At 48.3% G+C, this 60948-nt stretch overlaps 1 long non-coding RNA gene across 3 annotated transcripts; it reads left to right on the top strand.

Moving 5' to 3' along the window:
• The first annotated feature begins 1118 nt into the window (after window positions 1–1118).
• On the top strand, window positions 1119–28063 carry LOC140626301 (uncharacterized). Of its 3 annotated transcripts, none has more exons than XR_012025503.1 (4): window positions 1119–1272; window positions 22432–22523; window positions 23200–23304; window positions 27617–28063. It is a non-coding gene; the product is annotated as an uncharacterized lncRNA (long non-coding RNA). The 3 variants fall into 3 exon arrangements; XR_012025494.1 differs by lacking the exon at window positions 1119–1272 and adding an exon at window positions 22113–22250; XR_012025493.1 differs by lacking the exon at window positions 1119–1272 and adding an exon at window positions 22113–22357.
• Window positions 28064–60948: the final 32885 nt, after the last annotated feature.

Here is a 60948-nt window from a genome sequence, read left to right as displayed (position 1 = left end):
TTGTCTTCCTCTCTAATTTTTCCCCAGTTTCCCCCTTCCCTCAGGGGCCCTTTCACCATTTCTTACATTCCACATATGAGTGAAGCCACACGATGATTGTCTTTCTCCGACTGGGTGTCCCTGTTTCTTGCCCTCAGGACTTGAGGCAGGAAGGCACTTGAGGCAGGAAGGCGTTCACTTGGCTCCTTGAGCTTAAATTCCTTCCTTCCACAGCTACCGGTTGCAGGCAAAGGCTGAACTCCTGGAAAGGACAGGCCGGGCCTAGGTAGGAGAGGCCGGTTAGGCAGGATGTCTGTTCCGGAGCTCGAAATGAGGCTGCGAATGGGTTCTGGTATTGCCAACCGCTCCGAGGAGCAGTCTGCTTTCCTCATTCCCAGGGAGGAGGGAGAGGCTAGTGGAGTTTAGGGGACTCATCCCTGGTCACCCAGCTATGAAGCCCATTCGCAGGACCCAGATTCCACCCAGCAACCTCCTCTCTCCCTGCTCTGCCGCCGCGCTCGCCAGTTTGCTTTCCACAGTATCGGTGTATTTACGTGAAGGGATTTTTTTAGAGCAGGACACATAGGTGTCCACACTACCCCAGGGCACACACGAGAGACAGAGACAGAGAGAGAGAGGCTCAAGCTGGGCGATAACCATGCACTCTGGTTGCTTGGTGGCCTCTGGGGTCTCCAGATCCTTAGGGAGAAGCACCCAGAAACCGTGATCAGAGACCCTAGCAGTGCCCATATGCTTTACTGAGGATGAGCCCAGGAGTAAGGTGTTCGGAGCTGCCGCTCCCCTAGGATGCTCCCTGAACCAGCAGCAGCTGGGGCCTGTTAGAAATGCAGATTCTCATGCCTACCCAGACCTACTGAATAAAAAACTCGGAGCCCGGGGCCCAGCGATCTATATTTTAACAAGCCCTCGAGGTGGTTCCCGCTAAACAGCTCTCCTCCTGGAGTTTGGGCTCCGTCATTCTCAGCAAGCCCTTTGCCAGTGTAGCCCAGACTGAGCCGCACCAGCACCTGCGGGTGCCCTGGCGTAGGAGGGGCGGTGGGGGGAGCCTGCCTGACTGCTGGGGGGCTGGGAGCGCCCGCAATCCCGGGAGGGGAGCCACACTTGTGCCCCCAGCTGCTCTGCATTCCAAGGGGCGAGTCCAGAGGTCTTGGCTCCTGGCTCCTCCCTGTGGCTCCTCCCCCTCCAGGAAGCCTTCGGATTTGGGAAAACCAGTCCAGACTCGGAGGCGTGTGATTCGGATCATTAGCACCTTGTAGTTGGGATCCTTGCCTTGTAAGTCTCTTTGTTCTCTGGAAGTTCCGGGGAAGGGAGGGGCGGGCAGCCCGGAGGAGTCTCCTTTCAGCCTCTGCCTCTGCTCCAAGCAGAACAAAGCCGCGCGGGGAAGGCGCTTTGATCCCAGACAATGAGAGCCGCTGGATTAAGTGCTGGAGAGACCAGACAGCTCCGGCACAAAACAGATCAGTTACTTTTCTTTTTTTTTTTTTTTTCCCGTTTTTCTCTTCTAATTTTTTTAAGACCTAATTCATGTACTGGAAACAAAAAAAAAAGTAAAATGTTTTGAAGGATGGTATTTCCGTAGCAATACGAGTCCCAGGCATAACCTGCAACATGTGTGTCTGGGGTGCCCAGCACAGGCTTGGCCGCTCTGGCCCCGGGCCGGCTGCACCCCTGATGAGGTGGGGGTCACGGGGTCTTCCCGGGGCTGTGCTCGGCCCTAAAGCTGGTAAGTGGTAGCCCCACCTGGAGGAACTTTGGAAAATTTGCTCATGTGTTCAGCACAGTTGCTAGATGCAGGGAACGCCGAGTTGAAAAATAAACGCAATAAAATCACCTCGTCTGTGCCAAGCCCCAGGGAGGCTACACGTTCCAACTCCCCAAACCTGCTCCACCCCGATCTCTAGGGCCTCGGTTTCCTTCTGAGAACCTGGGCGATTTTATTTTATTTATTTATTTATTTATTTATTATTTTTTTAAACCTGGGCGATTTTAGTAAGACCTGTGAGCCGGGTGTTCTGGTCCCCCACACCCCAGATGCACACGGAGGCACACGGAGGCTGGCCACCCCCGAGTCTGCGCAGCGGGACAGGTGGCAGGACAGAGGTGCAAGCCCAGGCCGGCTCCAGGGCTGTGGTGGCCCCCAGCGCCTCCTGGCCCACACGACCCTCGTGACTCACACCGGCAGCCTGAGCCCGGTGGGGCCAGGGCAGGTGCAGGGGCGCCGGGAGCCCCGAGAGGCAGCGGCGGAGCTGGGCGTGTAGAGCAGCCCCAGGTAGAGGAGGGAGAAAGGCCGTGAGACAAGGGGCGCGAGGCTCGCAATTAGACTCGAAGAATTTGAGAGATCGAAGGATGCTTCTGCTTGCTAGCCTCTCCGTACCTCCCCCCCCCCCCCCCCCCCCGCCTTAGCGAAACCCCAAGGTTTCCACTGTTTCCGGAATGGTGTTAGAAATGATCAGCGCCAGGGCACCCGGGGGGCTCAGAGGTTGAGCATCTGCCTTCGGGGTCCTGGGATCGAGTCCCACGTCGGGCTCCCTGCATGGAGCCTGCTTCTCCCTCTGCCTGTGTCTCTGCCTCTCTCTCTCTCTGTGTCTCTCATGAATAAATAAATAAAATCTTAAAAAAAAAAAAAAGAGAGAGAGAGAGAAATGATCAGTGCTGGGAGGGGCCTCCTCATATGCTGGTTAATGAGCAAACTTACAGCCAGATAGCAGAGGCCCATTACCGGGCTGGGACCACTTTGCCAGCCATGACTCCACGCACCTTTAACTCAGGGCAGCCTGAACTTGTAAGTATGTCCCTTGTCCAGCCAGAGCCCCCGTCATGCATCCTCTTAACTTCTGCTAAGACTCTCCCATCTCCGAGGCCCAGGTGTCCCCTATACTCAAGGCCTGACTTTGCTGTCACTTCCTCCAGGAAGCATTCCATAGGCCACCTAGCTCCAGCCGTGAAGAATTCCTTCCTCCTTTCGATTTCCTTGTGGCAGGGATGGTTTCCTAATCTCCCTGATTGCGTGGCAAGCCTTTGCAGCTGAGATCCCTGTTGAGTTCTGGTCGCCAGCACCTAGCAGACCTGACCTATGTTGTTAGCCAATAGGCCTAAGATGAAAATACAGGAACGGACATGTTTGGAGTTATTTATTTGCGCCCCTGTTGTGACTTTTTCGTTGATCTGGCATTCGGGCCCAGGAAAATGAAGCCCTGGGAAGAAGCCCCTCGGGGAGTTCATAGAAACTTTAATTCTGGGGCATCAGAGGGGTCCCACATCCTGGGGCATCAGAGAAACCATTTCCGGTCTCTCTGCCTCAGGCATGATGGACAGAGAAAAGATCTCCAATTCTTCTCTCATGTTGACAGCTCAGTACTGTTTGAATGAGTACATTCCTCTGTACCTGATGAGGCAAGATGTAGGATATGATCCTAAGACAACGAAAAAGGGCCTAGATTCAGCTGTATTCTTGAATTCCAAAGGCCTGATATGCCGATGACTTTTTTCCCTCCTGGTGCCAAATCAGCTCTGCTTATCGACTGCTATTTTAATGAAACCTCCTGGTACCAGCTCAGGAAGGATATTTTTATTAGATACGACTGGGCGGATTCTCATGTTGAAAGCATTTGGTGTAAAACATGAACGCATCCAGTCCTCAGATATCTTTCCAAATATTTCCTTTGAAATCCGAGCATTACCAAAGAACTTGAGATAAGAAGATGAAAAAAGGAATTAAAGAGCAAGGATGACGAGCTTGTCTCCCCCACCCCCACCCCCCATCCTGCATGGGTGCGGCTTTGGGCATTTGCAAATCAATGCAAGCAAATGAGATGGGGCCAAGCCTGGACAATCCAGGCCCTGGCTCTTACCCAGGGGGGCTCGGTCAGGTGGCCAGTGTCCTGGTCTCGGGTCTTCTCTTCCCCTCTAACCTCTCCTTAGGGACCGGAATCATATGGAGGAGAAGATAAGAATAGGTCTGACTCACGTGTAGTCAACTCTGCTAACTCAGTTCCCCTGCACGATGGTGTCTAAATCTCAGCATCAAGGAGAACGCTGTGACCAGGGTTTACAGAAATCAACCCTTCCCTTCTCCACTGAAACTCTCAAAGTCATTCACCTCCCCCAACTACCAGTGAGGTATACACAGAGCCTTAGAGCTTCGGCTCTGGAGTCACTGCCTAAATCCAGATACAGATGTTCCTCCACTTAAGGGGGGGGGGGGTGGCATCCCGATAAACCCACTGTAAAGTTGGAAATACCATACGTTGAAAATGCATTTGATACACCCCACCTACCAAGCATCATAGCTTAGCCTAGCCTGCCTTACACCTACGTGCTCAGAACACTTACCGTGGGCCTACTGTTGTGTAGAATCATCTCACACGAAGCCTTTTTTTTATAACGAAGTGCTGAACATCTGTAATTTATTGGATACTGTACTGAAAGCGAGAAACAGAATGGCTGTGGGGGTGCAGAATGGTTGCGTGTCGCTCGTTTACCTTCGTGATCCCATCCGTGGCTGCCTGGTAGCTCTGGCTCCTGCTGCCGCCCAGCATCATGGTTGAGGGTCATCCCACATGCTGTTAGCCCAGAAGAAGATCAAAATTAAAAGTATGGTTTCTACTGAATGCAAACCGCTTTCACACCATTGTACAGTTAAAAAAAAAAAAAATCCTGGGATCCCTGGGTGACGCAGCGGTTTGGCGCCTGCCTTTGGCCCAGGGCGCGATCCTGGAGACCCAGGATCGAATCCCACATCAGGATCCCGGTGCATGGAGCCTGCTTCTCCCTCTGCCTGTGTCTCTGCCTCTCTCTCTCTCTCTCTCTGTGACTATCATAAAAAAAATAAAATCTTTAAAAAAAAAAAAATCCTAAGTTGTAAACATTCTAAGTCAGGGACCGTCTGAACTGGCTTTACCACTTTATAGCTGGGTGACCTTGGGCAAGTTACGCTACTGCCATCTCTCAGTGGCCTTGTTAAAAGACAATAAGCGGTTGTAGTCATTGGTAGGGTTGTTAAAAGGAGGTAATTTATCTAATACTCTTGGCCATGCCTACCATGTAGTCAACACTCAAGTCCAAGAGGGGCCTCAGACCATGGGTGGCCTTATTTCCTAGATAAGTCTGTTTCAGAGCTGAATTTCACAGATCCTGAAATCGGGGCCAAAATAAACGAGTCCAATTTAACTCCAGAATTCAGAGTTGCTTAACCAGACAGCCGGGATGGTTCACTATTCCAGCTGAAATTCCATCTCAACATTGTTCTCACCACTTGATAGATAGAAGACTGAAGCTCAGAAAGCTCAATGTCAGCCAGAGGGTTTCAGAAACATTCTAGGGAAGAGATATTGGTGTATTTTAGAAAGGGGAAAGGTAGCCTCTGTGCTCGCATTGGACTCATTCAGTAGCGTTTGCAGGAATTTGTGGCTCATCAGCTGCATTTTCACCAACAGGAAGAGCAAAGTGGCTTCTATGCACTTGACTTGGAAGTATGGCTTTTGCTTGTCCTTGGGTTGTTCCTGGAGAGACACACAATTGAAGACACTCTTTGGGGTGCATGGATGGCTCAGTAGGTTAGACATCTGCCTTCGGCTCAGGTCATGATCCTCCCTCTCCCTCTGCCTCTGTTCTTCCCCTTCCGCCTCCCCCTCCCTCCGCTTGTGCATGCTCTCTCTCTCAAAAAAATAAATAAAATCTTTAAAATAAACAAATAAATTTTTTTTTTTTTTAAAGACATTCTAGGGACGCCTGGGTGGCTCAGCAGTTTAACACCTGCCTTCAGCCCAGGGTAAATAAAAAAGACATTCTATGAGAAGGAAAAGTCCTTTAGGGTACAGCTATTCTATGAGTCACTCAGGCCCTCACCCCTGGGCGGGCCCCCAGTGCTGGCTGTTCATGCCTGTGGCTCCTTCACAGGTGTCCAGACCATCATCTTCCCTTTACCTCTCCAGCTCTGGGCAGCTTCCTCTCAACCCCCTTCCCGGGCTAGGGCCTCAAGACCTGAGAAATGTTGCATGGCATGGCCTGGTCGCATGCCCCTGCTGGGCCCCTTCTGGGCTCACTGCTCTGTCTTGGCTCCCTGTCTGTGTCCCATTGGTTCCTCCTGACCTGACCTGTTCCTTGGTTCTGTTGTCTCTTTGCCTTGTTGTCAGCTCCTTTCTTGGACATCAACTCAAGTGGTCCTTATCTCTCCTGACTCCATGCTAAACCTCTGACTTGCGTGGTCTGGACAGGTTTTTCCATACAAATCTCCCAGCCCAGTGACCCGCAGTATTTTCCTCTTCCCACTAGCAGGGAGGGACATTCAGAGTGGTCACCCTCTGCCAAGAAACCCAGGAAGTCCCTCTTCTACTGAAACACGTGAATAATGGGAAATTTGTTTAATCTCTCACACCAACTTCAGTTTTCTAGCCACGTGGAGTTCTGGAGTGCTGGGCGGCTCTGTCTTTGGCAGTGTCTTCCCGGGCCATGGGTAGGGCAACTGTGTGCCACACGCTTTATGTCCCATTTGTAGATATGCTCTTCCTCCCAGGCTTCCAGACAAGTGACTGGAGCCCACCATTAGGTACAGAGTAAAAACTTTTTTCTTTGCTCATGGGCTGTAGAGATTTGGTACTCCTATAATAAGATAGGGAACTTCCTGGTACTTAAACAAACTGGGATGTTATAGTATAGAAATAATGCCTCTACAAGAGAAAGAAATGTTTCTTGAGCATTTATTGTATATAAAGCTCTGAGATCGTTTCTATTCTGTCTGTATAATCTAGAGGCTTCCTTCATTCCTAAATTCTGGATGAGACAAACTTAATCACTTCCTCTATCCATGCCTTATGGAAGTCCAAAGGCTTCCTCAAGATTTTTGTGATTTTCAAGGGATTTTGGTCTCATGACAGAAATATTTTACTTTTTTAAATTAGGAGCAAACAGATATAAAACACAGCTTTCATTTTAAAAAAGGATTGTAAAGATTTTTTTTCTCCAATGCAAATACATTTTTGATTCTAATTCTCAATTAAAAGAAAAAAAAAAACCCTGAGAATAGACATTTTTAATCCCACTTTACAGATGAAAAGATCAGTAATGTTTTAGGGATTGTAACTGTGTTTTTTCCTCTCAAGTAGCAAATAGGTGGCAGATTTGTTATTCAATCCAGATCTGTGTGCCTCCAAACCCATGCTCTTCCCACTAATTTCAAATGGAGCTGGGCTTTCAGATTGAAAGACCGGTTTAATTGTGTAACTGTCGTAGGTTTTATAATGTCATCTTTATATCACTGCTATAGATGAAGCAAGTCATTTTCTGGGAGGTAGTTCAATTTGCACAAGGCAGCTAGAATTTCCACCCCTTTAGTCTAAATTTTGACCCTGAAATTTTTACACCACAGGAGTGATGGGACAAATAACTAAGCAGCACATTGAGGCTTTTCGCAAAACTGGAATGAATCAATGTTAACAGAAGGGTCTGCAAGAAACCTCACCTCCTGGAAATAGATGGTCTGGTATCCCAGTTAAAAATTGCTGGATTCCAGAACTTATTAGGAATCTGCTTGAAATTCTGTACTGTCCCAATTTTATCTTCAGAATTGAATTAATTAGCCAAAAAACATTTGCATGTGTAATTTGTTTTTTCTTCAGATGCTTGGTGATAACAAGCTATTCTTTTAACATCATTAAGATGGAAACGTATTATATTTTCATGCAAAGCAGGGTCTGTTATTTTTGAAGTGCCTAATCCCCTTGTCTTTAAAATATTCAGAAAGTGAGTGTGTGTCAGACAGTGGGTGCCCTGGGCCTTTGGAAGTCAGACTTCAGCTCCTGCGGTGGTGGATGGTTTCATCTGTAACACAAGGAAGTTGTTGCAAAGAAAGAATTCACGGGAGTTACAACCACACTAATAGGCTCACAGAAGGCCAGTTCCTAATTTGGAATGGTGTTGGGGCCAAAGAACCGAAGGAAGAAAACCTGGAAATTTGTAACTGGTGTTGGCATTTATGGTGCCATTTAAAACCAAAATTTTATAGTTGGTATCTGTCTCTTGACCTTGGAGGCTTGCAAACTCCTAGCCATTTGTGCAAACATATCCACCTTGATTAATCTCATTGTCTGTAAAGTTATGGTCCATGAAACTGCCTCTTCTGACACTTTTTATTAGAGGAGATTATCAGGAAAATACATCTTAAGGATGTTATTGATTTTAAAATGACAAAGGGAAGAAGTTTATCTAATTGTGAGGTATATATTCCCAACTGTTTGACAAATGTAAGGAAATACGATTTTATGGACTCTTCACGGGAAACTGGTGAATTTCTTACCTGGATTTACAGAGACACGTACCACTGATTGTATTTTCAACATCAGACGCAACCTCAGAAGTTATTTTATGAGAAGACATTCTTCAGCTGGTCAGATGTCTTTCTTAAATAGCTCTGACTCAATTCTACTCGTCACCTACTTTCTCTCTTCCATGTCAATATAATGAAAAAAAAAAAACAGATAAAAATATGCCCACTTACACTTTTCTACTTCTTAAAGTCCTTAGTGAAATTATCATAATGCTGAGAGGGTTCAAAATCCTGGTGTCAGGAGGTACGTGGAATTCAAAGAATGACCTGTGTTGGAAATCTGTGTCTTGTACTCCCTGGTGATGTTATCATGGGGAACTTCCTTCTGGAGTCTGAGCCTCTGTTTTCTCTCCGATAAAATAGAGATAGTCATGAATACCTCTTAGGGATATAACATTTAAGCTTCCGGTGAGGCATCTATACATGGAAGGCATCTAGTCTACATAGAAGGCATCTGTAAGTGGTGATTTTTATGTTTACTTCGGGAGGACAGTCCTAAGGGTACCTGTTGTCTTTGTATACTTTAAGAAATTTTACTCGAGACGGTAGTTTCATGTGTCCTGATCATCTCCTCGGGGGATAATTGGAATCGATTGGTTTAAGTCACAGGGAAATTATAGGTCTTACTTGAGCTGCCTGGGCTGTGGGGTTTAGGTTTCCTGCCACTAGAGATAATCAAGTAGGGTCTGGGCATCCCTGCTGATGGGTGTTGTAGGGAGGTGTCAGGATGAAAGACCAGACCAGATGACCCATAACTCCGTTCTTTGCCTGATGTTTTAAAATTCCCTGATTAATCACATGAGGTCACATGTGATGAGAGATTACATCACAAATGAGATCCTCAACGTCAGATGTGTTGCTCTTTTGTTGCCTTGTGTACTTGGCCTCCATGGATGGACCTCACTCGGTCTCTCTTGGGTCTCCTCTGAGATTTGATTGGTTCCCAAGGTCTCCCAGTCTAGAGAGACTCCACTTAAAAAAATTTTCCCCTCCATTTCCGTTCCCTTCCCTCCTTCCCTCCTCAGCCCCTTTCTCTGCTACACTCCTCTTTTCTCTCATCTTCAGATTTCTCACTACCATCAGGACCAGAAATGTCTACCTTTGGTCGCTTTCTGTTCACTCAAGTTTACTTCATCTCTAAGAAAGCTAATCCTGAGAAATCCTGAGAAAATGTGAACATTACAGGTATGGATCAATTCTGAGAGTTACTTCTTTGCAGGCTGGCTTCATTTTAAAAAATGGTACATGGGAAACCGAATGGGCTTTGCATCCAGACCCAAATTCAAATCCTGTCTTGTAAACTATGAGATCCTGGGTGAGTCCCTTCACATTTGAGGGTTCCTTCTTCCCTCATCTCAAAAAATTACACTCCTTTTGAAGGGTTGTACACATTGGAAGAACTCGTGAATGTCTTCTCCTAACACTGTCCCCTTACTTTAGCATCACCTTTCTGAAGGGTTGACGGTCTTCACAATTATTTTTCACCTCCTCTCATTTCCTCCAGAAGCTTTTTGAGAAACTTACATGACCTGTGGTATGAAAACCTTCTATCAAATTCTACCTCTTCCAGGAAGTCTTCCTTGATAGACACAGTAATGAAAGATATTAAAATTCTTACTAAGTGCTATTAAACTAATATCCATTCTGGCTTCCTCTGTGCAAGACAGAAGAGGCGAAACCCACTGTGAGGCGAAGGGTAAAGAAGAACCTAAATCTCTATTTTTCAAATGCCTTCCGAGCAGGTACATCCTTACCGCTGCCTGTAGTTTGCTACAGGAAGTCTTTCTGGTTTGTTTGGAGGTAGGTGAGTATGTTTTTGGATGAGAACGTTCTGAGGGGCCACCTGAACTGGTCTGTCCTCCATGAGGTGGACACTGTGAGCAAGATAGCAGTAATAGGGAAGAAAGACAGACGATCTGGAGTCACCCAGAACAGAACAGAATAGGGTGTTTACCAAACATAATCACCTACCATCTGTGACCAGGGCAGTTGACTCCAGTAGAGGTTAGCAAACCTTTTCTGTAAAGAGTCAGAGAGTAAATATTTTAGGCTTTGTGGGCTGAATGATCTTGGTTGCAACCACTCAACTCTGCCATTATAGCTTCGGGAGCCACAGACAATACATAAACGAATGAATGAATGAATGAATGAATGAATGAATATGGTTGCATTCCAAGAAAACTTGACTTACACAAGCAGAAGGTGGGCTTGATTCCAGCCCCAGGCAGTAGTTTGTCAGCCTGTGGTCTAATTCTCCAAGCCTCGATGTTACTCATCTTCGACATGGGGGTAAGAAAGTGTCGTGAAGATAAAGTAGGCTAATATAATAAGTGAAGCCTCTGAGCACACTGCCTCACCTGGGAAAGATCTCAAAAAAAGTTACTTCTTTCTGTCTCTTTTTTTCTCCCAAGTGCTTCTGTACTGTGAGGAGTTAGGAAAAAATGCACATAAAGGTCCTTCCCAGCCCTGTGATTTTATGAAATTGCCCGTCAAAAAAAGAGCAAGAAAGAGCTCATGCCAGAGAGAGAAATTGTATGCGTGTTCTTTTTCTCTGCAAAGTCTGACCACAAGAAGCATTAAATCAATCAGATGACAAAGCAGAATGTGAAAAATTGAGTTGGTTTGGTCCCAAGTATGCAGGAGGCCTGTGCCGTTGGGATCAGAAGCAGAAAAAAAAAAAAAAAAAAAAAGGAAATGTTTTCTTCACGTTGTGTGCATTGGCTATTCTGTGACTCCCACATAATTCATCATAGGGAAACTTTGAGTGCAATAAACATTTTCCCTAAGTTTAGTAGCTACTCTGATCAAGAACAAAGCTATTAACATAAATGCAGATAAATACAAGGCAAATAATGATATTCCCAATTGCTTCTGTGTCAAACCAGCTCAGCCCATCAATCTTGCCTGACTGGGTAAGAAGGAACCTAGAGAATTTATAACTGTAGATTTCTTTCTGAAGCATTTCTACCTCACAGAGGAGGGGAAGGACGAACTATCCAGAAAATCCCAGGGAACGCAGTGCATACTCCCCAGAGCCGTCCATCTTGGGCATGCTCTTGGTCGCTGCGAATCCCCTGCCTTTCTGGGGCTGGGACTCTCCTCCAATGTGGCATTTCTTCTGGCAGAGCCAGTGGCCGCTTTTGTAACGTAGGGTCCCTCTCTCTCCACCCCTGGAGAGGGCTGTGTCCCAGGGAGCTACTGGGGTGCCCACCCTGCCCATTGTGGGGGAGGGGAGGGGACGCGGCATGGTTCTCTGTCCTTGGTCCTGATGCCAACGCTGACTCACATCTGCTGGACCAGTTCAGTTCCAGAGAACTCGGTCTCCAGCTCTGCGTCCTCCTCTGTATTCACTTCCTTGGCTTTACTTCCACGTTTGAGATTGAACAGCAACGTTCCTGTGCTTCTTCCCTCAATGGCCTCCTCCCGCTCTGCTACCTACCCCGCAGTCATCTCATTTACTCTCACGGCCACAGATACTTCCCCCATTCCAATGACTCCCACATCTGGAAGCCCAGGCTTCCATGACGTGCAGAGGCTTCTATGTGGCTCCAGCTGCTATCACCCCCGACTGTCCATCAGACATACCGAATTGAACAAAGCAGCAGCTCACACTTCTGCCTCCCTCCTAGTGAGCGTTTCTAGGTAACACTGTTCTCTACCCTGTAGCCCAGATCAGAAACTGGACAATGCTGGGGCTTCCTTTTTCTCAGCCCTGATATCTCAACATGACCTACAGATAAGGAACTTCCTAAAATTCTTCCCAAAGCCATTCCTCCTACTCTACTAGATCACACTTGGGCTAATGGGGAGTGTACTCATTGTCTCTGACTGGAGATACACTTTATTTTGGGTCCCTGCCTCTACTTCCCCCCTTCCTTTATCCCTCTCTTCTACAGTTAATGATTTGGGGTTTCCTATGTGCCATGATGGTATAAACTAAGGAGTATTTCCAAATAGTGCAGATGTCCACAGTATGTAGGAGCTGCTGTGTGGACATAATTATAACCGAAAGCGGGCATGTGGGGTTTACAGTTTGATATAGCAACTTGGCCCTGGGGCAGAGAGAAATCTCAACTAGGGAACAGAAACTTCTATTTTCATTGTCTATGCATCAGGCTAGATGATGTGAGTATATTCAAATGAACTCTCCTAAAATCCCTGCAAGGAAAGATCATTGTCACCAGTGTTACAAGGGAGAAAAAAAAGAAAAAACAAAAAAAAAAAACAAAAACAAAAAACCTTGCAACTTTCTGATTTTAGGGGATCTCTTAGTTAGGATGTGATAATCTGGAACTTAAATTGAAAGCTTCCCGTGTATAAAAACCCTACTCTTGATCCCTATCACCCGCTTCTCTGAGGTGGGAGGTACAAGGACAATTCTGATAGACTCATAGAGAAGAAATGTGGCAAGACTGGATGTAGACAGAATATAATTTCCCAGAATACACTTTCCCAGAATACAACCAATACCAGAGACTTTATCGTCTGTTGTGCTCACTTATCTACCCTCGAGCCTACAGTGGCCTGTCCTTAGGGAGCCACTCAATAGATGTTTATTGACTTAATGAATTAATTCTCAAAGTCCTACAAATTTGGTCTTGGAAGCACATTTCCCCAAAAAGAGCATAATTGTATGACCTTGTCTTCCCATATGTCTGTCCTCCTCTTGGAGCCTGACAGCTGTGTGGACAGGACTTCCTCCCACAGGCTTTTGTAGGCCGGCATGAGGGCAGCTGATGCGACACTCAGCAATGTTTGTTGAGTGAATCCTGGGTCACCGAGTCCTTTGCCATTTTTGCCTCGCTTAGCACAGTATATCAGAGATGCCCGTGCTCCTCTACATAAACGATACTACCTTCCCAGTGACACTTGGAAGTCTGCTCCGGGACCCTGGTTCTGCCACAAACAAGGCCTCCCTCTCAGCCTCCATGTGATCTATCGTGGCTTCAGGGCGGAGTACAAACCCAGTGCAGAAACGATACTCCTTTCTCTTCTTGCTCCTTTTGCCTACCATCGTATTCTCCATCGGCCTCATGAATTATTTCCCTTGTAATTGCAGAATGGCAACAGCAATATGCAGAAAGACGTTTTTAAAATTGCTTTACCTCTGCTTCTTTGCCTTGGAAAACGTTTCGCCTCACGTATCTCTGTGCCTCTCGGTGCCGATGTCAAAAGCAGAGAGTTAGTAGAAAGAACAAGACTTCCATGGCTCAGGCAATCCCGATTTGATCCTGGGTCTATCTCTTATCACCCGTGTGAATTTTTAAAGACTATTGACTTTATCAGAGCCCGAGGTCCTTTATGAGTAAAACAGAGCTGATCACCCCTACTTGAGTTGTGCTGACTGTTCCACAAGCTGGTGTTAAGCCCTGGGTGGAAAGTAGGAGGTCTCCACCCATTAATTTCCTTTCCGTGGGCCCCCACGCCTTTATCACCTCATATACACCAACACAGATATGTCTCCTGGTTAAATGAACTGGCCGCTGGCAGTGAATTTCCAACCACCACTCAGGGTGGTTGCGTTGGTCTGACCGTCACCTCACCCGTCTGAGTGGCCCGAGCCAGCCTGCCAGGTGCTCTGGCCTTTGGCCGGTGACATTTGGACCTGTCTGCCTGAATGTCAGTCTTCTCGTAGGTGCTAGGCTCGCAGATGCCAATCACTGCTCGCTGTGACTGATCGGCATGCTGCAATGTGTGCCCGCAGAGTTTCCTGACAGGAGGCGAAGGGTTGAGTTGACCCAACATCATCTGTCTGGCTGGATGCTCATTTTTCTTCTCCTGCCTGTCTTGCTCCTGCTCACTACTTAAGATGTGTCTCAGGGCGCTTTGCCCTGGCGTGCTCTTTCCACCCTCTCTGCCTCCTCAAGGCGACTCTAAATGTCAATCCTGACCTTAACTTCTCTCCCAGTGATGCATTCCCTCCATCTGTTCATCCACTCATTCCTCCTTTTCTCTTTTTCCCTCTGTAAACAATTGTCAAGCATCGACCACGCGCCTTGTTCTTGGGGACTTTTAGGTACAGCTCTCCATAATCAGTGGAGAATTTCCACTCTCAGAGAGAGATGATAACAGGGTCACAGTGTTCACAGATTTCCTTTGTGATCTTGTGCGTCCTGCTCCAGTGGTGGGCGTGGTTAAGGGCTTGGAGCTGGGGGGCCGGGGGGCTGGCCATTGCTGTGTGTTTGTCCAGACCGGGCACCTCATTTTGTTTCCAGGTTCCTAACCACCTCTGCATCTTTGGCAGCTTAGTTACATCCTTGCTTTTGTGGTTCTTGCTGCTTCTGCAGCCGGGCGTCAGCAGGTGCTCTCTGCCAGCTGTTGATCCAGGCTTCTTTTGCTCAGCTTTTCCCATCAGAGCTCCATTTTGTGCAACCTGGGACGGTCCAGCCATTAAAGGTTGCACCAGGGGTACTCCCTCCCCTCTCCCAGGTCCTAGCCTTCTCCAGGGAGCTCTCAAAGGTCGGGCTGAGGCAATGCTTTGCCACGTAGAACTCAACAGCATTATGTTCCAGCTGTGGTTTGCCACGAGTCTGATGCCTTCAAACTACCTCAGAGGGACTTGCTTCCTTCCTGGCGCTGCTCTAAAGAAACAGTCAACCTTCTGCTCCCTTCTTTGCCTGGTAGCTGTGATTCCTTGTGCAGAAGGTTCCAGGGGCTTTCTCAGGATTCTTCCCGTGAGACACCAGGATCCTTTTGCAAAAGGGGCTCCTGCAACCCTCCTGGGACATCCCAGGATTCCAGAGATGCTTATGCAAATGAGACTCCCTCTGAGGCCCGCTTCTCTGTGCTGTTGGGGAGTTTTTCTCCACAGTAATCAACAGCTCATCTTAATTGCTTTTGTTTATGGTTCAATAAGTGCATCATTTTTTTGGCAACACCAGCTCACAGCAGTATCTTAAATTACCCAAGCCTGCCCACTTTCATTTATGAACTCTGGCTTGTGTCTGATGAGCACTTAGATTTTTAACCATTTATTTCCTCCGCATGACAGGGAATGAGGAACATAAAGCTGATGGGAACCGTAAAGAAGGGGGAACACCAGAGACCAGGGAACCATAAACGTAGCGTAGAGTGTGCGGGGCCAATATAAAAGCAATGAGTTTTTAATATACAGCATGTGTAATACATTCATATTCCTAATAAAGTCAATTATTGTTGAATCTGTTATTTCTCAATTTTCCACCTCAGCTCAGGCAAAAACAAATCTGGAGCCATTCAGAAGAAAAAAAAATCATACCACAGTAATTGCAAAGGCAGCAGCTGTCAAAAAAAAAATTGTCTAATAAGTGCCTGTTTCACACATTTACCCTCCCAGGAACTAGGGGTGAATGTTGGGAACAGAGCTTGCCATGAATCTAATCGAAGGCAAAACTGAATCTTTGCCCTTGATTTGAGCAATTATCTTGCTCTTTGCTACTCCCCTTCCCCACCTTTTATTCCAGTTGTTCTGCAGGCAGCAGCAAGATGGAGCATGTAGCGTCCATGGGGACCAGTGTGCCTCAGTCATATTTCAGTTTTTTTATTTTTAATTTTCAAAATTTTTTTTGACATTTCCATTAATGACCCGGGCGAACCTGTCCATGCCTCTCCACCTCTCTGTGCCTTGGTTTCCTTATTTGTTTCATGAGGGAGCTGTCCCCAAAGCCAACTGATCATCAAAATAATTTGTCTTAATGTTTAACGATAGCAAGCTTCGGAGTCTTAGTATTATTACTCTTCTTATTTATAGGCGAATATTAGTTATCTATTGATGCGTGACAATTTTACACAACTCTAGTGGCTTAAAACTACAGGCCTTTATTACCTTTATTTTACCAGGTGCTGTGGGTCAGGGGTTTACACACAGCTTGGCTGAGTCAGGGTCCCACAGGGCAATGGTGGAGGGTTCAGAGGGGTGGCGTTTCTGCTGCGACTCGGACGGCGAAGGCCATGGTTCCAAGCTCGTGTCGCTGTTGGCAGAGTTCAGTTCCCTTCAGCCCATTGGACTGGGGACCTCAGTGTCTTGCTGGTTGTGAGTCAGAGAACATTCTCAGCGCCGAAGTAGTTGTTGGCTGGAGATTTGCCTCTGTTCCCTATGTGGGTCTCCTCGACCCGACCATCTGCTTCGTCAAAGCCAGGGAGGGAGAGGATCTGTAAGACTGACATGACAGTCTTAAATAATTCTATCATGGAAGTGACATCTTGTATGTGGGATATTCCAGTGGTTAGAAGCCAGTCACAGGTTCCACTGAGATCAAAAGGAGGGAGTTACACAATCATGTGAACCCAGAAGGATGCGTCATGAGATCCCCCTATGAGTCTGCCTACCGCAGAGAGTAGCACATGATAGATGTTTAGAAAGCAAAAAGTAGGGATCCCTGGGTGGCGCAGCGGTTAGCGCCTGCCTTTGGCCCAGGGCGTGACCCTGGAGGCCCGGGATCGAATCCCACGTCAGGCTCCCGGTGCATGGAGCCTGCTTCTCCCTCTGCCTGTGTCTCTGCCTCTCTCTCTCTCTCACTGTGTGCCTATCATTAAAAAAAAAAAAAAAAAAAAAAAAAAAAAGCAAAAAGTAAAGAAAGCTATAGGGTCCAATTCTCCCTTTTTCCAATGATCTTGACCATTTCTATTCTAAGGCTTTGGGTAGTTGTCTCAGTCTCCCAAGGCTGCTGTCACAAATTACCACAAACCAGGTGGCCATGAAACAACAGAAATGTACTTTTTCACAGTTCCGAGGGTTGTCAGTATGAAGTCGAGGTGCTGGCAAGGCCCCGCTCCCTCTAAGGCTCTAGGGAAGAACCCCTAGTGCCTCCTCTTAGCTTCGGGTGGCTCCCGGCAATCTCTGTTCCTTGGTTTGTAGCTGTGCCTCTCCGACGCCTGCCTCTGTTGTCCCATGGGCTTCTTCCCTGTGAGTCTCCCTGTTTTCTCCTCCCCATTTTTTTTTAAATCAAATCACCTCATATTCCTTTTAATTTTTATTTATATATTTATTTAAAAGATTTCGTTTATTTATTCTCAAGAGACAGAGAGGGAGAGAGGCAGAGACACAAGCAGAGGGAGAAGCAGGGTTCTCACAAGGAGCCTGATGTGGGACTCGATCCGGGTCTCCAGGATCAGGCCCTGAACCAAAGGCAGATGCTCAACCGCTGAGCCACCCAGGCATGCCTATTTTATTTATTTTTAAAGACTTTATTTATTTGTGAGAGAGAGTGAGCACAAGCAGAAGGGGAGAGAGAGAGAGAGGGAGAAACAGACTCCCCGCTGAGCAGGGAGCCCAAAGCTGGGCTCTCTCCCAGGACCCTGGGATCGTGACCTGAGCCGAAGGCCGACCTTTAAGCGACTGAGCCACCGAGGGGCCCCTTCTTTTCCTGTTCTTATGAGGACCCCAGGCCTTGGCCTTAGGACCAACCCATCTCTAGTATGACCTCATCTCAATTACATCTGCAGAGACCTTACTTCCAAATAACATCACTTTTGGAGGTCCTGGGTAGACGTGACATTTTGTGGGACACTCTTCATGCCACGATAGTGGTTGATTTTTCCTCTGCCTCCCTAACGCTAGGTGCTATCTGTAAACCGCTCTCACTACCTTCCCACTCTGGAGGATGCGTTCTCGTAGAGGTGCCAGAAAGCAGAGGCTGGGACTGCCCTTCTCTGACTCGTCTGGGGATCCAGGCGACCTACCTAGTCTCTCTCTGCCTCAAATTCCTGGGAAGCGGGCATCATCATAGCAAAGGTATTGAACTTATAGGGCTGTTATAGGATTAATTGAGATAATATATGTAGAGCGATTAGCACATTGTCTGGCCCATGATAAGCATCCTGCAAAGGTCAACAGTCATTACCTCCCACTTCACCTTCCTTCTCCACCACCTGCTTTTCTGACTTTATAAATATCATGTTTAGTGTTTGCTTTATTACTTTAAATTACATTTAAATTAATGGATTAATTATTCATTATAATTATAATTAACCATAAGTAGGATATAAATTATATAGAAGTATATGTAATATGTAGATAAAATATATAATTATAATCAATGAAAAATTAATAAACTTAAAAGGATTAAAATTAATTTATTAATTAAATCATTTCAGATTATATATTTAGGGTTAAAACTCTTTATTGCTTCATCTGTTTAGTCTGTACAGAATTTAGATACTTCCGTCTTAGGTGAAGGAATTAGCAACCCCCTTCCTCTTCCTGTAGCGTCTCTCTCCTGCCTCTCGTCGTGTCAACTGTGTCTTTATTTTTCGCCTCTCAATTTTTATGTTGATTTTATGATATTTAATTCTGTTTTTGTCTTCCAAGTTTTGTCGAGGCTAATTTTGAGAATGGCCTTTACTTCACAACCCAACCACTCTTTCTATATTTTAATATTGCGACAATAATAACAGCTACTCTTTGCGTGCTTATGTGGAGTGAATTGCCATTCGAAATACATTACCTATATTGGATTCTTCTATCTGTGTATCAGTCCTGTGAGGTAGGTGACAGTCCTGTGAGGAGGAGAGAGCGGAGGCACAGAGAGGTTAAGTAACTCTCCAAGGTCATGGAGCCAGTAAGCGGCAGAGGCAAGAGTTTGGGCCCAGCCTGTGACCTCAGACCTCTTGCTCAGAGCCAGTATGTTCTGTGGCCTCTCAGTGCCCCCCTACCCCCACCCCCTGGCACCCACCTGGCCACCTGGTCGGGCTGGACTCGAGGAAGCAAGCGCAAGGCTGTGCCTTCAAACTCACACCACTTGAAGGAAGGTGGGAAAACCTAACAACTTCCTTCCTTTACCTACACCCACTGAACACCTGCGTTTGTTTTTCACACTCAGTCCATGCCTTTCACGTGCACCTGGCCCTTGAATACCGTGAGTTTGGACTGTGCGGTCCACTGGTATGCAGAGTTTTTTCTGTAAGCATGGAACAGTGCTATAAACATATTCTCCTTTCCTTAGGATTTTCTTAATAACATTTTTTTGCTCTATCTTACTTTGTTAAGAGCACAACACATGATACATACAACATACAAGATGTGAGTTAATATACTTATGTTACTGGTAAGGCTTCTCGGCAACAGAATGCCATTAGAGGTTAAGATTTTGGGGAGTCCAATTAGAAACGACCAATACCCACCATTTGCTTCATGTGGTTGGAACTGGAGGGGATGATGCTGAGTGAAGTAAGTCAATCAGAGAAGGACAAACATTATATGGTCTCATTCATTTGGGGAATATAAGAATTAGTGAAAGGGAATAAAGGGGAAAGGAGAGAAAATGAGTGAAAATATCAGTGAGGGTGACAGAGCATGAGAGTCTCCTAACTCTGGGAAACGAACAAGGGGGTGGAAGGGGGGGTGGGCGGGGGGACGGGGGGGACAGGGGGATGGGGTGACGGACACTGATGGGGGCACTTGACAGGATGAGCACTGGGTATGCTATATGTTGGCAAATTGAACTCCAATAAAAAAAAAAAAAGAAAAAAAAAAGAAAAGGAAAAGACTTAACTATTTAAAAAAAGATTTGGGGGAGTCCAAAGTTATACGTGGATTTTCAACTGCACGGGTGGTTGGCGCCCCCAAGCCCCATGTTGTTCAAGGCCAACTGTATGTGTTTGTCTCTTCCAAGGGGTTCCTTTAGTTTTTCTCACTGACACAGAAAATTCTGCCTTCGTGGTCCCATGAGGGACTTGCAGCTTCTTTGCTGTTACCACTGAAAGGACGGAATCTACTTCCCTCTCACACATGTTATTTCCGGCACCTGCCGACTTCCTGTTTCCATTTGCGCTGATTGATTTTGGCTGCACACTTGTCATCCTGAGGTTTCATTTTGCTCCCCTCTGGGATTCGTTTCTATTTTTCCTTGGATTTCCCGGACTCCTTTCTATTTCTCTTGGATTTCTTTTTCATTTGGCTGAAGCATATTCTCAATTTCATTTCTTGTTTTGCAGAAAATATTCTTTGCAGAAGTGTTAGTATCTTTACACGTATGCTGTCTGGGTGTATAATTGAAATACATTTTCCCTCAAAGGGTGAGAACTGATGTGAATCTGATTACTGCCCCATTGAAGAGAATACCTTTCTTCTCTCTGAGCTTTTGGGATATTCTCTTCATCGTTGCTAGTTTGGATACTCGCCGGGATGCCAGGTGAGAGTTTTTGATTTATTTGTCTTCTGCAACACTCCAAAGACTCTATCGTTCTGAAGACCCAAGTTCTTTTGTTTCTATGACGAGTTCTTTGGGGAGTTTTATTCTTTGAATTATACGTTCTTGGGTTCCCCTCAGTCCTGGAATGAGGCTCAGGAGTCTTAAACCATCACAAAATTCTCCCACAGCTTTCTTAGTCAGTGATGGCTGTGAACCACCTGACGAGATGGCCCCTGGGGTCACCTCCCGTGGTAGCGTGGCCAGGGTGGCTTTCTGTGATGTTGTCCTGTGATGCTTTGCTCCCGAATTTTAGTGCTTTCACCAGCACGGTAGGGGTGGAGATGTGAAGTTAGCCCGCCCCTGTCTACCCCACAGCGTTCTTGCAAAGGTCACACGCATCTGTGTCTGTAGAATATGTTGAAAACTCTCCAGGGTCATGACATGTCGGAAGTGAATTCGTCAAGGTGCTACGGCTTTTGGCCAGGCTCTGTGAGTTCTGGCAGATCGCATCTCTTGAGGTGGTGACCTCGTGGAGAAAAATGTCCCTGGGCTCCATTTTTGTAGACTTTTTCCTTCATATCACCTGCTTCTTGGTCCCTGTAGGTAGATGTCTGAAGATAGAGCCGTCTATTTTAATTTCTCCTCTTGCCTCTTCTCCTCCTATTCCATTTGCTGGCTTAAGTATCAAATCAGGCTTGGTGTTCCTAGTTTCTAAATAGCACTGCCTCTTCCAACTGCTCTATAAATCATTATTATTAATAACAGGGATAATAACGATAATACTAAATAGCACTCGGCTAAAATCTTCCATTACAAAATGCTTTCAGAAATAGTACCTCTGGGCTGCTGGTTTATATAGGAAACACAAAAACTGATTAAAAAAGATGACTGTTCTATCCAAAATGTGTTTGCTTTTCTGGGTTGAATTCATTTGTTTGATTGAAAACTTCATAAGGAAGGTGTTTGCTGGAGAGGTCTGGAATTAAGCATGAGAGAGGTGGAAATAAGCATGATGTGAAGCCCTGAAATAGTTCATTGATAACCTGAATGTTTGGAAGTACGAGGGGGGACAGATCCAGCTTATGCTGGAAAAGTAGGATCGTGTGGACACAGCAGATTCAATGCCTACAGTAGAATAATTGCAGTCACGTTTCTTGGAATACTTGTGGAATCCTGACACAAAGTAAGGGGCTGTTTCAGAAGAAAGATGGTGGATTTAGGCATTATTTAAATATCTCAGAACCTCTGTTTCCTTGTTTTTAGCTAGGGGTTTAAAAATGATCTCATGTGGGATTCCTGGGTAGCTCAGTGGTGGAGCATCTGCCTTTGGCTCAGGTTGTGATCCTGGGGTCCTGGGTTCGAGTTCTGCATCAAGCTCCCCGTGGGGAGCCTGCTTCTCCCTCTGCCCGTGTCTCTGCCTCTCTCTCTCTGTCTCTCATGACTAAATAAATAAAATCTTAAAAAAATAAAATAAAATAAAACTGTTCTCACGAGGTTGCAGTCAGCACCTACCAGTTTCTAGCACATAGGGATTAATATTCCAAAATAAAAGGTGTTGTTGTTGTTACTGACATTGCTTTAGTGCTGTACATACAGGAGGCACTGCAAATAAAAGATGATTTTATTTTTTGTAGGTTTTTAACTTTAAGTATCTTGTATTTGCATAAAAGTGCACACAGATAATACAAATACAGTCGGATGGATTTTCACATGGTGAACATACCTGAGTAACCAGAACTTGGAAATGGAACATCGGAACTTACCCCATGGTTACCTGCGTTCTCTCTCGTCAGGACCTGCCATGATTCCCCACCAAAGTATGATCTGTCTTATAACTTTGGACACCATAAATTCATTTTGCTTGGTTTTGAACTTATGGCAAATGGAATGATACAGTATATACTCTGCTTCTTCTGTTGGTTTGGTGAGTGTTTGGACAGGCTGGTTTGTGCCTTCACTCATGTTGATCATTCCATTGGAGATCTTTCCTTCTTACAGCTGCATGGTATGCTGTTGTGTCCTGGATACTGGGGAACTTCCACGTGGCCATCATGGAGAGCGATGCCGTGAGTCCCAGGACATTCCTTTAGGTGAATATGAGGGGCTAACAGTCTTCATTCTAATACCCTAGCAGGCCGGGGTGTTTTTCCTGTCCCTCTTCCTCTTCATCCAGTTGACCTCCAAGGCCCAGCCATCCACCTTCTCAGTCTCTGAGATCTGACCCTGTCACCCATTGCCTGAACTCTTGCAATAACTGTCTTTCCTTCCCACATTCCTCATTTCTTCCAGCCGAACCTCGGTACCACCAGAATAGTCTTCCTGAGACATACAACCGATTGTATCACTGTTTTGCTCAAAACTTTCATCCTCAATACAATTGAAACAAAGCAAAGCAAAACAACACGACTCTGAGCTCCTTGTATAATCAGGCTCCACCTTAAACGAGCTCCTGCCAACATCTCCCTCTTCATTACTGAGTTCATGTCTGTGTACTGGTGCCACATTAGATTAGCAACTTTGCTACTCCAGCGCTGGCCAAGGCTGGTATGGCCTTCCTCTCTTTCTGCCAATATTGAATTTCTTCTCATGGTTGAAGACCAACCGAGGGCTGTCATGTTCCAACAACACTTCCTGCTCCAGGCTCTGTGAAGCCTAGTCTGACCTCCCAGCACTCATCATGTCTATCTGGTCAGTCCAACCTTGACCTATTGAGGGCTGGGCTTATGGTTTTCTTCTTCACTCAGTTCCTTTTGTTTCCTTGTTTAGATACTGTGGCTGCTTCCTGGGCACTGTAAAGAATCATCCTCATCCTCATTAAAGAAGAGGACACCCCACAACAAGCTCTTGTCCAACAAGTTCCTCATGATTGGGGTAAGTGGACCCAATTTCTTGTTTAGGTTAATTATTTGAGAATTACTGTTTCATGATAAGTTAAAAGTAGCTTGTATTTGTGTAATTACCTGCCCCGTCACTTGCAAGGCAACTGAGTGAATGAACTTTGCTTCCTCTCAATGAGAAACCATTTCATTTTTGATAAGCCCCTACAGTATCTCTTGGAGTCTGACAGGTCCCCTGACACAGGATTTGGTTTATGCAGCCGGGAATCATCTGAAGGAGCTGGAGTGACACAAAATCAGAGACCCCTCTACTTCCAGTCAGTCTGATGGGACTGACATTCTCTCCTCCTTAAGATCATTCCTGCTCCTTACCTTGGGGCCCTACAGCCCTGAGCCAGTGCTTCTTTCTGCCTGACATAGGACAATGGTGTGTGTATCCCGGTGTCTCCTTCATTTGTCTTCCTTATCCTAGACTATTCTAGACTGCTTCTCCACCCCAGCACCTGGCACACCCAACACATAGTAGGCCCTCCTTAAACTGATTGTTGATGAATCGTTTATTTTATTTATTTTTTATTTTTTTAAAATTTCTGAATGTGTAGTAAAAGTCATTTGCACTGGGGAGATTACCTCAGTGTTTATTTTTCTTGTTTGCAAATTAAAAGGACACATTTTAGTTGATTCCATAAATAGATCTTTATTGATGTCTAGTGCATATCTACAGAAACTAAGGACATTCAAACCGGCAGCATATTTTAAGCTGATGAGGACCAATACCCTACCATTGTTTTGTGTTGAATTTCGAGTGTGATTTATGACTGCTACCTCTGTGTCAGTGGTTGTGGCAGATGCTCTGCACTTGTCTGCTTTCACCCTCATTCCTTGTGCATAGAGTTCAAGGAAAATACCAGTTTTCAACAAATACACATTCAGACAAACAAACCTTTCTCCCAAGGCTGGGGAGGAACTAAGTGGAAGGGATTTTGGAGGATATGAAGAAGTTTCATCATATGAAACAATGCCAACATTAGTGGCATCTTAATCAGTAGCCCCCTCATATTAGTGCTTTGTTTTTAAAGATTTTATTTATTTATTCTTGAGAGACACAGAGAGAGAGGCAGAGACACAGGGAGAGGGAGAAGCAGGCTCCATGCAGGGAGCCCGACGTGCGACTCGATCCCGGGTCTCCAGGATCAGGCCCTGGGCTGAAGGTGGCGCTAAACTGCTGAGCCACCTGGGCTGCCCTTAAAGTAATGTTAAATCATCTTATCCCACAAATATTTTGTTGACACTTGTACTAGGCACTGGGAGCACAGTGTTGAAAGGAAGACCTAGTTCTTTATTCTCATGGAACTTCATGTCTCCTGGGGGAAAGCCAGACAAAACAGGAAAAAGGCAAGTAAACAAGCAAATGACTTAGAATGGTTCCAAAATGTGACAATAATAAGACCACATTTCATTGATTTTTAAGACACATTTCTTTTCACCTTTTAATATTGTTGAAATTGTGATGTCTTAAAATGGGAATGTGTGTTTAATATATTGTTTTTCCCCCTGAGAAGTTATTAAATTGATGCTTTGACTTCCGATCGATGGTGTCTCAGAATGGAGGAAATATGGTAATAATAAAAGCTCACATTTATTGAACACTAACTATGAGTCAGGTGCAGAGCGGTACATGTTGTAGCACTGTCTCTTTTCTTCTGGATAACAACCAGAGGAAGCATGCAGACGCCTCTCTGCTTTACAGATGAGAGAAGTGCTTCTCAGGGAGGTGAGGCACCTGGTTGAACGCTGAACACCTGCAGGGGCCAGTATTTGAACCATGGCCTGTCTGACTCCGCTCTCTTAGTTGCCGGAGTTACTTCCTCCCCTAACACTGACACCTTCTCAAAATAGCTGGTATGAAGCAATCAATGCTGCTAGGATTCCTGGAGGTTCTCATAGGTTGGCTGCATAGTTTTTACATAATTAGGACGTACACTCTGAAAGGTAATTGAACCGCAAATGGGCTGCACAGAAATGGGACTACAGAGACCACGTCCACAGGGGTGTCTGGGTGGAGCAGTCGGTAAACAGCTGATTCTTGGTTTCAGCTCAGGTCATGATCTCAGGGTCATGAGATGCAGCCCCGCGTCAGGCTCCCCGCTCAGTGTGGAGTCTACTTGGATTCTCTCTCCCTGTGTCCTGCGCCCCAGCACCTGCGCACATGCAGGCACCCTTTCTATCAGACAAATAAATCTTTAAAAAGAAAAGAAAAAGACTATGCCCACAGAGCAGCTCACTCCCCCAGTGAGTCTGGAAGCAAGGGCTATGGATCTATCTTGCAGTCTGTGAGTGCAAAGCAACCTCTGTGCTCCTTGGGCATCCTTCTAGAAAGATCTTCTGGTATGAAGGAGATAATTCTGGAATTTACTGTAGAGAGGATAGGGTTTTTAGCAAGAAGATGCCAGAGATACCTCCTAACCCATGCCAACCCCAGAGACGTTTAGCGGCTTGCTCAGGATGCCCAAGACAGTTTGGAGAATCAGAAACAGGTCCCTGATCCTCCAGTCCCATGGGTTTATCTTTCTAATTTGTTCATCTCCCGTTGTCCTCTCTTTGTTCTCCCTTTCCTCCCCCTTTCTTTCTCTCCCTCCTTCCTTCTCTGTTCCTTTTCATCTAAAGAAAGGCCTGGTAGATTGAAAAGGCATGAAATAACTTTGGTGGCAAAAGGGTGAAGTTTGGTAGCTGAGGTAGAAAGTTCTGGAACTTGGGAAAGTGTGAGGGACCACTAAGATTAGCTGACGATTGATTTATGTGGCTAAATAGTTAATATGCTTAAAGAGGTTTTAAAATATGAAGCTTGTGATTAATATTTATAGGACTAAGTGATGAGAAATGACCAGAAAAGAAGCCTGTTGGGTTGACTTAAAGATTCTAAAATCTCCTGAGATCGTCCGGGCGGGAAGGGGGAAGGCGGCGGTGCTGTGCGCTGGAAGAAGCCGCCTTCGGTTGCTAATGCAAGAGGAATCCAAAACAGGAGCTCTGGGAGAGCCTGTGTGTGTACTAGAGGCAATTTCCATGCTCATTGACTTCATCCCGCACAGGCTGGCCTGATTTGGGTTACTCTGAGCTGGTAAATCGAAGAGAGCACGAAAATCCAGTGCATGAACTAGTAACCTATTTAGAGAATTTGTGAAAGAGTTGGGGATGTAAGGCTTCTGAATCCAGCCAGCAAGGCAGCTGGGAGAGACCCAGAGGGAGACAAAGATGTCTGGGAAGATGGGTGCTTCTCCGCCAGGCCCGGGCAGGGCCCAGGGGGCCGTGGCCACACGGAGTCAGCTCACTCTCAGTCCCCGAGAAGAAACGTTTGTGCTCCCAAATCTGTACCCACAGATTTAGTATTCCCGGACAGGTCCTCTCCCTTTGGCGGGCAGGCAATTTATATATATTTGGCTAAGCTGAATTCTTCTAACCAGAACATAGCACACTGTCTTGGAACTTTCTCATCACTAAATGAATGTTTAAGAGCCTGTCATTAGTTGATAAACACAGATACGGAAGAAGAAGCTCATTTTAAGAAACTCTGGCATTCTGGCCTTAAAAAGAATAAATTACAGAATGATTAGTCACTTCAGAAAGGGTTTCTTCATTTGAAAAGAGACCGGCTTCACCATGAGTATCTTTGAAAAAAACAAAAAAACCCCGAAAAATCCAAACCCACCACCACCCCAAATCAAGAAAACAAAAGAGAGGTTTTCAAATTTACATCCTGCATTTATAAATGCAGTTCGTATATAAATGTAGGCTACTCCACTTTAATATATGCACAGTGAGCTTTGCACTACTTCTAGCTCCTTCCTTCCTTCATTCAATAATAGGAAAGAGGTTTAGGCAGATTCCAGGAGGAAGATCGAGAAGTAAGATAGTGTCCCGGTCTTCAAGTAGAGGGACTTGCCACCTCCTGTTTTTTGTAATGTTTACTACGTTATGAAAATAAAGTGTTTGCTGGAGAAGACTGAGAATATGCAAAAGGAATCCCAAGGAAGGAAAAAGGATGCCTGAAGTCACCGTGCTCAGAAGAACTCAGTGGGGGGATGTTGACCCATTCCCTTGGAGCGGTGCGGGTGGGTGTGGGTGGGTACGGGTGGGTGCGGGTGGGTGTGCAGGGATGGCTGTGACCCGGCTTTGAGGGGAGATGGGGACGGAGGCGGCGAGGTGTGCATAAGCAGGGCAAGAGCTTTGCAAATCATAATGGGTTTGGACTTTTCCCTTCGGTGGTGGGACAGCCGGAGGAGTTAATGGCAAGGGGGTGGTGTGCTTTGAATGCCTGCAGCCTCTTCTTTCCTGCCTCCTGTACATAGGGAAGGGGAGCTCTTCCTCGTTGGAAGGATGTGTCAAAGGGCATACAGACGACATCAGCTGATGCCTTCGGATCATTCGGCGTCCCTAGCCAGGCACTGTGCAAAGCACTTGACGTGGATTTCACTTCACCCCCTAAGGACCGTTTGGGTGTGGATCCCACCAGGCAAGTACTGATGCTTCAGGGAAATGCGCACGCGGGAGGTCAGTCAACTAGCGAACAAACGGTAGGATCAGGATTTGAACCCAGACCATCTGGCTGCAGAGTCCCATGGCAGTTACCCCACTGTTGCTTGACAAACTACCCTGAAATTTAGCAGCTGAAAGCAACCCCCATTTTATTACAGTCGGAGATCCAGGCAGGGCTCGCCCGTCGCAGCTCGGCGGGCCTGGGTGTTTCTGCTCCCTGTGGCATGGGCTAAGGTTGCTTGGTGGCATTTGCCAGGTGGCTGGGCTTGTTTGGGGTTGGAGGGGAGAGGGGGGTCAGGCCTGACTTCATTCACTGACTCGGGGCCTTGTCGGGATGGCTGGGAGGGCGGGTGCAGCTGGGCCTATTGACGGACGTGCACTTGCTGGTGGCCTCTCCTGGGTGGCGGTCGCTCAGGGCACCCAGACTACTTACACGGAGCTCAGGGCTCCCCAGGGACCCGAGGCAGGAGAAGCTGCCGGGGTCTTAAGGGTTGGAAAGGGGCCACCACTGACATCCCTCTATTGACCAAACAGTCGCAGAATCCACTTGGAATCAAGGGGAGGGACCCAGACCGTCACGCGTCAACTCTGCTTGGGGCCGTCTCTAGTCTCCACACATCCAGGGCTTAATCACTGAGGACACAGGGGGAGCCCGTCTTTGAATTGCTCGACGGGCTGGCCGGCCGATTGATTAATTAGATGCACAGCGGGCAAGTGTCCTGTGGTGGACGCCAGGAGATAGTGGCACAGCGGACAAGGTTTCCACCCTCAGGTACCTACACTCTAGCAAAGGGGGGGGGGTGATCGCTGAGTAACACACAGGGAGGGTCGTGGGGCATCAGGTGCCAGGAGGGACGCAAGCCAGCTGAGGAGCCAGAGGGCTTCCAGGGAGGTGACTGGACAGCTTCTTCGGGCGCGTCTTGCGGAGAAAGTGGCGCTCCACCTCCCAGCTGAGAGAGGAACGGGGGGGCTCATCCTCTCCAAGGAAGAAGCAGCGAGTCCCCCAACTGCCAAGGGGGGAAGGACTTCACGAGCCTGCAGAACCGAGAAGACACTAACATGCCAGGAGGGCTGTGCGGTCCGAGCAGACGGCAGCGGGTGGCAGCCAGGTCACCCCGGCCTCCTAGACCAGAGAAGGTTCGTCTCGTCTTAGTGGCCAGCGTAAGCCATTGGGTTTGGCAGGGGCGTGGCAGGATCTGAGGAGCTTACCCTTCAGGTGCGTTGCTGCCAGGTGCTGGGGGCCTCGGAGCTGGACGTTAGCCTCTCTGGGCCCATTTTCATGCGTGTAATGAGGTGGTTTGAATGATCTGCGATGATCTTTCCAGCTTGGGGCTCTGACTGTGCAGGTCCCTGGGGTGCAGCTATGCCTGGGGTGGGCCGGGCGCCCCGAGCCCCTGAGCCTGCACCAGCCCGGACCCACGCTCGTGCACAGGCCTCGCGGCACAGGAAGAGGCGGCGGTCGCAAAGGCACAGCTCGCACATTCCGACCGGCTGAGCTTGATTTAAACTTTTGACCTGTAATGCTTCCCAGCTGTTTTGAAGTCACACATCCCGTCTGGATTAGACTCGCCCCCCAGAGTGATGGGAGCGGAGGGCTTGCTCCGGGGACCCGCACCCTGCCTGCTGGGGCCCGCACAGGACTCGCACTCGGGCCCTCGGGCTCTGCGCACGGAGGCCGCCTCTTTAACGATCCGTTTGCAGGACGTGGGGAAAGAGGTGGGAGCGGGGGCCGAGCCCAAGTCCCTGCCCAGCACCCCCCCTAATGCACCCCAGGTGGCAGGAGTTCACCGGGAAAGCTCGAGGCTCCGATTCCAAAGTACACATCGCAGTAAATGAAAACCAAGTGGAGCTGAGTTGGGCCGAGGCACGAGGAGAAATTTCATCTTCGAGGTTATTTTTTCTTTTCTTTTTTTCTTTTTATACAGAATGCTAATCACGGGGTGAACTCAGAAGGAATGTGCTTTCTCAAGAGGAATTTCCTGACATGGTAGAAAATGGAGAGAATCCAGGAGGCAGCTCCGCCTGCTGCCTGGGCCCGGATGTCTGAGTGCTGGCCACGGCGGGCGACCCGTGCGTCCCCGGCCCTCGAGAGTCAGGGAGGGAGCGCCGCGTCCTCAATCTCCTCCCGATGTGGGACCCAGAAACTCAGAGCCCTGGGTGCCCCGTTGGGTTTCTCTGAAAGTCAGCGTTCAGGTGGTGGTTTTCCCACCTGAGCAGAACATGTCCCAGGAACCCACGGTTGTGGGCTGCGCGTCTCCTAGCATCTGCTCAACTGAAGCACCTCCAGGTACTTCGGTCAGTCTGTGCCCATGTGCTGGCAAGGATTTCCTAGTATTTCCTGGGCTCCGTTCACTCGGTCACCCTGGACACGTGCTGAGTCCCTACTGGGCACCGGGTCACACGACTGTTGGAAGGCAGCGTGTGTGGAGGGCGACGGAAACCGAACGTCCGGTCGGAGCACCCGCCTTCTCCACTTGGAAGCGCTGACCTGCTCCCAGCTCAGCCTCTGCTCCCATCTGGGTCACCGCCAATTCTCTCCTCGCAATGTCCACCCCAGCCCCTCTGATTCTGCGCTCTCCCCCGGGCGTGCCGGGCCAGTGCTCCCTTCCTTCCTTTGCCGGCTCTGTTCCCTCTGGCTGCAGGTTTCTCCCCACCGTCCTCAGGTGCCTCACTCCAGTGGCTCTGCAAAGTGCACGCTCCCCCGAAGGCCCTCTCTGCTGCTCCAGGGACAGTTGTGTCCACTTCAGCTTTGTTTTCACTTAAAATCGAGTAGTACGCCCGCTGTGAGAGGGCTTCACTTTGTGTCCCGTTTTCTGCACCAGACTGTGAGCCTTTGGAGGGCAGCGCTCCGGTTCATTTGTTTCTCACAGTTCTTACCCAGCGCCTGCGTGAAGCAAATGCAAAATAAATGTTTTCTGATTGAGTTGGAGTATTTAATAAATGTAAAACTTTATATAAAGATCCAGTTTACACGTAACAGCAATTTCTACTGAACTGTACGAGCCTTCACGGGGTGTCTGCAAGTCCAGGCCCGGAGCGACAGCCTCCGATGTCAGGGCACAGTGCGGGGCGATGTTTTGTGTCATCATAGTGCAGTTGCAGATTGTCTCTCTGATTGTGACACAGCAGTTCCTCTCTTGTCCCTGACATGTTTCTCAGCTCATTCCTGACTCTTGGGCATGCCCAAGGAGCCGCCTCAAGGAAATACCTCGTAGGGTGGGGAGTATCAGCCCGGGAGCAAGGTGGCCCGTGCTTTATTACACAATTACCACGCCTTCATCGTCTCATTTTCTTATGCCTCATGCCATTCCAGAAAGGACGAAAGAGGGTGTCCCGTTTTACAGGTGAAGACACTGAGGCTTAGAGAAGTTGTCATTGTCTCAAGGTCATTCATGTACGGATTGTATGTCTAGAAATCACTACAGACCAACCCAGGACTCTGCCTTGAAGCCTAGACTTCTTTCGCTGATCCCCATCACCTTGTGTCCACCCCTCCCGCCCCTGCCTCAAGCAAAGGGCCTTCACAACTGTACTTAACTGAGCCGGCAGGTGCACAACTGTGCATTTCTTGTCGTCACTGAAAGGACATCATCAGGTTCAACTCTAGTTTTTATACCATCCTCTTTTTTTTTTTTTTTTTTAATCATGCAATCTAGGACTCCCAGATGTATCCAGAGCAGCCCAAAGTGCTCACTCATAAGCCAAATTCTACCTGCAGAGGAGGGTCCAAGGGACACAGAGGTGTTGGCATCAGACTCTGGTCCTCCAAGGAAAAGCTTCTGCAAGGAGAACCGGAAGCTGCTTGATGCTGTGGATGTGAAACACTCACCATCAAGAGGGAAGCCAAGGATTCAGCCAACATGTGCAGGACTCTTGGGACCTCATACCCGTCACCCCTCTCTTCTATCTTCTGGATTCCTCTGCGCGTGGAGGGAGCTGTATTTTATTTTTTTGCTTTTCATTTAGATGTGACCCATCTTGTCAGCCCATCCTTTTCTGCCCATGCATACAAATTAATTCGGTGGTAATTTTGATAGAAAATTTGATGAGTTGGCCAGAGAAACTTCAGTAAGAGAAATTAAATTAAAACTAGTAATTTTAAGAGAGGAGAAAAAAAATAAAATGACAGTTCTGATCATTTCGGGCCCAGGGCATTGGCTGGAGATGACACTTCAGAGTTCTAATTCATTTCCTCATTTTAATTCTTGATTTAAATTGCCGCTGCATCTGGAAGGAGGCTTCTCCGCCCACCTTGGAACTTGCAGGAGCTGGAGGAGGCTACGCTGTCCGGTTTGTTCACTAGAGGGTGCTGCTCAGACTGGCCGCGTTGCCCGGATTGAGCCTGGCTAAGGAAGTCCTCAGAGGACTCCCCTCAAATACCCACTGGCTTCTGTTAATTCCATTTGGGACAAACGGCACGGCCCTAAGAGCATCAGAAGAAGGGAGATTCTTTGGTCCTCCTTGAAGCAGGAGCGCTTGCTGGAGAAGTGCCTGGTGCTGGATTAGGAAACGGTTCTTAGAGCCCACCAGTACCTTGTAGATCATCTTGTCCATCTGTGGTTTGCAGACTTGTTTGTAGAGTAAACTCTTTCCTCAACAAAATGTGGTGCAGAACCAAATAATATGCAGCACAGGAAACAGCCAAGCTCCTGTGGTTGCCTTCTGGAACACTTGAGATTCGAAAACCATCCACCTTGTCCCTTTTCTTTTTTCTTTTCTTTTCTTTTCTTTTCTTTTCTTTTCTTTTCTTTTCTTTTCTTTTCTTTTCTTTTCTTTTTTTTCTTTTCTTTCTTTTCTTTTCTTTTTTTCTTTTTTCTTTTCTTTCTTTTCTTTTTTTCTTCTCTTCTCTTCTCTTCTCTTCTCTTCTCTTCTCTTTTCTTTCTTTCCTTTCTTTTCTTTTCTTTTCTTTTCTTTTCTTTTCTTTTCTTTTCTTTTCTTTTCTTTTCTCTTTTCTTTTCTTTTCTTTTCTTTTTTTCTTTTCTTTCTCCTGTCCCTCCTTCCTTCCTTGCTTGCTTCCTTCCTTCTTTCTCTTCCTTTTTTCTCCTTCCCATTTTCCAGAGTTGGAAACGTGGGACGAGAGAGAACAAGATGTTCATGGCAGATCTTGGCCCCAAACCAGTCACTGAATAATCTTTCCGCGAAGCCACTGCCTTGTTTATTTAAATCTACAAGTTCCCATTAAAGGGGTCTCCAAAGAAAATGGTTCTGAATTCCCTGGGAGACGCTGCTGTGGATGGAGACATGCATTTGCTGAATCAGTGTGTTGACACTGATCATAAATTCAAACAAGACGAGAGCGACAATGATGAGTGTGTGGATTCTGGGCCAGACACTGGACAAACTCTTTCATGCCTTATCTTATTTTTCTCCATGAGAAAAATGTGAGGTTTGTTTTTCTATCCTGATCTTTACAGATGAGGAAAATTAGATTCAGAGGTGAAACTTCTTGTAGCCAGTATTATATGAGGGTGCAGGTAAAGTTGTTATGACAAAGAGACCCCAAAACACAAGGTTTTAAATACGTGGAGTTTGCTTCTTCCTCACATGGCAGTCCAGAGGAAAGGGATCCGGGACAAGCTGGTTATACCTGGGCTCCTTTCAGCCTGCGACTTCCACTTCTCCTTCTATTAGGGCCTCTCCAGTTCTGATCACCTCCAAGACAGCACAGGGGCCATGTGGCAAGTCAACGATGGGGCCCGGATCTGAACCAAAGCTTATGTGATTTGCAAGTCTGAGCACTGGACAGACTTCCCCCTTGGTCCCACCCTCAATCATTACAGACCAAATACAAGAACAAACTGCCATCATCGTAGGCTTCACGGTCAGTTGTGGTGGGCAGCCTCCAAGGTGGCTCCCAGTGACTCATCCCCTTGTGTGGCCCTCTCTCGTACTGATTAGAGCTGACTTGTGTGGTCACCAGAATATTATGGATATCATAGAGAATAAGTTCTAAGGAGGCTAAATCCCCCCAAGACATTGAGATTTCTGCTTAGCTCTCTTGGATCACCCAAGCAGCCTTATGGGGAGAGGTCCACATGGTAAGGAGCTGAGGCGTCCCACCAGTACCTAGCACCAACCCACCAGCACCCAGCAGCAACCCACCAGCCATGTGGGCGTGCCGCCTGGGAAGCAGATCCCGGAGTCTAGGTCAAGTCTTCGGAGAGCCGTAGCATCGGCCCAAATCCTTGCATAACTTCCTCAGAGTTCCTGAACCTGAATCAGTCAGCAAAGCTGCACCCAAATCCCTGCCTCGTGGAAACTATGTGAGATGATAAATGTTTATTTTTATTTTATGCCACTAAATTTCACGCTGATTTGTTATGCAGCTATAAATAACTAATCCATTAGCATAGATACTAGGTTAAGAGGAGGCACTTTTTCTAGCCCAAATGCCAGCCACCTCCTCAGGAAGGCCTTAGTTGATTCCATCAGGGAAGTAGCTGCTCCTCTTTCCCCTGTGTCAGGGCTTCTTCATCCTACCTTGCGTCACTCAAAGCCAAAATACATATTTTGACAAGTCCGTTTCCTCCTCCAGACTGCTCGCGCCTCGATGACGGTGTCTTGTGTTCAGATTCATCTTCCCTGTGGCCTAACAGGTGCCAAAGTAAATGTGTATTAAGCACAGGACGGACACCTACCTATCCTTCTGCTTGTTTGTTTTAGGATATTATACACACATTTGCTTCAGACGCGGGCCCTGGAAATATTGTCTTGCCTTTTATACGAAGCCCCTCAGTTGCTTTTTTGTTATAGTAACAGGCTTTTAAAAATACTCTGTATAAATAAAAGATAAATCTCCTAAGGGCCAGAGATCATGCTGTTTTAGGAGCTTTTATAAATAGTTGGCACCTCCTTCTTGAAAATCAGGCCTGAAATCTCATCAAAACAAACATCCCCTGGAGATCCCCAGAGCTCCATTTTGTTTTTGTTTTTGTTTTTTAAGTCGCACTCTCTCTTGTCCCATTTAGTAGAAGGGGAGAGAAGGAGGTCGTCCTGAGCTTGCTCATCTCATGTCTTCCCTGTGACCCTGGCCTGGGGCGATTCTACTTTCTGATGGACCCTCCCGGTGCATTGCTGAAGCCACCTCATTTCCAATCGTGCAGCCAGCTTTGTGGGTAACCTTTTGCAAATGCATCCAAGATGTCTCATCTAAATTTTCTTCCATTGCACTCAATTTAGAAGCACTTCAGAGGGAAATTGGAATGCATTCTGCATCCTTTTAAAACCTATATATTGTTCTCAGTTTTCAGACTCTAGGAAGTTTGGGCAATTTGTGTAAGTTACATGGAATTGAATTTTGGTTCAACAAAGGAAGAAGTTGAAATGTTTTCCAGTGTGGTTGTGGCTTAAAAAATTAAAAAAAACAAAACAAAACAGGATATTTCATGATGGACCGCATTGTTCCCTCACTGAGGACACCATGGACACACTACTCGTGTGTATCCACATTCTCTTCCCGACTGAGTCTTTGGTCAGAGACTTGAGTGTGGACTGATCTATAACCTTCTTCTTCAAAGAATTGCATTTGCATATTAAATGACATTAAGGAACACATTTCCTTTTTTGCTTGTGTTTCACGGTGACCTTAATTAACTCACATGGGACAGTGATTAAGATCCTGTTTATTTTTTTTTATTTTTATTTTTAAAGATTTTATTTATTTATTTATAGAGACACAGAGAAAGAGAGAGAGAGGGGGGCAGAGAGAGGAGCAGGCTCCATGCAGAGAGCCTGACGTGGGACTCGATCCAGGGTCTCCAGGATCACACCCTGGGCTGCAGGCAGCGCTAAACTGCTGCGCCACCGGGGCTGCCCAAGATCCTGTTTATGAAACAGTCATGCGTCAGCGCACCGTCAGAGAGAGGGATATGAATTTTATCCCCCATAATGTCCCCCAACCCCAAACACACTGCACACAGTGCCTCCCAAATGAGAGGTATTCATATCTCGATTGTAAACATTTACCATGCTTACCCAGATTAAAGACTCTTATTGATCCACATCATTGATTGAATGAAACTGTGTTCTTTTTTTTTTTTAAAGAAACAATCAACTGCATTAATTCCTGTATCAATTGTAATATGCCCCCAGATTTTTAAGACATAATGAAAATGGAAAAGAAAATTTATCATATGTTTAAGGATGTTTGATAAGTTTCTTAAGAGGTAAAAGCACTGGATTCCTAGAAGTGATCAAGCAGAAACATGAATGGAGGTTAATGGACTAGAAAAAGGGCTCTAAAGGACTGTCAATATGCCTGTTTCCAGTACAAGACTTTGAGGCAAAGGATGATGTCGTGTCCACTGCTGGGTCCCTAGCACCTGGGTCAATGCCTAGCACCCAGCGTCACCGGATGATTGTTTGTTGAATGAATCAAAGACCGGAAATCAGCAGACCTCCCCGATCCCACCCCTTGGCCCCATTATCTCCACACCTCACAAGGCTGTGGCAAGCATCGAATGAGATTGTGCACCTGGAAAGTCTGGGTACAAGTTCTCAGCAAACAGATGTCTGCTCCTTTGGCTCCTCTTCACGTTCCCTCCCCTTCCATATTCTTTGCCTACTCAGGATCCTTCAACAGAAATTAAATTTTGCAGACAAATTCCCCAGGGCCTTCCCGAAGACATACTCTTTCTGGGAGAAAATGAGTTTATTGACTTTTGAGTCTCAGGAGAGCATGAGGTACAGCTCTCTGTACAGGGGGCCCAGGGTCTGACTTGGGGCTGGTGGAGGTCCCGCTCCCTCAGGCTGGGCAGGGGGCAGCAGCCAGCACCACGAGAGGCTCCTTCTCCCCATCTGGGCCATGCTTCAAGGTGGGGTGAGAGCAGGCTTTCCCTCCCACAGCGGGGCTTACGTCACCTGCCCCCTGAACGAAGTCCAGCCTCCTGGGTATGGTACTCAAGGCCTAATTCTTTGGCTTAAGCTGTACTTTTACCTTTGTCCTCACACTGTATCTATCACATGCCTGGAGTGTGAGAAGTGCTTGAAACATTCACATGGAAGATGTGAAGAAAGAATTTTTCTCCTGCTCGTCCGTTTTCTCATTGAAGGGGGCTAGGACCAGAGGGACTGTGATTTGAGGTCCAGCTTTAGCCTTGTCTGAGCCCACACCCTGTGTGCCCTCCCTCTCTGCCCACAATCTTCTTCTTCCAGCTGGTACGGCCTCCATTCACATCCTCCATCATCACTTCCAGCGCGATGTGGCTCACAACCTGCACCTCCTTCCTGCAGCCCAACATACTTGCCTTTGCAGAGGGAAAGCTTCTGTGGCTTTGGTCTGCCTTGAATGCATCCACGGGGAGATGAACCGTGTATGCTGTGCTGGAGGTGGGGGCCAATTCCCTCAAATGCAGTAGAAGCCAAAGAAGAATTTAAAGGAGGCGTCGACAATATCAGGCCTGCGTGTTCGATCACGCAGGCAGCGTGGTGGTGGGCAGATTCTGCAAGGGAGGGATGAGAGGCATTGGGATCCCTTAGGAGGTGAGTCAGGTTTGGGTCTGTTGGCACTCCAAACCATCCTTTCCCTGTCTTCTTAGCTCTGCTCCCCGGCTTCAGAGGGAAGCAGGATGCTCTGTTGCTTTCATCCTTCCCTTCCTCCTTCTCCATTCCTTTCTCCTCCTCCTCCTGTCTCCCTCGCTCTTTTCTAAATATACCTGCCATGGTTTCAGCTCCCCCCACATGATTGCAGGCCCTGGACTCCAGTGGTGTCACATGATCCCTTTGCCTCTGAAATCCAAGGAAGGTAGCAGCTGTCTCCAGCTGTGAATCTCTACCCCACCTATTTGGGCTCTCAGCAAAACCAACACTGGTATAACCAAATGCCCGCTTTGGGTTCCTTCTGTTTAAATACTTAGGGCGGTTTCTGTTTTTCTGTATGGACCCTGAGATAGCAAGCTATTGAAGTCATACATGTAAAATATGTGAAGGCCAAATAAGAGTAGCAGGAGGAGAGGAGAAGTTTCGGAGATATCCTTAACTGAAATCCTACATAGAGTTGTCATGCCTTGTCTTCTTGACCTACAGAGTATCCTTTGCCATTAGGACATTCCACCGTTTGCAATGCTGTTTGCTAGATCTCAAATACCATTGATCTTTGAAGACCCCTTGTCATATCACTCAGCCTGTAGAGGATGATGCCCAGTCAAGCATGGATGCTTTAATTTGTCACCAGTTTTCATGTTTCCATGGGATGAAACAGACAAGGAAACAAAAGACTGAAATGGAATTGAGAATATAGAGCATTAACCTACAAGTTGATAGACCAGGCCTTTGTATTTGTTTGCTTTGGCTAGGTGTCTAACTATCTGTGTGATCTTGGGTGAGTCACTTTCCTCCTGTGGGGCTCACATTCTCCATCTTAAAGAATATGATCCTAATGTTCCTTCCAGACCTGGCCAAAATTCACCACACTAGTGTTCTGGGAGCTTATCAAGGGACACATGCCATTGACTTGATGAGTTCTTGCACCCTCAGTGACTGATCCATGATATTAAAGCCTGCATAAATGCTAATAACCTTGTTTCCCTTTGAAAAGCTATGAGAGTACAGATGGATTTTCCAGCCCGCATCTGAGCTTTGCACCCAGCAAATCAAATATCACACATTTAAATGTCCTTGGCACTCAGTGTAGACAGAAGCCTTAGCCAGACATTGCAGGGAAGGTTGGTTCATTCACCACCAAGTAGTTCAAAGTCAGAGCCTCTGTTTTTGAAATGAACCAACTTGCCTCTCACCGTCTGTTTGGTAGGACCTCGAATGATACACATTCTTATTTCCATTTGCAGGCTAATCTGTTCCCAGAAATATGTACTAGAAACCAGGAAAGAAATGTCATCTTTTGGCTGGTTACTCTAAGATACCACAAGCTACCTTCTTTTTATTTTCTTATTTTTTTCCCCTGCATTTTAAATGATCATACTTTTCTGGAAATAACTTCATTTAAACATATTTCTCAGCCTGGGAGAATGGAAAAGGGCACTTATTCCTGGGCTGACACTAAGGTCCACACCGGAGATGGTGTCTCCTTTTTAGTTAAGCAAAATCTCACTGGGACCTTAGTGGCACCTTGCTATGTGAATTTTATAGAGGCGTTTGTTTAGACGTTGATGGCAACTTACCAACCTAAAAAAATTAATGTGTACTCTGTAGCAGACACTCTGCTTATGTTTGGGTTTTCTGAGATTAATGTTATGTGGCCCCTTCCATTGACGATCTCAGATCTGATGGGAAAACAGAGTTGTGAATAATTGATGCTATAATTAGTGGATCTACACTATTGATTACCTCTGTGGCTCTTGAAGTTCTTGCCCTCATCCTCCGAAGCCAAAGAGTGGCCACTAGTGGCCAATTACTGAATTGCAGGTATAGAACCAAGGAGGGAGCTAGCAGGTTTCAGGACTAGAAAGACATCTTAACTTCCCAAATCTTGGCAAAAACTTATTCTACTCACTTTTCGAATGTGAGAGTTTATGAACCTGCATATTTGAGACAGAAGTTCCGAATATTTTCAAAAGTTTGATCTGTCAATTGGAAAGAGTAGCTCAAAAGTCATAAAAATGGTACATGGACTTTGTTCCAACACTTTCTCTTAAAGGAATACACCCTAGGAAGCTATGGGTGCACTCCAGCGTGAATCGTATGTTCATGACAGTGCTATTTACAGTGAACCAGGAGAAAGATATCACATAATTATAAAGGATGAATTCAATTATGATAGCATGGGATGTTGGAATACTGTGCGTTGGTGATATAGGAAGGGCCTTCATGGCCGGGACAGAAACTTATAATGTATACGTTGATAAGATAGCAGGTGATGAAATTCAGTCAGGCAATGAGACTAAAATCAAATATTTGTGTGTGTTCGTGTATGCTATGCAGTGAGAAATATAGATGCAGGCACACACACATTGAAAAAAAGTAGGAGGGTATGCATACTACTGGTATGCAAATAACACTGGCCATTTCTTGGTGAGGCTATGTCAGATGACATTTATTTTTTTGTGCATGTATGCCGCAATGTATGCCGATTGCTTTTAAAATCAGAAAATATGTTGATTTAAAAAAAAAAGGGGGGGGGGAGTGGCTTCCGGAGATGCTGTAGCAATGACAATTGGTGAGGGCTACCTGGGAGAGGCATTAGAGAGATTTTGGGACTCCAGGCTTCAGTAAGTCCTTCCAGAATGAATTCCAACTTTGACATCACTTTGGGCCATTTGAAAATGGACATTCCAAGCACATCTGTGTATGTAAGGCTGAGACTAGTGTAATAAAAAGATCTCCTTGGATAACATGGGATAGTTGGTTGGGTTGGACAGACTGACTATGGAGAGTCTTAACCAGATGGAGTTCAAGGAATGGAGGCTTATGTCAGTGCTTCCATCTGCTTCAACTCCTTCTTAAGGCACTGCTGTCACAACAGGGGGGTAATTAGAGTGACTCTGAAGCAAGACGACTAAGAGGTTGCTCTGACACAGCCTTCAGACTTCAGCACTGAATTGGGATCATGAGTATGGGATGGCTCTTCACTTACCTGATTTGTGATGGGGGTGGTACATTGGGGGCACAGAATGATAGTAGTACTGACTCCCTGAGACTAGCCAGGGATACACCTGGATGCATCTCAAAACAGTGTCCTAGGAGCCACATTATAGAGGAAGAAATTGGAGAGTTCCTCTGCAAATAACTAAAACAACAAATGATCCGTTGTCTGGGTTTCTTTGTGGCTCATAGTACGCACAGGTTGATGTAGTTTCCTTGGCTCCCTTCTGCTGTGCTTATCCCTTCTTTCCATTCCCCTTTTTAGTTACCAATAAGGAGGAAGGGGTGGCTAATCTGATGCGGCACAGCACAGCCACTGAGACAGCTTTTGCTGTTGGGTGTGGTGACTGTATGTTAAAGCTCATCATTCCCCTAACCATTCTTTCTCTTGGGCCTCCTCCACAAGTCTGGGTGGGGCTGATACTCATGGCCAGTTTTATTCCCTTTCCACTTTCCCTGAGGATGCAGCTGGGTGGGTTGTGGGGCCAGAGCACCTACTTTAGCCTCACTATTAGCTCACTGTGCCACCTGGAGCAAGTCTGCATTCCTCCGTGGCCTGCAGTTTTCTCATTTGTCAATTGGAGGGATAGGCTTGGTCATTCTTGAGTTTTCTTACACCAAGATTGCTCAGCCTATTGACATTTGGGGCTGGATCATTCTTTGTTCTGGGGAGGGGGCTTCCTGTGCATTCTAGGACGTTTAGCAGCACCCCAGGCCAGCAACACTGCCCCTCTCCACTTATGACAACCCAGAATGTCTCCGGATATTGCCAAATGCCTCCAGAGGGGCAAGATTGTCCCCGGTCGAAAACCACAGCCCATTTCCCTTATGACTTTCTAGATGCATTTACACCTTCTGTTTTGCAGTGTTGGAAAGTAGCATGTAGTTTCCAGATATATGTGGGCAGATATCACTAGAAAAGGCACATCATGAGAGTTCCATTTAAAACTCTCCCCCTCATATACAGCCACAGTTGAGAGGTCTGGCTCACCTCCAGTGGACTTTAGATACCCTGTGAGGGTGGGTTTTCCTCATAGGCACCTTTAGAGCAGCCCCTGAGAATCCGAGCTGGCAGCTAGCCACTGCCAGGGGAGTCGAGGAGCCAAGCCTTGTTCTGCTGCCTGGCCCCTGAGAGCTCATGGGAATTTGGGGCTTGGCTCAGAGCCCACAGAGGGGAGAGGCCGGTGTGGAGGCGCGACCAGGGCAGCAATGAGAGAATGCAGGAGTGGGGTCAGGCATTTCCTTAGCTTCATTGGAAACAGATGCCTGGCAGAGGTGGAAGGCTGAGGCTCTGCTTCAGGCCAGAAGGCTTGGCAGTGTCTCCTCCCCATATCCCTCAACCTCCACGCTCTTCCTCCCCGCCCCCGCAGGCTCCACCAGATGATTATTTAAGGGGAGGGCTCTGGTTTTAAGGGAAGCTATGGCTGTGTGACATAGGAACCAAACCTGTTTCCAGGAGAACTTGAGCATGTGTGATATGATCAGGTACATGTGATCATAGATCGTCGCGATTGAGGAGCATCAGAGTTATAAGGTCCTTTTGTGGCCCGAGTTCAACATCCCCATCTGAGGTCTGAAATCAAGAATAGAGTCCAGGAATCTAAGTCAGTTAACTCCCATGGTCTTTACCCATAAACCTCCAACCCTCCAGCCCTCTTTTAAGATATAAAATCATTAAAATATAATTGAGTACACCTGTCATCCCCAGCCTGTGCCAAGGGCAGACATCACTAATTGATCACAGAATCCTTTCCTGCTGGACCTTAATCCTGCCTGATGATCCTATATGTACACAACAGTCTAGGTAGCTAGTGCCAGTCAGAGATGACATCCTTGCCAGTGATTTGGTCTGTCAGGGTCTTTCTAGAGATACAGCTGGCCCTGGAATGGCATGCGTTGGAGCCGCTCAGGTCCACTTAGCTTTTTAGCTTAGGATTGTTGTCCATATATACAGCATAACAATGCAAATATATTTTCTCTTCTTCGTGATCTTCTTAATAACATTTTCTTTTTCGGGCTTACTTTATTAACAGAATACGGTATATAATACATATATGAAATATGTGTTAATGAACTATTATGTTATCAAGAAGGCAGGCTCTATTAGGAATTAAGTTTTGGAGAGTCAAAAATTATACACTGATTTTTGACTGCAGGAGGGCTCAGCGCCCTTAGCTCAGTGTTGTGCAAGGGTCAACTGTATGTGGAAGCAAGGACCTACTTGCTTATCTACTTGATATGCAAGGACCTACTTGCATATCACAAGATATGTGTTCATTTGAGATCATCTTTTGAGAAGGAGTCAAAGGAAGTATGTCAGGAGTATATGCTACTCCAGGGCTTTGAACTTCAACGTATACATGAATTACCTGGAGAGGCCCGAGAGTTCTGCAAGTCTGACAAGCTCCCAGGTGATGCTGATGCAGTGGTCCATGGACCACACACTGAGTAGCATGTTCACCCAAATGGTTATTTTACCATTTGGGAAACTATGATTCCAAGAGGTTGAAGGATGGAGTCAGGGCTGCTTCACCATCAACATGACAAGTTACTCGGCGCCAGAATTCGACTAACCTTTTGCTCATCCTCGGGATCTCTCCTGACTTTTGCCAGTCTGTCTACCCCTGCACCCATCTTGCATCTACCAACCTGATTAACCTGAGGCATCTCAGAAATGATGTCCACTGAAATTCTGGTGTGTTCAGACCCTGACCACAAGAAAGAACTGTTTGTCTTCACATTTCTGATCCTTATGGAACATTCTTAAAGATCCTGTGGGAAGTCACACCCTGTTGAGAATTGAACCTTAACCTAGAACAACAGAATGGTTGGATAGTCACTGAAAGGTCTGTTTCCTTTGAGCAAACCTCATTTATTTATGGAAATCTGCTGTTGGGAGGAAAACTAATCTTACTGACCTTACATGGCCAGTCATGGCTTAATAGAAGGGGGTGGGCCTCATTTTTTTTTTTACCAAAAAATACCCCTCCAAGTTGAGAGAAAGTTTTTTAAATCCAGCCTGAATAACAGAAAAGGGAAGAGTAGCGGGGAGGGGGCTTTTTCTTTCTCTTTAGTTAGTAATTGAGACATCTCACCTTACTCTGGCATAATTATATTGTCAAATGGAAGACGCTTCAGGTAATTAGCAACATAATTAGTCAAGCTTTTCTGCTCCCCATGTCCTCAACTAAAACAATCCTGTATCCAGTGCCCTTTGCAGCACGGGACAATCCTCAACACGTTCGTTCTTCCTTTTCTTTTAATGAACAAAGAGAGAAAAGGACAATGTATGCAGGGTCTTTTAGGGCTCCCTAGGAAGGGCTGCTTCTTCGGTATTGGCCAACAAACAAAAACCGAATTGGAGGAAAGATAACATTAAGAAGCATGTAGCTTTGATAAGTTGTTGCTGCCGTTGTTGCTTTTAGTAATAATAGCATGATTTCGTAGAACTTGGTTGTTCTTTCCTCAGTGTTTACAAACTTACTCTCTGGCAATCTTGTCATCGAACACAAACCCTTGGAAGTTTCAGCCGATTTTGCAGAGCTTGTAAAGAAGCAAACCCTCCCTGCCCAGGAAAGCAGAGATGTGAAGGGGGTCAAATACATTCTGGTCTCCACCAGGAGGGAAATCTGGGTTTTGTCCATAAAACACCCTTCACATATAGTGGACATCCAGCAAATGGTGGACTCCATGAGTGGGAACTGGTATCCAGATCATATCAATTGGGGATATGATGGCGCAAGTTACCATTTATGGTGCGCTTGGTCAAGAGCTTCACTAAAGCCTTTATACACATTAGCTCATTGAATTCTTGTAGCCTTCTGACAAGACAGGTATCATCACACTTTACTGAGAGGACAGCTGAGGCTCAGTGAGGGTGTGTGGCTGTAAACTTGGATCATGCATTCTACCTGAAATCTCATTGGCCCCAATCTCATTGGCCCACGGTCTAGTTATTATCCCAGTACACCAGAATGATGAACACCATTTCTTACCCACAGGTCAGAAGGCTCTCCAACTGCCTTCCCCTTGTTGGATTCCTCTCTCCTACTCCAGGACTCGCTAGTGCTCTTGGATGTCAGTCTCGATGTGGCTTTCTGACTATCTGGGCTGTGGGGCCTATAGGATTGTGGGGAGCTGGGGGCCTGCCATACTGTCTAGTTGAAGCACGTGTATTTGGATTAAATCTAAGCTCTACGTAACCTGAGGCAAATTCATCTTTCTGAGTTTCTGATTTTCAATCTGTTAAATAGGAATGAATATACAGATGGACATGGATTGGTGGGTGGTTGAAAGAATGGAGGCATCAATGGATTTATAAATTCAGAACAAGTAATTAATAGGAAGGTGGTAGGTGAGAGGGTAGGATGTGTTGGCATTAACGTGCATAAACAGATAAGAGAGGGATTTTCTTTCAAGGGGTTGAGATGCTGCATCTTTGGACTCAGGAGTGAAAAGCAGCCAAGACACATGGTCAGAACCCAGCTGGGGCCTTTCTAGTTCGTTTTGTCTCAGGTCAACCTTTGCCAAGTTTGTGCCAAGGAGCACAACTCAGATGCTGCATAAAATCAGGATTCCCTGGTCAAAGGTCTCTGGGAAATGTAACCCGCTCTTAGGGATTCACATAGACAAGAGCATATTAAAGCCCGTGAGAAGTCTTACAGAAGCCAGTTCTATTATCATTGTGATTCCGTTTAAAATCCAGTGATTCTGGGCAGCCTGGGTGGCTCACCAGTTTAGCACCGCCTTCAGCCCAGGGTGTGATCCTGGAGACCCGGGATTGAGTCCCACGTCGGGCTCCCTGCATGGAGCCTGCTTCTCCTTCTGCCTGTGTCTCTGCCTCTCTCTCTCTCTCTCTCTCTTTCTCTCTCTCTGTGTCTCTCATGAATAAAGAAATAAAAATCTTAAAAAAATAAATAAAATCCAGTGATTCTGAAAACTTTGCTCGCAGAGCCTATGTTTCTCGTAGGGTGTGGATTTTATGTACGATGGCCCAGGTTACAGAGCACCGTCCCCTTGCACGGTCATCAAGAATCTCTCTCTCTCTCTCTCTCTCACACACACACACACTTGGGAGGCATTGTCCCAGATGATCAGGGATAGAATAATGAGTGAGTGAATTCTCCATTTCACAGGTGAGTGAATGGGACTCAGGCAGGTGGAGTGAGCTATCGAAGTGTGCATGGCTGACACCAGACAAGCTGGACTCCAGTATAGGTCGGCCAGTGCCAACCCGGTTCTCTTAGAGCCACATACACTCCCACCGTGCAGCCACGGAGGCCTGTGGTATCCGCTTGGTTATCTCCCGAGGCCAGATCTACTATTGCATTCGGTCTGGGCAGCCGCACGCACTTCACTTTGTGTAATGTGGAGATACTGAGTGCACTTCACAGCCCGACAAGCAGCTCTCCAGCGAAGGATAATGGAGCAGGAGAGAATGATCACACTAACGAAGGCAATAATTACACCATCCAGGACTTGTAGAGCACTTTGCCGTTTTATGAGCCCTTTCACGCATGGCGTCCTTTTTGATCATCACAGCACCCAGTGCAGAAGCTGGGCTGGCAACTTTTCCTCCTCTGACAAGGAAGAAAACTGGGGTGCAGAGAGGTTAAGGAGAGAGCAAAAACTCACACAGTATGTCGGTGGCAAGCCAGGTCCAACACCACCTCCTCTCTCCTGGCTACTGCTAACATTTGCGTTGACGTCCAGGAGAGAACTCGCTAGAATCAAAGCTCTCTCTTGCCATCGTCCTCTCTTCCTTTCCTCCCTCCCGCCGTGCTCCTCCTTCCTTCCTTCACCATGAGCATTTCAAAATACGGAAATGCTCAGAACGATCACCCATCATCCCCCCTCCAGAGATAACCAACCGCTGTGTACTTGCTTCTAGTAATTGTTTTATGCACATTTCGTCTTATTAAATTTTCTCAAAAGCATAATTTTAAATGTCTGCAAAGAATTACATTTTATCTTAGTTTACATAACCCATCTTTTGTTGTTGGAAATGTAGAATGTTTTCACATTTTCTGTAATTTAAATAATGTGCTAAACATCTTTACACATAAATCTCTGCGCAGTTTAAAAAATATTGTCCGTGAGATAAATTTCTTGAAATTTTAGAGTCAGAGGGGCTGCAGATATTTACTGCTTTTGCTAGATATTTTAAAATGCCATTTCAGTTTGCCATTTCGGACTACCAGTTCCACAGTTCCATGAGCAACGGTCTTTCAACACTTTGTATTATAATTCTTTTTGACCTTTTAAAAATTCACGGGCATTGTTTTAATTTCTACTTCCTTGATTACCAGTTTGGATGATTTTTTTTTTTTAAAGTTCATTTTCATTTGATCATTTTAATTTTTTGTCAATTTACCGCTCATGTCCTTTTCCTGTTATTTCTGTTATTATTTTACCTGGGCTATGCTTTCCTTATTAATTTCTTAGAAGTCTTTAGATATTAAAGAAACTAGCATTTATGTTGCAGATATTTTTCCCTGGGTTGAAGTCACGATGGGTTGAACACTGGGAGCCATGTTTTTAATTGATGAAGGAACCTACGGGGGAACAGACTTCAGCCCAGGGTTAAGAAGAAACTTCTAGAGATGAATGACATTTATGCAAAGGAGGGATTGGTGGCTTTGTGACAACCCCATTTCATGAAGACGTAAATCAAGACTCAGGTAACCTGCCACAGGTCACACAGCAAAAAGTCTCAGAAATGAGACTTGAACGCAGGTCTGTTTCCAACGTCTGTGTTCTCTCTGCTGTGTGGCATCTTGGCATCCCAGGGCGGGTGATGATCGAAGCAGTGTTGCAGATAGAGATTGTTCTCAGTCCACAGAAGACCTCAGACAAGGAGGGAGGAGGAGAATGGAGAAAAGTGACAAGAGATTGAGATAGGAGTCCTCAAATAAATACATTCAAAGAAGTGAAGGCAAAGGTGCTCACTCATAAAAGGGAGATGGGGTGACGCGGCCAAACCACTTTCCTCATCAGGACCAGCTTTGGGTGCTCCTAAGGCCACTCTTGGCTTTCTCTGGGCTAAATTCCGTGATTCGTTCTGTTGAGAAGTCAGACACGGTGTCACCTTTTGAGCACTACCATTTCCACTATTTCAGATTTTCTCTCTCTCATTTCTATTTCTTTTTATTTATTTTTCTTAAACTGCTGAGCCTGATAAATTAGGGCTATTAAGAGACTCTTTGTTATTCTGTCCTGGGTTACTATTTTAAGGGCTAAAAACACTCATAAATATATGGATGCTCCGACTGTAAATGGATACGTTTTAGCCAGTGAAAAATTCATTTTCTCTAATATACGTTTTTAAAGTGTCCTGCTGAAATTCTGCACAATATCTCACCATGATCTTTCACTGTTCCTCCCATTTTTATCCGATAAAAGCAGATCCATCATCAATGCGGTGCCTTTTCTCTGCACCATAAATAACAGCTGGGGAAGGGGAGCGTCTCCCACAACACAGCAGCAGCGGATTTTTAACCAGTTTTGGAATTTATTGTTAGGCCTTCTTGGGATGGAAGCCAAAAGTACTTGCATGCCCATCAATTACCTCATGGCCTTCCTGGTTTTGGACAAAGGCACTCCAAAGCCCAAGCACAGAGAAATTTGCATCTGACTTTTGCCTTACTTTCTGGGTGGAAGGTGGGATCTGGTGGGTTGTTGTACATCCTGGCTCTTCTGGGTCAGTCCCAGTTTATGCTTATGGTCTCGGTGACATGATTGAGAATGACCTCTTTCACTCTCAAAAGTGCTCTGGTTGAGATGATAAATTATATGGTCACTATAGATGTAGGCTTAGAAACACAGTGCCCCATATTGCCTCTCATTTTTTTTCCTCCCAATCCCCATCAGATGTTCATTCTGTGTATTAAAGCTCCTTCCCCATCTATCAACCCCTCCTCACAGTTAGGAGACTTGATAGTCACAGGGAACATCTCCGGGCTGGAAAAAGTGAAGAAGGAAACATGGTGTTCGTCTCCACCATGCTGGAGGCTTTTCAGAAAGGTCATGCTTTCATTGTAAGATCAATCCCGAAAAATGCTAGAATTCATCTGTCTCAAGATGCACATGTTTTTCATTCACTAATATCTCAAAGCCGGGCCGTGCTTTATAATTGATGTCGCCTTATCACTGCTGTTGTCATGCAGCTTCGTGACACACTCAGTTTTGTGTTGGCATGTACCAGCAGCAGAGCCCCCAGGATGGGTGTCAGCAGCTTGGAAGAAAATCCTACAAGTGGAGAGAATTTTTTTGTTTTTTTTGTTTGTTTGTTTTTGTTTTGTTTTTTTTTAGTTCCCAGGAATCAAATGTTTGTGGAAAAGGGGTAGCAGAGTTGCCAAATCCGAGGTATTTAGCAATAGTCTGAAAGCGGACATCAATAGGAGGCCAGCGCTACATCACCGCAGAGCCGGATTGAACATTCAGCAAACATGCCTCTTGTTTCTTTTAAGGATTCCTTTAAGAAATGCTGCATCACCAATAATCTGGATGGCACAGAGGCAATTCTGTTTGGGAAATTACCTGATGATTTTGACTCACAAAGCGACTCTGAATGTGAAAAAGGTTTGGGAATCCTTTCACCCATTCAACGTCCTTACAATTTCTCCTTTTTATACACACCCAAGTGATAAAATCTGTGCCAATTAAATCTAGAAAAGCATGTAAGCTAACTATGAAATAAAAATTTCAAGAGATTAAAAAAACACCAGGCCCAAGTTATTGAGCAATATCCTTTCTTTCTTAGTGGTCTATAAAAGACAACCAGCATCCTACAACTGCCTGTGTCTAATGGTGAATAACTACGGTGGGAACGCGTGAGCCCATGTCACAGGCGAGCCTACAAAGATAATGTGGTTTGCTTGGCATTAAATCACGCGGTTAGCCAGGAGTTGGGCTGGAAGGACTGAAAAATTGATTTAAATAACAGTTATGGGGGCGCCTGGGTGGCTCAGTCCCTTAAGCATCTGCCTTGGCTCGGGTCATGATCCCAGGATCTCGGGATCCAGCCCCGCATCAGCAGGGGAGTCTGCTTCTCCTCTCCCTCTGCCCCTCCCTACTGCTCATGCTTTCTCTCTCTGTCTCTCAAATAAGAAAATTAAAAAAAAAATAAGTCTAAGAGTGGCGACAAAGTGCCAGTCTGTTGAAACACGTTCGGTCCCTGCCTTCACAGGGCTTCCTGTCCTGGGAGGGCTAAAGAGAGGGGCGGCTGTGATGCAGCCCGCAGGCTCTGAGGGTGCAGGGGCCTGGCCCCGAGGCCGTGGCTCTGGGGAGAAGGGGGTGCTCACCAGACGAGCGTCACAGGCGGGGGCGAGAGCGTGGCACAGCTGGGCAGCACACACCACACCTGGCGGGCACCACGTGGCCTTCCCGCGTCGCTGCCGGGGGCTGGCTTGGCAGCAGCCCGAGGGGGACATCAGCTGTCCTGGGGGGACACAAGGTCTCCCTGCATACCGGTGCTTTGGACCTGGTCTCCTTCTTTTACAGAAGGGGGGGTAGGCATTAGGAGGTGCAATTTCAAGGTGAGAAGAAACGTCGCTCAGTCGCTAAGCTGCCGTGCCCAGCGTCCCACGGGGGCAAAAGATGGAGGTCACAACTGAACCCCACTGGGCTGAACTCAAGGTGGGGGCTTGGGGGGCAGTAGCTGGGTGGCACAGGTGGGCTAGGTGTCCCACGCTTGGCTTCAGCTCAGGTCCTCATGTCAGAGTCTGACGTGAGCCCGGGTGGGGCTCCCCGCCCCTCCCCTGTGCACGCAGGGGCTCCCCGCCAAGCCAATACATCTCTAAAGACAACGGGGTGACAGTGCGGGCGGCTGCAGCAGGTGCTTGCGGGGTGGGGGCCAGGACGCTCTCGCCCACTCTCTTCTCACCTTCTGGCCTTATAGACGCGTCTTTAAGAATCTCCGGAGCACCGCACACCCCGGCTTTAAAGCAATTACTTGGTGATGATCAGGAGGGGCTGAGGCGATTCTGCTTGCTTATTTGTGTGAACCGAAAATGCCTGCTTTCTTAATTAAGGCTTAACTCTGGGTTTTGCCTCAGGCTTCTCATTTTCCCCTCGTTAGCAGGTTTCAACTTCCCGGGGTCCCTGCAGGCCGCAGCTTTGCCCAGGGGCTCCCTCCCCCCAGAAGCACCTGCTCCTGCCCCACCGCAACGCCACCGCCCATCTTATCCCCACTCTCCAGGTGTTTTAACTCCAGAGTTACAGCTGTGAGCCTCGTAGGCTCCTTGGTGGGTGGAGCTGCAGGGGAGGGTGATCCCCGCCTTCCTCCCCCCCACCCCAGCTCCTCTCCAGGCGCCCGGGGATGGGGGATGGCCTTCCCCGAGCAGCAGGGGGTGTGCGCGGCCCGGCCCGTGGCCCTGGGCCTTTGCCTGGTACATCTCCAGTGACCGGCAAAGCATCCCCTACGCGGGACACGCCCGATGTTTCTCGAACAAATGAACACATGAAGGACGGCCTGCTGTTCAGGTGAGGGCCAGCGTCTGGGCGGGGACTGGTCCACTGTCTTGCCGCATGATGTCAGCAATTGCCTGTCACACAGGAGGTGTCCAATGGCCACACAGTAGCTCCTTGTGTTTCTGCCTGAACATCTTCCCAACTGCCTGGGGCCGGCGCTCGTTTATGCATCACCCCCTTCACGTCTCCACAGAGGCGTTAACCCCACTGGCTGGGGCTACTTAGAAAACTCGGTTCTGTCCTCCGCTGGCCTCTGCCTGCTGGTTAGGAACTTTGCAGTGGTCCCAGGGGACCGTGTGCCCCCCCCCCCCCCCGCCCCCCGCCCACCGCCCGGGGAACTATTTGCTGAGCAACTGGTGGTGAGCTCCTGCTGGAGCCAATAGTGCTGGGGTCCGCGAGCGGGACCGGCAGGTGGTGCGGCAGGGATGCCAGCAGCTGGGCCCTCGAGCGAGGGGCGGGTGGGCTTCTGTGGGGCGCAGGGGGGCCTGCAAGGGCTTCTCGCAGGGACGGCCTTCCAGGGCCAACGAGCCCATACAGCGAGCCGGGCCGTCTGGGTTACCTGCTGCATAGACTGCGCGGCTACGTGCCCCGGGCCCAGCGGCTGGGCACCAACCCTGCCCGTGGTGTCCCCAGCCGGGAGTCTGGGCTTTGGAGCGCCTCACGTGGAGGCTCCTCCGTGTGCTCTGAGGGCTTTGGAGGCCTTTCAGCCGTGTGAGCCCCGCGATGAAGGCTGAGGGGACCGTCCTGCGCAGGGAATCCCCAGGGGACCCACTCCAGCCCCCGCTCCCGCCCGGCACCGCTGCGCCTGGCTTTCAGCGCGTGGCCATCTCCGTAGGGCTCGCAGCACTTGTCCTTCAAGAAGCAGCTACATCCTTGGCGGCTTTGCAGCCTGTGCAGCAGCTCCTCGCCTCTGCAAAACAGCCTCCGACGGTGTGCAGAGGCGCGTATGGCTGCGCTGTAAGCACAATGGGCAACGCGAAAACAGGTGCGCCTGGGTGGGATTTTCTCCACCGAAGAGGCACCAGGCCGGATTTGGCCCCAGGCGATCGTGTGGCCACCCTTGACATTCGTAGCTTGTCCTCAAGGAAAAACCGTCCCTTACCCTAAGGCCGGGTGCTGTGGATGGTAGAAGCCTGCTCCTCAAAGCGGGGTGCATGGTGCTCGGCTGCCTCCCCATGATCGGTTTCTGGGGGTTGTCAGACCTGCAGAAGCTCAGCACCTCCTCTTCTCCTGAAACTCCACCCCCGCCCCCAGCAGAATCTGCACTTTATTATTTTATTATTTTTTAAATTATTTTTTTAAAGATTTTATTTATTGACTCATGAGAGACAGAGAGAGAGAGAGAGACACACACAGGCAGAGGGAGAAGCAGGCTCCATGCAGGGAGCCCGACGCGGGACTCGATCCGGGCGCTCCAGGATCGTGCCCTGCATGGAAGGCAGGCGCTAAACCGCTGAGCCACCCAGGGGCTCCCAGAATCTGCATTTTAAACAGAATTTTCCACATGATTCACATACACATTTGGGTCTGAAAGATCCTGTGTTCCAAGAGAGCAGTCTTGGGCCATGAGGGACGCTTGTGTTCCGATGCTGCGTGTGCTGCTGTTGTGCTTGGACCTTGGAGTTGAGGGACAGTAAGTACTGCAAAAGTTTAGGCCCTTCAGAGAGAATCCACGCAGGGAGGGTAATTGTAAAACTGAGTTCGACAACTGTTGTGATGATGGCTACTCTTTGCACAGGCATTTTCCACACTGATCTAACAAAACTTCATGGAATTCTCACAAACCTCTATGTTTGGAAGGTCACACATCTGCATCCAGCGCCTCCTGGAGTTGTACAGTGCACTGCCTGAGCAGCTGTCCACAGCAGCCCTGCCTGTCTCAGGTTTTCTGATGTGGAAACTGAGGCCAGAAGCAAACAGACACATCAATATCACTAACCAAAGGAAATGCAAAAAACACAATGAGCTTGTGTTACACCCGTCAGAGTGGGTAGAATTGAAAAGACGGCCAGTGTTGGCAAGGATGTGGACAAAGAGGAACCCCTGTGCACTGTCGGTGGGAATCTAAGCTGGTGCAGCCACTGTGAAAACCAGTATGGAGGCCCCTCAGAAAATGAAAAATATCCTACATTCCAGAATTACTGGTATTTATCCAAAGAAAACAAAACCACTCATTTGAAAAGATACATGCACCCCTATGCTTATGGCGACATTGTTTACAACAGCTGGATGATGGAGCAGCCCAAGGGTCCAACAGAAGAATGGGTAGAGAAGATGGGACACACACACACACACACACACACACACACATACACACACACACACGGAGAAATATTATTCAGCCATGAAAAAGGATGAGGCCTTTGCCATTTGCAACAACACGGATGGTCCCAGAGGCTATTATGCTGAGTGAAAACAGGGAGACGGATGCTATAGATTTCACTTACATGTGGAATCTAAAAAAACAAAAAGTAGGAACAACCCACAAATACAGAAAACAAACTGCCGGTTGCCAGCGGGGAGGGGGTTGGATACAGTGGGCGAAGCGGAGTGGGAGATGCGGGCCTTCAGCTGTGGTGTGAATAAGCCACGGGGATAAACGGCACGGCTTATGGAATATAGTCGATGGTATCATTTTTTTAAAAGATTTTATTTACTCATGAGAGACAGAGAGAGAGAGGCAGGGACACAGGCAGAGGGAGAAGCAGGCTCCGTGCAGGGAGCCCGACGTGGGACTCGATCCCCGGACCCCAGGACCACACCCTGGGCCAAAGGGAGATGCGCCACCGCTGAGCCACCAGGTGCTCCCAGTCGCTGGTGTCCTAACAGTGCCGGGCGGTGACAGGCGGCAGTGGTGACCCGCGTCGCCCCCGGACGTGTGGCATCACGGAGTGGTACACCTAAGCGGTGCAACAGCGCATGGCAACTATACTTCAACTTGCAGACGCCGAGGTCAGACGCTTTTGAGAAGGAGACGCAGGCCTGTTTGGAAGAAGGATCCTGACTGGAGAAGCGCAGGGGGGGAAGCGCCTTTCGCCCCGGGCTCCTGTGACCCCGCGGGTGTTCCTTTCTCCTCCAGGTCGCGGGGATTCAACGCAGGCGGCCTCCTCCCCATGGGTGGTCCTCCCAGCCGTGCCCCCACCCCCGCCCGCTCTCTGGCCCTCCGGTGCCCGGGCTGCAGTGCGTCCATCTCCTGAGTCGCGACGCCGGAGCGAGGGCTCCACGGGGCACAGAGGGCTGCGCTGCCCTCACTGGGGGGTGCACACCGCGACGCCCGCGATGCCCGCGATGGCCCGATGCCTGCGATGCTGTGATGGCCGCAATGTGCCAAAGCCACGATGCCCGGATGCCACGATGCCTGGATGCCTGATGCAGCAATGCCCCTGATGCCCGCGATGCCCACAATGCCTTGATGCCCTGATGCCCCCGCGATGCCCCGATGCCCCCACGATGCCCCCCACAATGCCCCCCGTGATGCCTCGATGCCCATGATGCTGATACCTGCGATGCCGCGATGCCCCATGCCCCCGCGATGCTCCCGCGATGCCCCCTCATGCCATGATGCCCTGATACCCCCACAATGCCCCTATGCCTGGATGCCCCTGCAATGCCCCCCATGCCGCGATGCCCTCATGCCCCCGCGATACCCCGATGCCCACGGCTGTTCTTGGCCTGGGCTCTGGAGGATGAAGCCGTCGCAGGCCCGTCCAGCGCTCACTGGCCAGGGCGCTCCCCCCTTCCCAGGACGCTGGGCGCTCGTGATCCGTGTTGCCTCAGGAACAAGCAGAGGCCCGAGGCCTGTGGGGACACCTCCGAGTCCTCTTTCCATCCGTGGGGCCGCTCAGCGCTCTGCTCCTTCCGGCCCCGCAGCTCCGACTCAGGCTGTGCCAGGTGCACCTGGCAGGCGTGGACCTCGACACCCCGGGACCTCAGCCCCGCAGCCAGGCCAAGGGGCAGTGGCAGCAGGGCCAGGGCTCGGCCGGCGCCCCCACGGGACCTGGACACACCCGCCAGCTGCGTGCTGCCCGACCCACACCCCAGAACCGGGCTCCAGGCGCTCCCGGCCGGTGCCAGGTCCCCAGGCTCCCGGGCGGGCCTCTCTAGCCGGAGGGGCCTGGGACCCCGAGCGCTCGGCCGCCCACCCCCGCCTGGTTCGCGGGGCAAAGCCGTCCTCTGACACCTGGACCCCTCGCCGCCGGCTTGACCGAGATTGCTGCCAAAGAGGCGGCCTCCAAATTCAGACACCATTGTTCAGGGTGCCAGGAGCCCCTCGTGGTCCTTCCCGAGCTCACCGGTGTTTTATGCCATTAAAATATATTGTTGATGAATATTTGAGCATCCAGGCGTACACAGCCTGCGGCCGCTAAATCCTGTGTTTCTCTTCCATTTCCTTTCCCCGCTACTCCCTAGTCTCCCTTTGGATTTCCTCCTTTACCTGCCCTTAGTCCTTTCCCGTCTGGTCCCCACACCCCCAGTTAAAACTGACCCCCAGAGCTGCACACAGTCTGTTTGAACATCAAGGCCAGTGTGGATGGAGATGAAACAATCCCCCGCCAGGCCTGCCCCTGGCCGACTGGGGCTGCCCTCCGGATGTCCCTCCTGAGATAACCCCTCGCAGGCCGCTCTCGGCTTCTCGCCGCTTTGCATTCCAGGGACCCGCTCCCCACTACCTGCCGAGGCTGCTTGTTGGCAGGGCCGCTGGGAGATGCCACTGCCGGAGCTGGGGGCTGCCTCCTCCGACCTCGCCTTGGGTTAAATTTCGTTTTGGTCACAGGAGGCAGGAGCCTCAGCTCCAGAATTCCTCCCTGAGTAACCTCAGGCTGGGCTCTTAACCTTTGCTTTTTGTCTGTAAAGATGGGGGGTGATAGCAGTACCTGCCTTCAGGGGATTATTATTATTATGAAGATTGGCTAAGATGGTGATTTTTAAATACAACTCATTGCAAAAGCTTTAGCGCAATTTTAAGCTTTAGTAACTTCAGAGACATCAGTGCTACCAATGTACAAAACACACCATTTGGAAGTTGAAGCATTTCCATTTTTTAAAAGTAGGAATTCTGTGCATGTATACATTTTTTAATTCCAATTTTTGTCTCAGTCAGTATTTGCTAAGTTCAGCCAGCGGGGGTGGGGGTTGGGGGGCTGGAAGGAAAAAGACATTTAAAGGCTTATTTTTAAAAATACACAAAGGTACATAAATGCAAAAGAAATTTAGACACACTTTGAAGGGAGCCTTTGTGTATCGATAGCATTTATACCTCAAGTGATTAAGCTGAGGCAGTGCTGCACAGGGAGAGGCTCTCCTTTTATTATTTCTGCGTCATCCTTATTCTCCCATCATGGTTCGGTCGGAGCAATCATAAAGGAAATCCTCCGACGCTCGCTACTGGAGCCCTGGAAATCATGCCTGTCCGTGACTCCTTCGGTGCTGGTCTGGGGCCAGAGGCCTCCCGGCCCGACTCCCAGCTGTCCTCCATGGAGCGTGCCATCACAGGCTTGCCTCCTTTGCCAAGTCTCTTTTCTTCATTCCCGACTAGCTCCCCTACCAAGCTCAGGTGAAACATGCTGGACCTCAGACTCCGGCAGGAAAGGGGGTGAGAGCAGCACTACAGAAAACTTGTGTCCATAGTCCATTGTGACCCCAACGGACCATTCATTCCATCCATATCCTTCCCCTCAATCCCACTCTGCCCTTGACCCTACTTACCACTTAGAGGACACGGCCTCTTGAACTGAATGCTGTCACCTTTCTTGCTGCCTCTACATCCCCAGCTCAGCCTCTGCCCATCCTCTCACACCTACTCATTCGGACTCTGTGTTCTGGAACCTCCACTCCACTCCCACCTCTTCATGGGAACCTTGATCCTCATGATCCCTCCGATGGGATATTCCTCTCCCCCAAAGACTTTCACCGGGCAGGAGGTCTCACAAGTTCCAGAATTTGGTGTCCACAGATTATCAGGGTTGAAAGGTAGAAGTAGTTTAGGAGAAATTGTTCTGCTTATAGCAACTGAGTTTGTCATTAGCTTGTCTCCCTGAAACAGGTGGGAACTTAATGAGTTTGTTCTTTTTTTTTTTTTTTTTTAAGATTTTATTTATTCATGAGATACACACAGAGAGAGGCCGAGACACAGGCAGAGGGAGAAGCAGGCTCCATGCAGAGAGCCCGATGTGGGACTGGATCCTGGGACCCCGGGATCACGACCTGGGCTAAAGGCAAACACTCAACCACTGAGCCACCCGGGTGCCCCTGAGTTTGTCCTTGAATGTTGAAAGTCAGGAGTCTCTGGAACCCAGGAGTGGATAGACAGGTCTGAATCTTCTAGAAGAATTCCAGGGAGGATTAGACCCAGGCCTCCTGGTATGGAGGCACTGGCAGGGCTGTGTGGGAGGCTATGCAGCATGGGTGGAGAAGGGACGAGGATGGAGCCCAGGGGAAATATGAGATGTGCTTGCCTGGCAAAAACTCTGGAAGGATAGGATGTGGGGTCACAGATGCCAAAAGTGGGCCGAGATTCAGCAAAGGGGCAAAGGGTGGCTGATGCTGGAGAGAGGTCTGGAAGGACACGGATGGATGGAGGTGGCTCTTAGGAGGCCCCGGGAACCCCAGAAGGAGCAGTTTCAGGGGGAAGGGCGGGGGGGAGGGCAGAACCCGAGGAGAAAGTAGGATGGTGACCGTAGCCAACCGTTGCAGCAAGATGGGTCACAGCCGGGAGTAGGAAAGCAGCCTGGACGTGATGGTGCTGGGGAGATGGGCGAGTTCTGGAGCAGGGGATACCAGAAGGGGTGAGAGGAATGGTAGCTTGTGCTGGTTTGGCTCCACGCACCTTTGGAAGATACGACGGAAGCCCTGAAGATCCAGTTCTCTGCAAACTTGACTCACGCACAGATGCTACAGCTCAGGGAACAGAGGTCACAGATCCCCCGAAGCTGATCCAGGACCCCCTGCCCCAGAAGCCAAAGAGGTCGAGGCAGGTGCTGGGGAGCCTTCCCCTCCTTCTCTGCTTCTCCAATACCCTCTTCCCTCTCTTTTTCCACAAAAACTGTCCCCATCTTACAGGTGGGGAAACTAAGGCCCAGGGGCTGGGTTATGGGTTGCTCTGTCTCACTCCCTTCAGCAGAGGCAGAAGGCACCCCAGGCCTTGTGAGTCGTCTGGTCTAATTAGCCTCTAATTGAGTTTCCTCTCCTTCCTCTCAGGCGTCACGGTGACATTAAATTACAGGATTCAAACATATAATTTCCTAAACTTAAATGTGATTTATCTTAATAGGACTTCGTACCAGGTCACTTTATCATGCACGGTGTCAGAGGCCAGATCTATTATTCACGGCGACTGTTACTGAATCAGAGAATCTGGAGCGAGGCGTGACCTTGAGGGGTCGGCTGGTGTTCAACTCAACTGCCCCCAATTCTGTGCAGCCCCTCACCCCACGCCAGCTGCCTGTGCATGGACAGCTCGCCTTAAATGTGGGCAGAAAGCAGAAGCCCCACGTTCATAAGCCCCATGTCGTGCTTCGGGTCTCGCTTAAAGTCCTGTTGCTTTGGGGCCGATGAATATGATGCTAACCTTGGGTGCGTGTGCTGGTTTTACCTCCAATTGCCTCAATGCTGGCTTGGCCAATAAGCAAGCTGTGCTGTTCTTTAGAAAGATGCTTTGGAGTTACAGTATCTTCAAGCAGGAGGATGGGGGATGTATTAGATAATTCAGTACATTATCAGTTCATTTATTCAGTCATTTAGCAGTTTCCAGGGGCCCAGACTTGCTGTACAGATGGAGGAAAAAAGCCACGAGGGAAGGGACTTGCTCAAGGTCACGCTGGCCCAGGCCTATAGCAGAGCTTGGGTTCAACCCCAGGCCTTCTCAGGCCCAGGTCTTGTCCTTCTCCCAGCTGCCAACCAGCTGACGCGAGCCCTTTGAAGGAGGCAGCCTGTGTGTGTGTGGAGGGGGTAGGTGGCTGATGTTTATCCCCATGATGAATGGAATTCCAGTTGGCAACTTGATCTTCAGCCGTTGCAACTTTGGGAAGACAGAGGGGGATCAAAAGAATATATTTTTCTAGTGAAAGACTCCTTTGGAAATCCAATACACCACCCTGTCAGCTTCAGGAGTCAGGAGAGGAGGGACGAAAAAGATCTGTTGTGAGCGAGCCTGCCGTTGACAAGGTGATCTACATGTGTGCAAGCTGTGCCGTCTCTCCACGCGCCAACCGGAATCCAAATGGGTGCCGGAGACACCCACACGTGACGGTGTGGAGCGAGCATGGCAGCTCTGGCTCTCGAGCCAAGCCCTGGAGCCGAAACCCCGGATGCCAGCTTGACCATATGATATCGGGGTAACCTGGCCGGGCAGAGGCCGAAACACCCGCCATCTCGGTTTCCGGTTCCGTAGAGTGGTGGTGGTGGGACTTAGTTCATCAGCCTGTCGGGGCGGGGGGGTAGACGGAGATCCGGGATGCAGACTGTTTAGCATGGGACCGGGCAAGTGTACTGTGAACCTGCCATGATGCCAGCTTTTGTTAAACGCTCTGTACTTTCTTTTCCCAAGTCCCAAATTGATAGAGCTGGATGTACGGGGCATCCTTGTCCTGGGGTGGCATTTGCTTTGCTGTTTGGCACTCCCAGGCATGGCCCCTGAGCAGAGGTGGGGTGAGGGTGGAGACTGCACCTGGACTCCCAGGCAGCCCCTTCCTCTTGCAACCTGGTTCTTAGCTCATAAAACGCAAAGGGAGGCAAACCCCTTTATTTCTCCGATCCCTGGTCTTGCCATGAGCTAAGCTCTTGTGGGTCAGGAGCTGTGTGGATACCAGGGCTATGGAAGGTGCCCGAGACCCAGGCATTAAGCTCTGGACTCAGCTGAGGCAGAGGCTCCTTTTCCATCTGGGACACGCATGTGGGCAAACTGCTGGGAGCAGAGGGTGTATGGGGGATACTGGGGGTCGGGGGGCACCCGTCTGAGAGCAGGTCTATAGGTTCTGGTGGGGGTGGGGGGCTTCAGAGAGGAGGTGACATTGAACCGATCCTTTAAGGATGAGAAGGAGGCTCTGAGTTTTTAATTCAGTTTGACAAAGATGGGAAACATCCTGGGGAAATTGCATGGCCAGTGGCTTGGAGTCCGCAGGATCACGGCAGGCTCGGGGAGGGGGGCTCGGAGTTGTGTGTGTAGCTTGGTTAATGCGGCAGATGAGGAGGAAGCCGGGACAGGTGGCATTGAGCATGTGACGGGCTTGGCGTCTGTGCCTCACATGGACACTGCAGAAGAGGTGGCTAGCTAGGCCCCCTGGGGTCTGGAGGGGTGCCAGGGTGTGTGACGCTTAAGCCGGGAGCCGAAGGCCTGGCGATGTCTGCCCCGGGAGGGAAGAAGAGCAAGGAAAGGATCGCAGGGGTTGCAGGTGCCCCGGGGGACAGGGGAGGGGCGGCCGGCCTGTCCTGAGTGGAGGGGGAGGCTGGCAGGGGGGAGCAGCGGAGGATCACGTACGGGCAGAAGCTGGGGCCACACGGCTCGGTGCCTCGGCGGCCCGGGGCCACAAGGCTGCCGTGATGGGGATTCCTGCTCCGTGGGGAGCCCTTCCCCAGCGCCACGCTGCCCGAGCTCGGCCCATGGCCCCGAGCGGGTCCCCGCCGCATTTCGGTTTGGTTGACTGGCCCTTGACCGTGCGCTCTGTTTACCGGGGCGCGGAGGCCTCCAGACGTTGCTTAGATTTTTAAGTGCTGGCGGACAGCCCCCCTGCGCTGGGCCTAATGCAGATTTGTGGCTCGTTCCGCGGAATTCATTCTGCACTACAAGACTCTGATATTACCCAATGTTTATGGATGGCTGAGTCTAAAATATCCATTCTTAAGGCCACTGAAGGATGAAATTCCTTGTTACTTTCATAGATTCTCTTGTCTTATTTTTTTCCCCCTGTGGAGGAACATAAAGCATTTGTATTTTTAGCTCGAGCCCGGTCATTTTTCTAATCACACCTGCGTTAGGAGGAAGGGCATTTGGGGGAGCGGGGAGATGGGTGGTCTGTGAAGTCAGCTGCAGCCTGGAAGGGGTCCTCCTCAGCAACCCTCTCCTGGCCGGGAGCCGCGGTCGTCACATTTCGGCCACGTGGGGCAGCTGAGGCTGCAGCCCAGGACGCCGCGGCGGCTAGCA

The sequence above is a fragment of the Canis lupus genome, chromosome 3 (genome assembly GCF_048164855.1).
Source record: "Canis lupus baileyi chromosome 3, mCanLup2.hap1, whole genome shotgun sequence".
In the NCBI taxonomy this organism is placed as follows: Eukaryota; Metazoa; Chordata; class Mammalia; order Carnivora; family Canidae; genus Canis; species Canis lupus.
Note: the sequence above shows the minus strand (reverse complement) of the source record. Positions and strands in the feature narration are given on the sequence as shown.